The sequence below is a fragment of the Oryza brachyantha genome, chromosome 9 (genome assembly GCF_000231095.2).
Source record: "Oryza brachyantha chromosome 9, ObraRS2, whole genome shotgun sequence".
NCBI lineage: Eukaryota > Viridiplantae > Streptophyta > Magnoliopsida > Poales > Poaceae > Oryza > Oryza brachyantha.
This window is the reverse complement of record NC_023171.2, coordinates 8,481,034-8,553,122: the sequence shown is the minus strand read 5'-3', so window position 1 is coordinate 8,553,122 and position 72,089 is coordinate 8,481,034. Positions and strand designations below refer to the sequence as shown.

At 38.1% G+C, this 72,089-nt stretch overlaps 5 protein-coding genes, 1 non-coding gene and 1 pseudogene across 17 annotated transcripts in view; 4 read left to right on the top strand and 3 right to left on the bottom strand.

Moving 5' to 3' along the window:
* Window positions 1-520, top strand: part of LOC102707896 (protein trichome birefringence-like 14) — a 3,436-nt gene extending 2,916 nt beyond the window's left edge. For all 3 annotated transcript variants that reach the window (XM_006660543.2, XM_015841177.1, XM_006660544.2), the window contains exon 5: window positions 1-520. This exon is cut by the window's left edge. The gene's annotated coding sequence lies outside the window, so the exon portion shown is untranslated.
* A 3,700-nt stretch (window positions 521-4,220) lies between these two features.
* Window positions 4,221-5,071, top strand: LOC102719044 (centromere protein V). Its single transcript, XM_006661136.3, has one exon. It carries the CDS (start codon window positions 4,279-4,281, stop codon window positions 4,738-4,740), a length of 462 nt encoding a protein of 153 aa, XP_006661199.2. The 5' UTR covers window positions 4,221-4,278; the 3' UTR covers window positions 4,741-5,071.
* Window positions 5,072-8,121: 3,050 nt separating this feature from the next.
* LOC102707612 lies at window positions 8,122-11,073 on the top strand (annotated as a pseudogene).
* A 763-nt stretch (window positions 11,074-11,836) lies between these two features.
* On the bottom strand, window positions 11,837-16,143 carry LOC102718487 (alpha,alpha-trehalose-phosphate synthase [UDP-forming] 6-like). 2 transcript variants are annotated; one of them, XR_005812420.1, is made up of 4 exons: window positions 13,399-16,143; window positions 12,995-13,268; window positions 12,391-12,898; window positions 11,837-12,308 (listed from the first exon to the last, which is right to left on the bottom strand). XR_005812420.1 is itself a non-coding variant. In XM_040527415.1 (4 exons), the coding sequence occupies exons 2-4, from the start codon at window positions 15,432-15,434 to the stop codon at window positions 12,572-12,574; spliced, it is 2,637 nt and encodes an 878-aa protein (XP_040383349.1). In that variant the 5' UTR covers window positions 15,435-15,623; window positions 15,705-16,143; the 3' UTR covers window positions 11,837-12,571. The 2 variants fall into 2 exon arrangements, 1 of the variants encoding a protein (XP_040383349.1); XM_040527415.1 differs by having other exon boundaries at window positions 11,837-12,898; window positions 13,399-15,623; window positions 15,705-16,143.
* A 16,367-nt stretch (window positions 16,144-32,510) lies between these two features.
* On the bottom strand, window positions 32,511-40,717 carry LOC107305020. Of its 9 annotated transcripts, none has more exons than XR_001551135.2 (6): window positions 40,455-40,717; window positions 38,824-38,905; window positions 38,689-38,743; window positions 38,589-38,613; window positions 37,219-37,340; window positions 32,511-33,185 (listed from the first exon to the last, which is right to left on the bottom strand). XR_001551135.2 is itself a non-coding variant. In XM_015841397.2 (6 exons), the coding sequence occupies exons 1-6, from the start codon at window positions 40,620-40,622 to the stop codon at window positions 32,961-32,963; spliced, it is 699 nt and encodes a 232-aa protein (XP_015696883.1). In that variant the 5' UTR covers window positions 40,623-40,717; the 3' UTR covers window positions 32,511-32,960. The 9 variants fall into 9 exon arrangements, 6 of the variants coding, with proteins under 6 accessions (XP_015696883.1, XP_015696886.1, XP_015696885.1 ...); XR_001551136.2 differs by having other exon boundaries at window positions 32,511-33,162; XR_001551137.2 differs by having other exon boundaries at window positions 32,511-32,751.
* A 2,333-nt stretch (window positions 40,718-43,050) lies between these two features.
* LOC102707335 (vacuolar iron transporter 2) lies at window positions 43,051-45,180 on the bottom strand. Its single transcript, XM_006660542.2, has 4 exons — window positions 44,794-45,180; window positions 44,248-44,333; window positions 44,027-44,141; window positions 43,051-43,621 (listed from the first exon to the last, which is right to left on the bottom strand). Exons 1-4 carry the CDS (start codon window positions 45,030-45,032, stop codon window positions 43,321-43,323), a joined length of 741 nt encoding a protein of 246 aa, XP_006660605.1. The 5' UTR covers window positions 45,033-45,180; the 3' UTR covers window positions 43,051-43,320.
* A 16,841-nt stretch (window positions 45,181-62,021) lies between these two features.
* On the top strand, window positions 62,022-62,092 carry TRNAG-CCC. Its single transcript has one exon. It is a non-coding gene; the product is annotated as a tRNA-Gly (tRNA).
* Window positions 62,093-72,089: the final 9,997 nt, after the last annotated feature.

The window sequence follows — 72,089 nt, the reverse complement described above, 5'->3', positions numbered from 1 at the left end:
TTGACCAAACACACACGCTAGTTGACCAAAGTGCTATATGCTCTTAGACTTTTTTGAGTTAGAATTCTTGTTTCATGTCTGTAACTACAAACTCATTTCGAATGTTGTAACATTTGAATAGTTTCATGTAATCATTGTAGGGGTTATACATACTCCAGAAGAAATATAAACATGGGATTTGTCCATTGTGCAAAATCTGTCGATTATCTATTTGTCTTTTCTCCTATTGGAGTGATATCTTCGCTGTGTTGCTAAACAAACAAATGAAATGCTCAGATTCACAAGTATAGGGTCTTACCAAACTGATTGGTTTATGAAGGTAGAATGGGATTTGTGTGAAGAAGATGCATAACCATTTGCCAACTACTGTCACCAGAAGCCTTCCTATAGGGCATTCAATTCACCTTGTAAATAATGTAGGGCCAACTGTCTTTCTTCCATTGGCTGCACTGTCAACAGAACGTACAAACTGATGACAAACATCTATGCCCTCATCTTTTCCCTTTTATTTATATTTATAAGTCAATTTTTAATTTAATGTTGATTTTGAGGTTTTTTAATTGTAGCTTACTTTAGATCATTTGCTTTTAGATCGCTAAGACCATGTAATAAAAATTTTATTCACAAATTTTATTTTGCTTGTAAATTGTAATTCTGTTGTTTGGACTCGAATTTTTTTTAAGAAATAATATTATTTTAATGGAAAATCGTAAAATTAGAGGCTGTCCGCAGAAAATCACAAATGTAGCTGTCTGTTGAACGGTGGGTAGTCTATTGGGCCTTGTCGAACTGTTATTGTTTGACAGGGGGCCTATCAAACACCCAACGTTTGACTGGGCCCACCACCTGGTGCCGCGCAGCCCGTCGAACTGCTGCAAGCCGATTGGGCCCTCCTACCGCCCCTGTCCATGGCCTGTCACAGTTCGACATGCTCCTGTTGAGGGCCTGTTGAACAGGGGCAATTTGACAGGCTCTGTTAAACTCGCAGCCGTTTAATCTTCTTCCCAGTCGACTGCTGGCCGTTTGATAGTGGTCCTATCGAACTACGATAGTTCGATAGGAGCTGGATTTGCGATTTTCCACGGACGGTCTCTAATTTTGCGATTTTCCATTAAAAAAATAATATTTCTCAAAAATAATCTTTGGACTCCCCTCCTCTCTCTCTCAGCAAATGACAGATTGACAGCTAGCCAATTCCTCACATGAAAATTCCTTTGACCAAATTATATCATATTAGATTTGGTGGGTAAGTCTATTTAGCAAATGTTCGCGGAACATTTTATTTAGACATATATAAACTATATGCGTATAAAATTTAAGAATATAAATTTTACATGTATAAAGCTAAATATATAAACTTTGTATATATACTTTTTTAATATAGTCATATAAACATATGGATTTAAAATAGGAAAAATCAAATCCTAGTTCTAATTGAAATCAAATATGTAAACTTTATACATATAAACTTTCCAAAAAAGGAAAAGAGTTATATGCCAAAGAGAAAATAATGACCGTTCGTGTGGGAACTTTCCGCATGATGATAATGCTTGAGAGAGAGGGGAAAGTGGTTTGGGGGTATTTTATATTAGTTTTATGCATCTAAGGTATTGTGTTTAAACGTTTGGACCTATATGTGTATCGATAAAATATTAGGGGCTAACTTGAAAAGCTGGAGAAAGGCTCAAGGTCCTCTACCGCAGCTGAGGTCGGCCCATCGCCATCGCTGAGGTCGGCGTCAGTCCGCCACCCGAGCTCCATCGTCGGGGAGAGAGAGGTGGAAGAGGGGAGGAAGCTGGAGGGGATTTGAGAGGGGAGAGAAGATGATGGCTTGGCAAAAAAAATGAAGGACTGAAATTTAAAGAGGTAGGTGATGGCTTACATTGTGGGATGTAGTACTCACCCTCAGTTTATATGGCACATGACATGGTGAAACCACTCATAGGAGTGGATTTCACTATGTATACCCTGATAGCCTAGTCGCTGATCTATTAGGTCTTCTCGCAGTTAACGCTTAGTGCATAAACAATGTGTACATGTGGCGAGTGGCCTCGTCAGTCCACGTCGACATCGTGATTATGTGGAGGAGAGAAGGTGTGGGCGATGGTGGCTCTGCAGAGTTGCTTGTCGTTTCTGCAGGAGACAGTATCCTTGTTAAAGAAAGGTACTTGCAACACCTACTCATGTGGTGTGCGCGACCAAGCTCCACCCATTGGAGGTGCGCCTTGCCATCGGAGTTCTACCTGACATCCGCGTCGGTGGCCCCGCTCATCGGAGCCGCTCCCCGTCGCTAAAGGTGCGCCCACCTGAGCCGACATCCATGCTGACGGCCCCACTGCTCCAGTTCCGCCCGCTGGAGGCGCTACCGGCCACCCAAGGTGTGGCCACCAGAGCTCCTTCCGACATCTGCGCCAGCGGAGTCACGGCCCACCGCCTGAGGTCTGCCCGTCGAAGCCGTGCCGCGCCACCCGCACCAGTCCAGATCCCACGCCAAGGAAGGGGAAAGTGGTTTCGGGTATTTTATATTTGTTTTATGTTTGTGAGGTGTTGAGTGTAAAAGTTTGAACCTATATATAAATCTATAAAATATTAGAGGCTAATTTGAAAAGTTAATGCTACTACTTGAGACACTATGCATCGTATAAACTCTAAATTTTAATCGAGCGGCTTATGTCTATGTGGCTTTTAAGACCACTCAAACGAGGATGCTTGCTGTTCATGCCCTTGGGCACCTTTAGTATTTGTTCATAAGAATGAAGCTAAAGTCTACCATGTACTATAGCGCTAATTTATTCTTTTCTCTTCAATGTACTAGTATCATCCAGCAGGAAAAGAGTTCATTTCACCGTTGCATCCCTCCCGTCTCTCCTCGCGGGCAAGTGAACCAGAAGCAGATAAATAATTTTCTAACTCTTAGATTGGATGCTAAATCTAGCACTGATGCCAAAACGTTTCTAACTTAGCATCACCCCTTCAAATTAGCACCACCCGTTCCACTTAGTGTACCTCAGCTGGTTCTCAATCTCCTCTTGTCACTCTCTTAGAACTAACGCTAGAGTTGCCCTAGCCGTGTTTGTTTGTGTAGGGGTTAACTTACCCGGACACGGAAAATGTAGTAATAAATTTGTACATGATTAATTAATTATTAAAAATATATAATGGATTAATATAAATTTTTAAAACAACTTTTTTATAGAAAATTTTTTAGAAAAAAATACATCGTTTAACGGTTCGGAAAACATATGCGTGGAAAATGAGGTTAACTTAGAGGGTGAACGGATGCGGCCCTAGTGGAGTTATTTGCTATTATGGTACTCAATAAGGTGGGATTCGTCAAAATAGTATCCTCGTCATGGGTTTCGTTAAAATGGTACTCCTAAAAGAGGGGTTTCGCCAAAATGGTACTTTGACCGATTTTAGCTCATTTTTTTATGTTTTATCACAAACTGGACATGTAAAAGGACAAATATACCCCTAACACCTACTTTATGACATAATATGAATTTAAAACAACTTTACAGTAAACGATATAAATAATAAAAATAACATCTCACGCAATAAGCAATATTTTTTTGCAAAAAAATCCCAAATGCCAAAAATAGATAATGAACATCAAATACTAATCCTTACATCATAATAGCACCACAAAATATTGTTTTTGGTATTTGGCCTCTTTTTTTCAAAAAATATTGCATGTTGCATTAGATGTGAATTTTATTACTTGTGTCGTGAGATGATATTTTTGTAATCAAAGGTTTTGCCGTAAAAGTTGTTTTAAATTTATGTTATGTTATAAAATAGACGCCAAAGGTATATTTATCCTTTTACATGTCCAGTTTGTGATAAAACAATAGAAAATGAGCTAAAACCGGTCAAAGCACTATTTTAGCGAAACTCCTCTTTTAGAAGTATCATTTTGATGAAGCCCGTAATGGGATACTATTTTAGTGAAGCCCGCTCTATTGAGTATCATAATAGCAAATAACTCTCCCTAGACCACTTTCTGCATGATATGGGTAAGTTAACGTATCTTAGTACGGAAAACGTAGTAATAGATTAGTACCTGATTAATTAATTATTAAAAAATATAAATTAGATTATTATGATTTTTTAAAATAACTTTTCTATAGAAATTTTTTTTAAAAAATATGACAAGAAAGAAAAACGAGGTGGAATAAGTTAACTACGCCGCCCCGGCCCTAGCCAACTAACCCAAGTGACAGTTCTTCAAGTATCGAGAAGAGAAGACCAGGAGGAGGCGGAGACGAGCACGCGGCGATGAGCTCCGAGGCGCCGGCCGACGTGGTGCACAGCGGCGGGTGCCACTGCCGGCGGGTGAGGTGGACGGCGGAGGCGCCGGCGAGCGTGGTGGCGTGGATCTGCAACTGCTCCGACTGCTCCATGCGTGGGAACACCCACTTCGTCGTCCCCACCGCCAGGTTCGCGCTCGACCCGGCCGCCGCGGGGTTCCTCACCACCTACACCTTCGGCACCCACAAGGCCAAGCACACCTTCTGCAAGGCCTGCGGCATCACCTCCTTCTACACCCCGCGCGCCAACCCCGACGGCGTCGCCATCACCGTCGCCTGCGTCGACCCGGGCACCCTGTCGCACGTCGAGTACAGGCACGCCGACGGGAGGAACTGGGAGAAGTGGTTCGCGGGGAGCGGCATCTCCGGCTTCTCCAAGCCCCAGGAGGCTGCTCCAGCGCCGCCGCCCCCGCCGGCGGCGGCCGAGTAAGACCTAGCTGTTGTGTTGTGAGCTTCTTCAGTGTTAACTGTTAAGAAACTATTACTGTGTGAGAATAATTGAATAATCGATATATTTATATGGATGCGTGCAGTATGTGTGTTACTTAGTTGCATAAATGTGTTGCAACCGGGAAATCCAAAATAGATGTTTTCACTGCTTTTGCTGTATCATGTTCACTAAAACTGTTATTAGATGAAATTAATTGGGATTAGAAGATGAAGATGAGGACATGCAGTTTGCCATCTGGTGCATATGTTATATGTAGATTTAATTATATGCAATTGGCAAAGCCGGACATGTGATTCATGTTTATGCTTTCTGGATGATAGGCACAGTGTTAGTGAAATGCCACTGAGACACCACACTGGACATAGAATTATTAGCTTCAATAAGCCTTCATATACTTGACGCACATACAATTGGAACAAATAGGATCATAATGAGATATAAACAGGTGGTCAACACTAAAGTTCAGATGAATAGATGAATTCCGGAGATCGTACTATCTATAATTTGATTCAAAGGAGACATATGGAACTACCAAAGATGCTCTGTTGCCCTCTGCCCCGGAGGCTTTTCAGATGCAATGTTCCTGCAGGCTGCAGACCTCCTGTCAGCCATGGCTTCTCCGACGCATGGTGGCCACAGTGGAATGGATTTGAGACCAACCAACAACGAGGAAGACTGTCTGGCAGGCCTTCTAGGAACAATGCCGTCCTTAGCTTGCAGCTCACAGCTTAAACAGTTGTGCATGCGTTTTTTATCTTTCATGCATCAGGCATTGCCATTGGCTATCTTCCATGATATGTTTCCAGGCACGTCGCTTCATCTACATTTGCAGGTTTGATGTTGATGTCATCAATTTAGAGTGATATCCGAGTTCCTTGGAGGAGGGAGGGTAAGGTCCTGTGCTACCTTACCAAGATTGTTTTAGATAAGACCTTTCTGGGATGAAAGGTGGGTGCCTACATAGACCACTTGTCAGAAAACTATGCCTTGGCCTCGCAGCCCTCCTCACCGTGCTGGTTATATGTTGTCACTGGAAGAAGCTCCAGTCCTCACAATCTTCAGCTTAACACCAGAAAAATTGAAAATTTTCTCTCAAGGTTCTTCCCAACTTCTTTCTGAAATTTACATACTACTATACTGGATTATTATGCTAATTAACATTAACTCTGCACAATCCGCCCTATGCTATTGCTCTGTTTGCTCACAAGTTCATTTTATGGCTCTTCTGATGTCACGTTTTCCTACAGCAGGAGCAGCAACTTCTTGGATATAGTACAGCTAGACGGAACAAAGGTAGTTTTAATTGCTTGTATGAATGATGCTAAGTGAAATACTGCATTTATCATTTGTGTACTGCTGACTTATGCTTATCGTTTGCCTCTCAAGTATTGGAAGGCAATTCCTAATGACAGTGATTGCTTCCAAACATGAATCTTGTTTTTACCTCAGAGTGTGATTATGCAGAAAGGAAAATGGGTGGCAGAAATGATGCAGCCACTCTATTCCGGTAATGAGTGCAAACAGTGGTTATCAAAGATGTGGGCTTGTTGAATGATGGAACGCAGAGACTTCTCTTATGAGAATTTTCGGTGGCAGCCAAATGGACATGCCTGAGTTTTTGGGGCCTAACATTTTGAGGAGGTATTATACTTGTGTTTTCCTTTTGGTTTGGATGCCCTATAGGACTGGATTCTTTTAACATTTTCTGAGGCTCGCAGGTTGAGGCATAAAACTCTTGCTCTTGTTGGTGATTCTCTTGTTACACAGCAATCAGTCCATGATGTGTGTAGTTACAGGGGTAAATACAGCCCATAAGTTGAAGATGTTGGATGGAGATATGGCCTAGTCAAAGTTCCAGGTGCTTTAAGACCTGATGAGTGGGCTTAACGGTTTCCAGGGACTAATTCAACAATCCTTTTCTACTGGTCTGCTAGTCTATCTGAATTGGAACCTCTCAATACAACAGATTCAGTGACTACCTATGCATTGCATCTTGATCGTTCAGTTACATTTTTGAAGAACTATCTCCACAGTTTTGATGTGTTAGTACTTAACACAGGTCTTCACTGGAACAGAGGAAAGCTCAGTGGGAATCACTGGGAGTTGTACGCTGATGGAAAGCCTATAGGCAAAGGTAGACTTGCAGATTTTAACCGTGCAAAAAATCTTTCATTGTACAGCATTGCCAGATGGGTGGATTCAGAACTTGTGCAGTATCCTCAAATGAAAGTTTTCCTGAGGCTAATATCACCCAGGCATTTTGCCAATGGTGACTGGAACACTGGGGGAAGCTGCGGCAATTCCATTCCCTTGTCTAATGGAAGTGAGGTGTTGCAGGATCATTCAATTCAAGTGACTTGGCTATTACTCGTGCGGTCGTGCCGGTAAGGCCATGTTTAGTTCCCAAATTTTTTTCCTAAAAACATCACATCGAAATTTTGGTCATCTAAATAAAGCATTAAATATATATATGAGAAAATTGTGAAACAAATCTTTTGAGCCTAATTAGAACATGATTAGCCATAAGTACTACAGTAACCAATATGTGCTAATGACGAATTAATTAGACTCAAAAAATTCGTCTCGTAGTTTCCAAAAGAAATCTAAAATTTATTTTGTAATTACACTACGTTTAATACTTTTTAAATATGTATCAAAAACTTGATGTGATGTTTTTTAAAAAAATTTTACAATCTAACCAAGGCATAAGTTAACGAGACCCAGCCGTGCTAGCCCAGCCGCGGCTCTGTGCCTCTGTTGGGTCTCCCTGCAGTCAACTCTTACTAGTCAACTAACCCACGTGGCAGTTGAGTATCGAGAAGATAAAGACGAGGCGGAGGCGGAGACCGAAGACGAGCACGCTGCGATGAGCTCGGAGGCGACGGCCGACGTGGTGCACAGCGGCGGGTGCCACTGCCGGCGGGTGAGGTGGACGGCGGAGGCGCCGGCGAGCGTGGTGGCGTGGATCTGCAACTGCTCCGACTGCTCCATGCGTGGGAACACCCACTTCGTCGTCCCGGCCGCCAGGTTCGCGCTCGACCCGGCCGCCGCCGGGTTCCTCACCACCTACACCTTCGGCACCCACACGGCCAAGCACACCTTCTGCAGGGCCTGCGGCATCACCTCCTTCTACACCCCGCGCTCCAACCCCGACGGCGTCGCCGTCACCGTCGCCTGCGTCGACCCGGGCACCCTGTCGCACGTCGAGTACAGGCACGCCGACGGGAGGAACTGGGAGAAGTGGTTCGCCGGGAGCGACATCTCCAGCTTCTCCAAGCCCAAAGAGGCTGCTCCAGCGCTGCCGGCGGCGGCGGCGGAGCAAGTTCAATAGTATAACCAACTACTAGCTCCAATTCATCTATACTCAATCTAATAGTCAATTCATATAATAGTTACCTCCAAAACATTACTATATGGTTCCACATGTCATACACACGCTGTGTCTTAGATTCCGTATGCAGCTGGCTATAAATTAATAGCACACATCTGTCTCTCTTCCCTCTTTATCTCTTTAAAATATACTTATAGCTGGCTTATAGCCTGCTATTGTACCTGCTCTAAGACCTAGCTGTTGTGTTGTGAGCTTCTTCAGTGGCTAAAACTACCGTGAGAGAATAACTGAATAATCGATATATGTATATGGATGCGTGCAGTATGTGTGTTAATCTTGTTGCATAAATGGGTTGCAATTGGGAAGGAGTTCCAAAATAGATGTTTTCACTGCTTTTGCTGTATCATGTTCTATAAAACTGTTGTTAGATGAAATTGAGATTATAAGATGAAGATGAGGACATTTTGCCCTCTGGTGTATGCAGTATATGTTACATGTAGATTTAATTCTATTCAATTGGCAAAACCGGACATGTGATTCATGTTCATCCTCTCTGGATGATAGGCACAGTGTTAGTGAAATGCCACTGAGACACCACACTGGACATAGAATTATTAGCTTAAGTAAGCCTTCATATACTTGACACACATACAATTGGAACAAATAGGATCATAGTAAGAGATTAAACAGGTGATCAACACTGATCACTACTTTACAGTACGGAAGTTCAGATGAATAGATGAATTCTGGAGATTGTACTGTGTACAATTTGATTCAAAGGAGACATATGGCACTATCAAAGATGATCTGTTGCCTTCTGCGCCAGAGGCTTTTCAGATGCAATGTTCCTGCAGGCTGCAGACCTCCTGTCAGCCATGGCTTCTCTGATGCTTGGTGGCCACGGCGGAATGGATTTGAGACCAACCAATCAAGAGGAAGGCAGTCTGGCAGGTATTCTAGGAACAATGTCGTCCTTAGCTTGCAGCTCACAGCTTAAACATTAGTGCATGCGTTTTCTATCTTTCATGCATCAGGCATTTGCTATCTTCCATGATATTTTTCCAGGCCCGGACCAGATTGGTTCATCTACATTTGCAGGTTTGATGTTGATGTCATCAATTTAGAGTGATATCCGAGTTCCTTGGAGGAGGCTAAGGTCCTATGATACCTTTCCAAGATTGTTTTAGATAAGACCTTTCAGGGATGAAAGGTGGGTGTCTACATAGACCTCTTGTCAAAGAACTATGCCTGCTGGTTGTTATCCTGTCACTGGAAGAAGCTCCAGTTCTCAATCTTCAGCTCAACACCAGAAAAGTTGAAAATTCTCTCTCAAGGTTCTTCCCTACTTTTTTCTGAAATTTACATACTACTATAATGGATTGTTATTCTGATTAACATTAACTCTGCACAATCCACCCCATGCTATTGCTATGTTTGCTCACAAGTTCATTGTATGTCTCTTCTGACGTCAGGTTTCCTACAGCAGGAGCAGCAAGTTCTTGGAGATCGTACAGCTAGACAGAACAAAGGTAGTTCTAATTACTTGAATGGCATGATGCTAAGTGAAGTACTGCATTTTTCATTTGTGTACTTCTGACTTATGCTTATCGTTTGCCTCTCAAGTCTTTATAACAGAATCTTGTTTTTACCTCAGATTGTGATTATGCAAAAGGGAAATGGGTGGAAGACAAGAAGCGGCCACTCTATTCCAGTAATGAGTGCAAATAGTGGCTATCAAAGATGTGGGCATGTCGAATGATGGAACGCACATACTTCTCTTATGAGAATTTTCGGTGGCAGCCACATGGATGTGAGATGCGTTAGTATCTCCACAGTTTTGATGTGTTAGTACTTAACACAGGTCATCACTGGAACAGAGGAAAGTTCAATGGAAATCACTGGGAATTGTACGCTGATGGGAAGCCTATAGGCAAAGGTAGACTTGCAGATCTGAACCGTGCAAAAAATCTTGCATTGTACAGCATTGCCAGATGGGTGGATTCAGAACTTGTGCAGTATCCTCAAATGAAAGTTTTCCTGAGGACAATATTACCCAGGCATTTTGTCATTGGTTACTGGAACACCGAGGGAAGCTGTGGCAATACCATTCACTTGTCTAATGGAAGTGAGGTGTTGCAGGATCATTCAGTGACTTGCCTGTGGAGAGTGCTGTGAATGGAACTCGTGTTAAGCTTTTGGATATAACTGGTATTTCACAGCTACGAGATGAGGGGCATATATCTAATTCTACTTTCAAGCTTCAACAGGAATTAACGAATGCTTGCACTGGTGCCTTCCTGGTATACCAGATATTTAGAATGAGCTGCTCTTTGCACAGATTTAGTGCTGCACTTCAGTGTGGATTTTTTTCCACAGAATCCTTAGAGCTCCATTTGTGCTTTCTATACAGATGCTGTTTCACCCTAGCATTTAATTTATGGAACTTCTGGCGACCCATATGGAAGCGGTTGACAATATCAAGATGATACTATGCACCCATAAGACTAGAAATGATGCTAATGTACAGTTCGGATCAGATTCGTTAGCCTTTTTTTCAAGTCAGATATGGAACTTGCTGCTGCTACAGAGCCTTATAGAGACCCCCAGGTACATCGAATTTTGTTTGGAGTAAGATGCTACCACAGTCCACAGTTTTACCATGTGCAGCATAATGTTCTTTAGAAATACACACGCAAGTTGACCGAAGTGCTATATGCTCTTTCACTTTTTTGAGGTAGAATTCTTGTTTCATGTCTGTAACCGAAAACTCATTTCGAATGTTGTAACATTTGAATAGTTCCATGTAATCATTGTAGGGTTTATACATACTCCAGAAGAAATATAAACATGGGATCTGTCCATTGTGCAAAATCTGTGGATTATCTATTTGTGTCTTTTCTCCTATTGGAGTGATATCTGCCCTGTGTACAAACAAATGAAATGCTCAGATTCACAAGTGTAGGGTTTTACCAAACTTATTGATTTATGTGGGTAGAATGGGATTTGTATCAAGGAGATGCATAACCATTTGCTAATTACTGTCACCAGAAGCCTTCTTATAGGACATTCAATTCACCTTGTAAATAATATTTTTTCCCATTGCCTGCAGTGTCAACAGAACGTACAAACTGATGACAAACATCTCTCTCTCTCCCTCTCTGAACAAATGACAGATTGACAGCTACCCAATTCCTCAAAAGAAAATTCCTTTGACCAAACAATATCATATTAGATCAGGTAGACCTATCCATCTCAAAAAAGAAAAGATAATGAAAGAAAAAAAAAAGGATCGGGTAGACCTAACCTAATCCTGTTACAAGCCCATCCTTGTCTCACCCTACACAAGGCTTGGATGGAGTAGCCATTAATGTAGCCTATCCGCATGCCTTACACATGCGTTACACCGCAGCATCAAACGGAGCCCTGATTAAGCTATAAAATGACGGATCCTCTGGATGTTGAGAAAGCCACTGAATAGGAAGAGAAAATCACATTCCAACGTCCTATCAACCTGGAGACAGTCCACGACAATCCTCTTGTTTTTCTCTTTGTTTTTCTTATGCTTATAAACAAAAATTTAAATTTTTAATAGATTTAAAGGTTTTTTCAGTATACTTATTTTTCAGCTTTGGCTTTAGATCTCTATGAGCATATACACAAAAGTTTTATTCATAAATTATTTTTCATTTGCATATATAATGTTTAGTTTTTTTCACGGTCACCCCAATGTCCAAAAGAAAACGGTGAGGCAAAGAAATGTTTTGCTTAATTCAGCCAGAAAAGTTAATCTCTTTACAGCCAGTCACTACTACTGAACATAGACAGCATAGCCTTATCTCATCACCAGCATGAACATCTTGTAGCCTTTTTACCCCATACGGCATAAGAACAAAAAAAAAAAATCAAGCATTGCAACCACCCTCTCAGCCTCCACTATTGCCATCCATCATTGTAAGCAAGAACTTACACAAGCTGGAAGAGACCTAATCCAATCCAAAGCCCCGTTGCACTGTGCAGCAGCAGTACATGGACACAGTACAGCAGCACGAGCTGAAGCCGAAAGAAAGAAAGAAGATGAAATAATTGGCACCTCCACCAGCAGCCAGCAAAGGCCGCCCGCACCAACAACCATTGGCACCAAACACCACGGTAGCAAAAGGAGTGGATGAAGACTCCAGTGGTTGCAGATTCATCCTGGCCATCTCTGGAGCCTGATCTGGTGATGGTAGAATGGAAACTGAACTGAATTTTGACAGAAGAACATGGGGTTAATTTTTCAGCGGAGTTTATGTACACACCGGCGAAAAGTTTCGTATTTTGACACAGAAAGGACATGTTTTTTTGAAAGGATGCCAGTTGTGGACGATGCGTTTCGATTCCATTTCATTGCATTCCTAGAGTATGTACACCTGGGAGCAGCGTGCGATGATCCCTTCCAAGATGGCATGCCTTATTTGGGGAGCTGGGGGCAGGTGTGTTTCACCTCAGGGCGGTGTCTGCTGCGTCGAGGGGCAGGGGCGTGACGCCGTGCATCTCATCAGAGACATTGGCAAGCCCCTGGATCAGACGTACGATGTCAGCTGGATCATCCAGGTAGTACTTGGCCTTGCTGGGTTTGCGACCGACGGTGCAGGCGAAGACCTCAGCATCTGGACTTAGACGGTTGTCCTGTACTGCGGTGGTGATCACCTCGAACATGTCTTCGTCGGAGCGGTCATCACCGATGCACAGGACGAAGTCCGGAAGGAGGCAATTCTCCTGAATTATTGATAGCAGCCGTTTTGCCACAAGGCCCTTGCTTACACCCTGTAGAACAGTTCATAGGTCGAAACTTAGCTACCAGAAATGTGTCATGTGAACACTAGTAAGGTAGGAGCACAGCTTTGCTGTGAGCCAGCTTACCTGTGGCTTCACCTCAACATGGTTCAGGCCAGCTTTTACTGTAACTGGCTCATTTGCAAGGACACTCTCCAGATGGTCATGGAGCTCCTTGGCTTGGCAAGATCCAAAATCAGGGTCAGCATCCTCGTAACTCCAGACTATCGCAGTCTCCTTGTCCTCAATTGTTGACCCATCTGTTGTCTCGGTGTATGTTTTCATCACAGGCTCTGCGATCTGCTTCCAGCTGCAGTCTGTCACGGAGACACATGTCTCCCATTCTGCATCTCTCCTCAGCCTACAGCAGTTACAAGTGCAAATAGTAGTTCAGTTAAAATTAAATTAGTACAAAGTCATGGTAATTTCATTTCAGTAAGAAATTAGTGATCATTGCTTCTGATTTTGCAGAAAATAGAGAGAATAATTACCTGAGGAAGTATCCATGTTCAGCAGCTAGTCCTAGGTTGTCACATGATGGAAACCATTCATCTAGAGTTGACCGCTTCTTTGTGCTAACAAGGAAGACCATGTTGTTCTGATCTCGGCACAGGCTGTTCAGCATGTCTATTGTTTTAGAGCTTGGGCTTTTACCGAATGATGTTTGAGGCATCAATGTCCCATCATAGTCCAAGAGAATGATCCGCATGGTTGTCCTCCGATAGGCTGAGACAAGGTGCTCAACTGCAAGCTTCTTGAAGTTTGGATCAAGGGCTACAACCCTAAACCTTAGCCCGAACCCTATCCCCCAACAACGCCTCCTGCTATGATCCAGACAAGTCCTCTCCAGATCTTGCAAGAAGCTGTTCGCCCAGTATCCGACATCATGTGTGTTCACATATTTGTGGTGCTTGTCATGCCTCAGAACCTTCTCCCCCTCTGGCATCTCCAAAGCTGAGTCCATTGCATCAGCCACAGCATCGATGTTCCAAGGATTTACCCGAATTGCTCCACTTAGGGAGGGCGAACAGCCAATGAATTCTGACACAACAAGCATGCTCTTCTTCCGTGTAGATGGAGTGATACCTAAGATCCTGTCCAGTTTTTCATTGCCTTGCCTAGCAATTACATACTCATATGGGATAAGATTCATGCCATCTCTCACTGCAGTCACAAGACAGCACTCAGCGACGACATAGTAAGCCATTCTCTCATAGAACTGCAGTGGCCGATCGATCAATATAACTGGCTGGTAACCTGGCCGCCCGAATGCCTCATTGATACGCTGCACCATTGCATAGCTCTCATCCTGCACCTCCTTCACATCTTTCCCCCGGCCCCTCGCTGGATTGGCAATCTGTACAAGAACCACCCTCCCTCGCCATTCGGGATGTTGCATCAGGAGCTGCTCAAATGCCAAAAGCTTCAAGCTAATTCCTTTAAAGATGTCCATATCATCTACGCCAAGCAACATCAGCCGGTTCTGGTCGCAGAACTGCTTGAGAAGCTCAGACACCTTGACCCCCGTCTCCGGCAGATTGAGCACCGACCGCAGCTGCTCCAAATGAACACCCACCGGCAATATCTTGATGGTGACAGTCCGACCATAATACTCCAGTGCAATGTAGCCCCTCTGCGACTCGTACTTCAACCCGAGCATCCTTCCACAGCAGGACAGGAAATGCCTAGCATAATCGAAGGTGTGGAACCCGATCAAATCGGCATTCAGAAGCGACCGGAGCAGCTCCTCGCGAACAGGCAGGGTCTTGTAAATCTCCGACGACGGGAACGGGCTGTGGAGGAAGAAGCCGAGCTTGACCCGGTTGAACCGCTTGCGGAGGAACGTCGGCAGGATCATGAGATGGTAATCGTGCACCCAGACGTAGTCCTCGTCGGGGCTGATCACCTCCAGGATCTTGTCGGCGAAGATCTTGTTGACGGACACGTAGGCCTGCCACAGCGTGCGGTCGAAGCGGCCGCCGAGCTCCGGCGAGAGGGGCAGCATGTAATGGAACAGTGGCCACAGCTGCTGCTTGCAGAAGCCGTGGTAGAACCGTGACCGGAGGTCGGCGGGCAGGAAGGTGGGCACGCAGCGGAAGCCCTCCAGGAGCTGCTGCGCCACCTCGTCGTGCTCGGCCGCCGGGACGTCGTCGCGGAGGCCGCCGACGTAGACGAACTCCATGTCGGGGCGGTCGGGGTGGGCGCGGAGGCTGTCCTTGACCTGCAGCAGGAGGCTGTCCTCGTCCCACGAGAACTCCCACCCGCCGCCGCCGCCGCGCCGGGACGCGCGGATGGGGAGCTGGTTGGCGACGATGATGGTGCGCTCCCGCGGAGCGTGGGACGACGACTGGTCCGACGCCGCGTCGTCGCCGCCGCCGCCGCCGCCGCCGTCACAGTCCAGGTCCGGCACAATGCCGGGCGCCGTCACCACCCGCGGTATCCGCCTCCTCCCCAGCGACGGCAGCGGCTCGCCGCCGCCCCCGCCGGCGGCGAGCTCCAGCAGGTTGGAGTACGATCTCGACACCATCCCCCGCCCGCCGCCGCCCCCAAGATCCCGAAGATTTCAACCCAATCCGCCAACAACCAAGAACCAGAGCGCGCGGAGGAAATGTCCGGCGAGGGAGGCAAAGGATCCAAACCCCCGCAGGAGGAGAGAAAAAAAAAATCTCACCAAGATTTCGCGCGGCAAGGAATCGAATCACACAAAGCAACCAACCTAATCAAAAAAAACCCAACCAAAATCAAAAACAAAAACACACAAACAAATCCCCCCCTCCTTTCCGAAAAGGACGAGCACCTTTCGGTCAAATTAATCCGCCACAGATCGCAGCGACATCTCCACAGATCGCCGCGCCACATTCGCACCACCGCCCCGACGCCATTCGCACCACCACCACCACCACCACCAAAAAAAGCACAGCACAGCTCCTAGAATCCGCAAGAAAGAAGACGAAGAAAACAATGGAGGAGAGCAAAGAAGATCCCTCCTTTCTCCCTCCCTCTGAACTGGAAATTCTCGAGCAGCGACTGATTGATTCTTGGGTCGCGCGTGGAGGAGGAGGAGCGGCTCTTGAGGATCACAAGAGCTGGGTTGCGAGAGGCGGATCTGCAGCTATAAGTAATAAGAGAAAAGAGAGTACAAGGAGATTAGCGTTGCAAGCTGCGATTTTTTTTCTCTCTTCTTCCTCGAGCTAGAGTTTGAGCTGAGCTGAGCTGAGCAGAGCAGAGCAGTGAGGAAGAGAGAGCTCGCCCACGACACCAAGACGCGCACACCGAATAAAATAATCACATTTGCGGGAAACACCCTGCGGTTTGTGGCTCCTCCGTTTTGAGGACAAGCTCTGCCGTCCCTGTAGAAAGAAAAAACATTGATGGTTTATGATTATTAGTTGTACTATATAATTAAGTACTGTTTGGTACCAGAGGCAACGTTAATTATTTTGCCTGCCGGGTATGGTTGTCAGCCAGGTAATGCAAGATAGTACACTTCAATCGGGGTATTAGTCTTTTATCACGAATATTTTTCTGTTACAATTGCATTGCTTATGCTTATATTTATAAGTTAAAATTTAAATTTAAATTTTGGAGTTGATTTTAGGGCTTTTTTACCCAAGTTTATTTTTCTGCCTTGACTTTTAGACGGCTAAAAGACATATACAAGATTTTTATTTATAAATTATTTTTCGTTTACAAATATGACGTTTGGTTTTTTTGCATGAAACATCCAAACCATCACTCTAATATATTTAAACCGATAAAATTAGAAAGAGTTGAAGTCCGATTTAGATTACCATGCATGCCAATGTCAAAAATGTCATGCTTTTATGATTAGGCAGAGTTCTTTTTTCTTCAAAAATTCACGTGTACGTGTTATATACCAGTGATCAACGAATAAAGAAGAGGGTTACTCACGTAAGCAAACACAAAACAGAAGAATTGGAGGCCCTACACAACTACACCAGACAGATAAAGTGTTGTCCATCGATAAACACATTTTGGGAGGCACACATTACGTTGACAAACAATATTTTGTCACTATATTTGTTGGTAAAAATATATTTGATTAATAAATCTCGGAGGAGAAATAAAGGCATATGAGGTTTAGGGATGGCAATGGGTTAGATCGGGTACGGGCAGAGCAGTAACATACCCGACCCGATACCCGCCCATGAATACCCGACCCGTATTCGAATTGCTTAAAGGGCAAAATATTATACCCATACCCATACCCGGCGGATGCTCGGGTACCCACTGGGTACCCGGTGGGTATTTTGAAATAAACATATCATTAATTTATTATCCAATATACATACACAAAATAGTAAAAGAAACAATGAACTCAAAATTACAAATAAAAAGAACAATGATATCAAACTCATAGTATCACACTTAAAAATAGTGAACTACAACCATACAACCAAACCATAGTATCACAATCAAAATATATATGGTTATTTATATGGATAAATTGAGGGAAAAAATTATATTTAGGTCGGGCGCAGGTTACCCATGGAAAAATTAAAACCCGACCACTACCCATAAGATAGTTGGGTCACGGACGGATACACCTATGGATAAAAAGTTACGCCCATACCTATGTCCGTCGGGTCGGGTACCACGGGTACTCTTACCCGTGGGTAAAATTGCCCATCCCTGATGAGGTTACTCGGCGACCGAGCAACTTATGTTTTTTATGTAGCAAGTCAATGAAATTTACCAATCTTCATACGACATCCCTTCTATCAGTTTCCCATTCGGTGACCAAATTATTTAAAATCGAGAGGTCAAAGAAAAAACATGGCCGCAGGAAAAAAAAGAATTATTATAGGTCGAATTGAATCCCCTTCCGGCATAAGGAAAATTGGTAAACACTCAAAACCAACATGAATGGTTTCTGGGTACGGCGAAGCTGATCAAGATATTGCCAAGACGGGTTTAAAGAAAACTACTATGGCCACGTGTCTGGGTTGGGTTGGGAAGCAAAGTAACCGGCGTTGAAAGCGTATTAAAGAATTAACATAATAATAATTAATTATAAATTATTAAAAAATTTAAAATAGACTGATATGATTTTTAAATTAATTTTCTATAAATTTTTTTTAAAAAACACACCGTTTAGCTATTTAAAAGCGTACGCGTGAAAAGGAGCGGTACCATGGAACACGGCCGTAGGATTAATTTCCAGACATATTTACATTTTCCAGATTAGATAAAGTCGTTGCCAAGGTAGTTGTTACGTTGTTTTTATTATGCAGATCTCGCTCGCTGTACCAGTACCAGTAGCATAACAATGATAGTATGACCATCGAAACATTGCTTTTTTCAAGTTGGAAATCCGGACTTCTTTAATCCGGATTCAAACACACATTTCAGCTACACGCACCCCAACTTCCCCTCGCTCGATAGCAACACCATAGAACCAAAAGATCACGACCTTATTATGCCATGGAGGACAGTGACATCCCTGAGTGCGTCACCCCAACAAAGCCCCCCAAATCCATTGAAGCTTATCTAAACACCAACGCAGTTTATAAGTTAAATTTTAATTTTTTTCAGTCTGAAATTTGATGCCAATTTTATAATATTTTTATCGTAGCTTATTTTTCAGTCTGGCTTTCAGATCACCAGAAATATCGTATAAAATATTTTAAACATAAATTATTTTTATTCTTTATTTTTAAATATATTGTTTGTTTTTTTAAAGAGACAAACAAGACCCACCAAAATCATTAAATAAAGCCAATAATAAATCTCAGCAAGGATAAACATCAAACCGGGCCCACAATTAATCCAAACCCGAGGGGGCTAATCGCAAAAAGAAGGCGTCGCCGTACTGCAGCCTACCCCCACCCCGCGATCTTATCTGCGAAAGCGAAATGACCACGCTGGCCTCCCCCGCCCCTCACCCTATCCACTTGCCGCGAGGCGTGGCGAGCCGTTCGATGGAGATCGGACGGCGCGGGAGGGGATGCACCGGACGCCGTCCAGTCCGTACGCATCGGATTGGATCGGGCCTGGCGCACGTGCGGCGGCGACACGTGTCGGGCGCGGGCGCGCCTCGTCACGTGCGGAGGGTCGGGGAGCACAGCTGTCGCTCCCGACAGCGGGAGGATCGATACACGCGGGACGGTGGGCCCCGCGCGGCAGCCTCTCCTCGTCCAAATTGGGAATGCAGTGAGATTGTTTATTGTAAAAAAGAAATACTTTCTACGTTTTTTATTTAACACAGTTAATTTTTTAAGTAAATATTCTTTTTTTAAAAATATATGTTATTAATTATTTTTTACTAATTATTTATTATTATAGGAACTTTAATCATGGCTTCTAATTTACATATTTAAATAAATAATAATAAGACGAAGGGTCAATGTAAATTCAAAAGAGGGAGTGAAATGAGAGAAAATTCGTAATTTGATTGATTTGTGTTTAGAGAAATCCTAAATTTGATTTGAACAAGCCTATAAATTAATTTTTAATTTTTTAGTACTTTTGGTTCGTCCCTTTTTTTTTGTTTAAGATGCATGAATGTGCTTTGTTTCAGCTGAGATATACTGCATATTGCTGGGATAGATATAACTGTTTTCTGTCTTGTTTGTGTGGAAACACTACCGTAATTAAGCTTTTCGATTAAACTAATTGAGCTTGGCCGGAGCTCGAGTGTTTTTATGCCAACAAAGCTAAGTTATAAAATGGCGAATAATTGGCTCTTTTTTCTGACTTATTCATCACATTATCATCATGAATTATTTATTTCACTCTTCTATAAAATATGACATCTCAAGAGAAAGTTTTACTGCATTAATTATTTAGACCACTTTTCCTAAATATCTGAGGTTGTCCTAAAATACGTAATTAACACTATAATCAAGTAGATAGTAATTAATTTCTACCTCTGTTTCAGTGTTATTGGCGTGGCAAGTCTGCCATGCCAGTGTATTAGTGACGTGGCTAAAAGGTTCACACGGTGAAAATAATTTTTTTTCCAGATTTAGTAATAAAATTATTTATTAAATTTTTTTAAAAAAATAAAAAATTGAATAGGACATAATAGTCATTTGTTCAGTTTGACCTAATCCGGAAGTTACTATGCGTGTGCTTTAGCACTTAATTACAGGCGTGGCAATGGCAATTTTCAAAGATGTATGCATGTCACGTCACACATCCTTTGAGTATGAACGAATTTTACTGCTGATCGGTATAGCGGCTAACAAGTAGAAAACAAATTAAACAACGGCATAGTTCTACCTGATGATAAATCATATTTTGTGTTCTTCGAGTATGGTATCTACTAAAATGACGTAAATATGTATAGAGTGTTGGCTGTTTACACCCAGTTAGACATAGAGTTGAATATAGAGGTCAGTTTTATCCCATTTTTTTAAAAAAGTTCTGTTATTAAGTACTCTCTCTCCATTTTTATTGGCATAATTAGATCCATACCATTATAAATTTGACTATTTTGAAAAATGTTATTACTATTTAATTAATTAAAAGAATGTTATTATAATTTTAGAACTATTCGAGATATGCCACAGCGTACACATTCAGTGCTTTAAAAAATTTTGGACCTTATTGGCCGCATTTGGCAGTTGGGGATAAGTTATCTTATCCCTGGCATGGAAAACGTAATAATAGATTAGTACATGATTAATTAATTATTAATTATTTAAAAAATAGAAAATAGATTAATATGATTTTTAAAACAACTTTTCTATAGGAATTTTTTTAAAAAATATACCGTTTAGCAGTTTAGGTAGCGGGCGCGCGGAAACGAGGGTGGATAAGTTATCTAAGCTAAGCGGCGAAAGCGGCCATTGTCCTCCGTGCTATTCACTGCTCCTTCAGAAGCCAGTAGTAAGTGTAAAGGGTAATTTGGTTTAAAAAATTCTCTAAATGCGCCAAAAGAGTACGCAATGACATATCTCGAATAGTTACAAAATTATAATGACACCTTTCTAGTTAGTCGAATAGTAATGATATCTTTTAAAACATGCAAATTTATAATGACATGGATTCAATTAGCCATTTTTTATTTGACGCCGTTAATTTTTTAAGTTTACATTTGACCATTAAGTATGACTTATGATTATTAATCAATTTTTACATATGTATATATTTATTATTAATTTATTGTAATTTGATTTATTACTAAAGACACATGACTTATAATTTGCATATTTTCAAAAAAGAAATTTAAATATGATGAATTGTCAAATATAGATAAAAAAATTTTAATGGCATCAAATAAAGAAAATGAGAACTACTGCATTAGCAGCTCTTTTTTTTTTTTTGCACACGGGTTAGCTTTTTTGACACAAGTCCTCTATGAAATACCTCGTCCATTCTAATATATAAAAGTAATTTTGATATTTAAATCTTACCTTAAATACAAGCATGGTTGGTATTATTTACAGTATTAAACCTTATCAATCACATTTCACTCAAAATTCTTCTCATTTTATTCCTATCTAATCTACTACCTCATCAATTTCTTATCTATTAATATTTACTATAGTATTTTTTCTCGATCTTAATAGCTAGCTGCTAAGTAATGTACAAATAGTTATATTTTGGGACAAAGGCGATAGCTTCGAAGGTGTTTTTCTGTCATCAGGATTTAGAGCCTTTGGATGGAATATAATAAAATATTTTGGAAATCACCGTGATATTCTTAACTATATGGATATTGAAAACATCAGAGATATTTAGAATACTACCGCCTCCGCAATTAAATATATCCGTGTTTATTTTATTCGTTCTTTGTGTACATATCAAATCGCTGTTGTTCTATTAGAACATAACGATAATATATAATAAAATTCTAGTTATTTATAAAGAAACGTCTACCCATATGATTTTCATATTTTTAAACTAAATATTTAGATAGCTATAGTTACTTAATGTTTTAAAAGTTTGACCAAATAAAATCAATACCTTCGTACATTTAAATATCAAATGAGTATAAAACATCTATAGTATATTTTATAGTATATTTTGATATAGAATAAGCACAAAGCACGCAAGGACTCAAGGAGGGGGAGTGGTAGCAATTTTCTTAATTAGTCAAAAGTTAGGTTCATATATATCACTCATATAGATTTTTATTAATATAAAACTTATTGGCTTTTACTTGGTTGAACAATTATGAATTAAAAGATGTCAACTTAACTAAATACCAAAAAATTGTTACGACTTGTAAGATGTATGTAGTCATTGTCTTTCTCTAACAAGAAGCAGTCGATTATTATGCAGATTGAATTTTACTCACATCTCTGCGACTAACATCGGAAAATAACATCGAAGAGTTTATGTAATGTAAATCAATAATTCACATAGATATTGACACCGCCATAACCCCTACAAAAAATCCTCAATGTGACACCTTAAAAAAGGTCACGATATCCAGGACATTGCCATCGTTGTTCGAGACATCAGAATTATGTTTTCACCTTGAGAGTCCATTCGGGATATTAAGATGATAGAAGACAGTACCCATAGCATCTAGAAAGGTGTGTGATGTCTATAGACATCACTGATATCGTTGGATGTTCTCGTCGCTCTCAGATCAGGTCTCCACACTATTGCTAGAGTTGGGGCATGCCGGTGCTGCCATTGCCACAAGTACAAGTAATTTGAGGGTCAAGAGCGAGCCCAAGGCCGTCATGTGCAATTTTGTCGAGGAAATTGACATACGTTTGTGAAATTTTGTCTTAGACTATGAGCTTTCAACCCTAAGCCCCGCCATGACCTAGGGTGCCATTGGCTTGGGTCGCTGTCCACATTGTTGGTTGTGTCTTCACCCAAACTGTCTTGCCACCCATATAGGTACATATGTATTCTAAAGATAAAAAACCAATCTATCAAAATTATTTTCTCATACTAAGGTCGTTTAAAATGGCATAAGTAGAAATTTTTAACATATGCTAAAGAATAAATCTTGTATATAAATTTTTCACTGCAATAACATTCGCACACAATTATTACATTATTACAGGAATGAAAAAAAAAATTATCTGGCTTAGTTCCTCCCACCCATATTTCATGAGGACAACACGACCCTGTCGGCCATGTAAAAACCGGAGGACAACACGACCCTGTCGGCCATGTAAAAACCGGAGGATCTATCCTGGCCCCAAAAAACCAAAACATATCATCAACCTTTCCCCATTTTCCATGGATTAATTAACCACATGATTAGCCTCCTTGATCCCCATCTCCAATCGAAAGTGTGAAAACGAAAGTTGCATGCCAAATAACAATTGAAAACCTCATCAAGAATAGTTCCCTGGAAAGCTACCACCCACATACCATCAATCATTTCGTGAAACTCTATCGACAAAGTTGGATATGATTTGACAGCGGATTAACTGTATGTAATCTCGATTTGAGGCTGTCTGGACGGACCAAATGATCTGTAAAATATTAGCTATTTGTTGATGAACATATCAGGAGCAGTTCTAGCTCCAGCTGTACACAACTACTCATGCAGTCATTACATGTTCATTCATCTAGAAAAAGGTTTATTTACTGGTGTAGATTTTTACTATCATTAATTATTAGTATCCAGGAGGTACAATGTAAAATTAATACATTTAGTACATTGAATTAAGCTAAAAACATACCAAAATTTACATAAATTATGGTACCTCCAGCGTATGTGCAACTATTATATATGGACCTCTTAATAACACTATTTTTATGATAGGAAAACTCTTGCTAATAATAAATCATTCCCTTTTATGGGTTTTATAAAGTTCTTAATTAACCTACTTCTCAAAAGGGATAATTTTACATTTTTTTTATTTCTGTACTCGTGTCTCAGATAAATTAAACCAGATGGTGACAATTCTTGTCTTCAGCTTGGGAACAATAGTGTATATCCTCATTCTTTTTGTTGTGGGAACGAAATTTTCAAGGTCTCAGCTATAAGGACATATAAGTATATACTAAATGTACTACTCGTATACGGCGAAACAGCAATCAAGAGATAGTACAGATTGTGTCTGTTTTTTTTTTTGACAGACTCCGGTGTATTTTAATGGTATTAGAATTTAATACATACCGTTGATCTATTTTTATCGGACAACTGTGATTAAATTATACTACCAATAATATTAGGGCCGCGTTCGGTAGTGGAAAGGAGGGGTTAAGTTATCCGGTGCGGAAAACGTAGTAATAGATTAGTATATGATTAATTAATTACTAAAAAATATAAAATAAATTTATATGATTTTTTAAAGCAACTTTTCAAAAGAAAATTTTTGCAAAAAATACACTGTGTAGCAGTTCGGGAAGCGTGCACACGGTAAACAAGGGAAGTAGATATCTAACATACCTTGCTGAATGGGGCCTAAGTGTAGTAGAAATTTAAAGGGATAATATCGTTCTTTTTATTATGATCTTTATTGAAAAAAATAAAATTACAAAATAATGCTAATCAAGTAACTAACAAAGTAAAAAATACTATTTTTCTACTGATAATATAATACTACAAGTAAAATACACCGGAGAGTTGCCTTTTTTAATGTGGTTCATTAGCTTAATGTATAAACTTTATTTTCATGGATTTTTGTACGTTGTAACGGAGATTCGGAGGAATCAAACCTTCATCAATTGGTCTCAGCTTTTACGACACTAATCAGCATCTTCTTGTGGATAAGATATATAGCTGTTCGATTCCATTGAAGTTTCCATCAGATAGGAGTATTGTCTAGGCTTCCTTGTTTAATCACTATATGTTAAAAGGATGTTGCATGCTTAGTAGGAGATTATCTCTGTGTGTAAGTATAACAAATGATGTCTGATGTACATATATGCATATGAAAATTTTGCTATGTAGAACAATAAAAATTTATGTAAATCACAGCTAAATTAACATCATAAAAATATGTCACGGCTAAAAAACGTCTCAAAAACTAGTAATTGCCATTGGACACCATGCCATTATTTTTTATTATGAGTAAATTTCACAAAATTATATACTTTGATCAAAGAGAGAATTTATTATGTAATATTGACTTAATTTGACCTAGCTCCATAATTTGTCCTTGACTTTGACCTAATTCCATAATTTGTCCTTGACTTTGTTTAGTTCCATAATATGTCATAGACTTTTACATAACTTCTATGATTTACCATCACCATCTAGTTAGTCTCTATTAGTGCCGTACAATTTTGTCCAATTGGCCAAAATATCTTTAAAACAAAAACTCCCAAATTTGGAAAAAAGTTTTGGAATATCACAATTTAAGTTTCCGGCAAATTTTGGATATTTACAATTTGATATTTTTGGCTGAATTTTGGAAGTTTCCATTATAGAGGTATTTTGGTCATTAGGATAAGATTGTGTGGTACTAATAAAGGCTAATTAAACAATGATGGTAAATTATTGTTTGAGGGTTCTTCAGTGGTAGGTCGGTAGACCTCCCTCCGGTTGATTTGACCAAAAATTGGGGACATATCTGACAGGTGGGCCCCACCTATCGGCCTCCTCGGAGCTACAACAGGCGCAAGGCAAGGAGGGCCGAGGGGAGAGGGAGGAGGAGGCAATAGGAGTAGACTGGGCTAGCAGGGGAGGGAGAGGGGAGGGAATGAGACAGCGGGTTTGAGCAGCCTAGGGAGCCTAGTACAAAAACCAAACCGCAGGCCGACCCGCTCTAGCTATTAGTTCACTGGATTACAGGTCGAACTGCTGGATGACCAGTCGAATCACCAGCTTTTATTTATTAATTAATTATATTTAATAGCTAGGTGCAAGTTAGCACAATTAGAGTCATATTTCTTTAGAAAATAAATAGTAAGCTAATTAAATTGTATACTTAATGGGTAAAGACATATGAGATGGCTATAGAAAACTTAGGTGTATGTGATGGAATGGACTAGGGCTAAGATGGGTTATCACTGTAACCGATGACAAAGGACACCCTAAACTGGATCGCTTAAGGGCATATATACAATAGTATAGACACTTATTTACCCTAATCTTTCGCTTCTCCCTATGTTACCAAAGTTTAAATTTTTAATATCGAGTTAACTTTGGGGTTTTAACTGATGTTTATTTTTCATCTTGGCTATTAGATCACAAAGAATACGTATATAAAATTTTTATTCACAAGTTATTTTTCGCTTGTAAATATGTCATTTGACTTTTTCATAAAAAAAGCTAAACAATCAACCATGTTGTCTATTTGACATATACAGAGAACTAAACATACGACTTGTATAATGGGTTTGTCCATTTGATATATACTGATATTGTATAATAGGTTGTGTATACTATATTTTAATATATTATTTTTTTATGTTTTATATTTGTTACATGCATATCAATGTATGATTTTTTCTAAGACATGCTACATGTAGTCTCGGGGCACATGCTCAAGCAGTAGATGAATGAAAAAAGGCGATGACTAAGTTTTTCTTAAGTTAATGATGTCACATGAGATAATTAGTCTAGACAATCGTCCTCTCACTACTATACACGCCCTAATTATAGCAATTATAATGCATATCGTCGATGGGACCTAACAAAGCCACCAACGCCACCAACGCCTGCATTCTGAGTTTCCAACAATTATTGATTATTACATTATTACCGGTCAATGTAATATGCTTTTGTTGCTACTACTTATATATGAAAGGGACTTGTTGATACCATTACTTCAATTGAGGCTAGCTAAAGAGATCCTCGAAATCCTAATTTCATATGCATGCATGATAGCTATAGCTAGCTTTTAGAGAACTCTGAATTGGATGCCCACCATTGCTAGCTACTAAGACTATTCCCAACCCAGAATCTACTAATTAATTTTTATACTTGTCATGTCATATAGACACTGTGTGTAGAAACTATGTATTCAATGGCTATGGTCTTCAAATTAAATTATCTTCCAATCATCTCTCTTCTCTCTTATTTTATCCACCTATCATCTTGTCGTTGTTCTTGGTTCATGTGTAGAGATGGTTTCTTGCATAAAAAATGATTTCTTCATCTTTTTTCTCTCTCCTCATTAACTCCCTTGCCACATAAGATTTTTATTTATGTGACAATGTATTTAATGCTATGATAACTAGATGACATGGAGTGTTGGAATGGCCATTCTCAATGGTTTTTTCATTTGATATTAATTAAATGTCACATTAGATTTTTTTATGGCATGGTAAGAATTTAATTAGGAAAGAGAATAGAACCATTTCATCTAGTAAAAGGCTCGTGACGTTGTTTCTCAGCAAATGAAAGTAAAATAAAAGTCCACTGAGGCTAAAACTTTCTTTCATCTAGATTATGTGCGGGGTCCACCTTCTATTTTCCGATGTAACAATTACTCACATATAGGAATTTTCATGTTCTATCAAGTTTATGAAACTGTGGAATAAAAGAGATCAGTAAGAGATACTCTTTTATTTTACATAAATAAAACTAAAACGCTGACGTGTCATACTGGAAAACTGCGAAATGAAAGGGATCACTGAGAATGTCCTAACGAAATGATCAACTTGATTAATTAGTTGATTAAAACAACAGGCGCACTGAACGGAAAGTTGTTAGGTAGATCTTTTGTCTTTGCTAAGATTAGAGCTACTACTACTACTTAGCTGGGAGCACTGCCTGTCCCATATCTCCAAAGGCCAGCCAAACCATGAACTTTCAAAACAATTTAGTCACTAATTAAATTATTGAGTTTGTACATGAGATAATGAAAGAAAATGAATTAACCCATGCAATCGTGCATGCACATACGCATGGCCAAAAAGCTTAGTTTGTTTCGTAACTTTCACAATGAAGAGAAAGACGAACAGAAAGCGATATAGAGAGATAGGAGTTGACTGCTGGGCGTCGACACGTGGCATCAGGTGACCTCGTTTTTTCATAAAAAAAAGGTATATTTAGGCCTAGTTTCAGTTGGAAAATTTTTCGAAGAGACGTCACATGGATGCATATAATACGATATTAAACATAGTCTAATTATAAAACAAAATTCAGTTCTGTCTGGAAACCATGGGACTAATCTTTTAAGTCTAATTAATCCGTCATTAGCACATGGTTATCGTAACACTTATGACTAATCATGCACTAATTAGACTCAAAAGATTTGTCTCAAGATTTCCCCCATAACTATGTAATTAGTTTTAATATTCATATATATTTAATATTTTATTTAGGTGTCTAAAGATTTGATGTAATATTTTTAGTAACTGAATAGAGCCTTATAAATAAAAAATAAAACACGCACATATTATATATGCGCGCGCGCGCGTGTTCTCAAAGCTACCTGAATTCATGATCATACTGCTCGTCATCGAATCTTCGGTATAGATTCAACTTGTCATAGTTTGTCAAAACTGTAGCACAAAACAAACGATCTTTTATAAAATAAAGTGAAAAATGTTAGAGCGCTCTAAAATTTGAAACACAACGGCCGACAAACTGAATGTAAGAGCTATATAGCTCTCCCAAACAAAAACTAAGCTGTTTAGCCTCAGCTGCAGCTAAACAAGGATTTATTTCATCTCAAAAACATCGATTTATTAACTCTAATTTCCAAGGCCTACTTTGGCCACTTTCATTTGAGGGAAACGGGGTGTTAGTTATCTAGCGCGCAAAACATAGTAATAGCCTAGTATATGATTAATTAATTATTAATTGTTAAAAAATGTAACATAGATTAATATAATTTTTTAAAACAACTTTTCTATAGAAGATTTTTACAAAAAATACACAGTTTAGAAATTCGAGAAGTGTGCCTTTGAAAAACGAGGGAATATGAGTTTAGGAAAGGGGCGGAACGTAGCCTTTGTTAGGGCAACTACAGCGTTAGTTGTAAGACGGTGCTAAGAGAAGAGAGAACCAGCTGAGGTGCAATACGTTAGAGGGGTGATGCTAAGTTAGAAACATGTTGGCACCAATGCCAGATTTAGCATCCAAGCTAAGGGTTAGAAAATTATTTGTCTGCTCCTAGCCTAACTGCCTGCAAGGAGAGATGGGAGGGGTGAATCAGTGAAATGGACTTTTTTTATTTCTCGTAGTTCCCGCTGAATGGTGCTGATACATTGGAGAGAAAAGAATAAATTAACGTGACAGACTTTAGCTTCGTTCTTCTGAACAAACACTAAAGCTGTCCTCAGAGACCATAGTGCATTGGTCATGGGGTTTGATCTTTTCTTTTTCCTTTTTGAAGGCCATGGTCCCTTGCATATTCACATGAACTCCACTTGTCGATATTTTCAGTGCCGTCTCGAGACGAATTAAACCGGTCATCGATCATGCAGAATTGCAGATGAGAAAGAGATGCCTTTACAGGTGTATCCATGAAGACCCCCTTTTTGTGATTTGAGATGCAAGACTAAAAACCTACTGTATGAGTACTGTATGAATACGTACTTAGCAAGGTCAATAGTATAGTCACCTAACAGCTCTAATTTATATTTCAATTCAATAGCCAATTTATACAATCATTACTGTAAAGCATTAATACATAGTTTTACATATCATACACGCACTACGTCTTAGAGCTCGTGCTATAGTTGGCTATAAATTAATTCGTGCTGTAGCTGGCTATAAATTAATAGTTCAATGCTTATCTCTTTAAAAATTTAAAATATGTTCGTCGATCTTGGCAGGTCGTCTCGATCTACACGCCAGTATCACACTTTTGTTGCCTAGCACTCTAGCAGCTTAATTACAATTATTTGATACCTTACCATTAGTGTCGGTCAAAAAAAACATAAGTATCTGTTTTGAAAAAAAAAGGTAAAAAAATAAGCATCCGGATATCCCAAGGGTGTGTTTGGCATAGCACTTTCCCAATTTCTATTTGCTTGTTTTTCACGCATGCTTTTCGAACTACACTGACCTTGCATTTTTCTAAAAAATCTAAAGAAAAATCACTTTTAAAATGAGTAAATTGCAATTTAATCTTAAAAAGTAATATTTTTTAATTTATTTATAGATAATGTTCATATATATTCGCTAATGAGTCAACCCTATTTTACGTGCCGAGAAGAAGAATCCCCTCCCCCACACACCTTAAGACTCGCTTTGGTTTATCTTAAACTTTGAGATTTCTTGGAAGTGTGTATCCCAACTCCATAAGTCCATAAATCTGCATGCACGATTACAAAATAACATGTGGTAAATCTTTTATATCTACTTTAGTAAAGTATAAAATTTTAAATATATATATGATTTAGAGATGTTTCAAACATGGGCCAATGGTTGCATATTTCGTACACGTGACATGTTTATTAAGATAACAGACACGGGTTAATGTACTGTGCCATTAATTAGGCGCATATATTGGAAAGCACTGGCGTTATATCGTAGTGTCTACTTATATTTCATCCGTCTAAAAAAAACTTAACATGAGATATTCGTAGTACAACAAATCTAGACAGAGGGTTGTTTAGATTTGTTGTACTACGTGGGCCAGGTCGCATCCCGTCCTATGTTGAGTTTTTTTTGAGGCGGATGGAGTATAATACTATTATCGTTCATGTTAATATTAATATTAATTAGCTTGCCTACAAGCTTGGTTACAGTTGGTCAAGCAACTTATCTTTAGAGGGGAAACTAGCTAGTAATTATGTCTTAATATGTTAAAAAAGAATTTAGAAAAGGAAAATTAGGTGTTCTATCACATTGAAAATAAGTTAGCACGTGCTCTTATCCTCACTGCACAATAGAAAATATCAGACCTGAACGAGGAAGGGTCCCTCGGCAATGAAGATTGTGCCGCCCACACTAAAAAGCTAGAGTCACTGTTTGATAGATGCCTGAATAATACAAGGTACCTAAATTAATCCGGATTTGGGTATTTACAATCTGTATCTCGTTTGGATTTTAATTTACCGAAACAATTGAATATGTTCAGTCGATCACTATATATGTAATTTCAAAAGGAGTTTAAATCACTACAGAAAACAAATCATAGATTTATTTTATTTCTTATTAAATTCCTGTATCTGGTGTATATTGTTTAAGATACTTCCTTTTGTTTGGGGGAGGAATGGAAAAATTTTGGAGTATTTTGGTAGGAATTGGACTAATTCTTGCGAAACTCTAGAGAATTAATGAACACATTTTATATGGAGAGCATGAGAGTCTAAAAAGTGGCTAATAAATAATACCTCCATATTTTAATAGATCATTTCATCAACTTTTTGGCACGTTTTTGACTATTCGTCTTATTAAAAAACTTATGTAATTATTATTTATTTTATAATGATTGGATTTATTACTAAATTTATTTTAATTATAACTTATATTTTCATATATTTGTATAATTTTGAATAAAACAAATGGTCACATGTGTGAAAAAAATAATTGTGTCATTATTGAAACACAGAGTGAGTAAGCAGTAATTATCTGACAAACTTTAGCAAATAAATATCTACTACCTCCGTCGCAATTTAGTTGTATTTGTGAGTTTTCTTGTCCAACGCTTACCCGTTTATCTTATTTAAAAATTTATACTTTTTAAAAAATAGTCACACGTAAAGTATTATTCATGTTTTATTATCTAATAATAATAAAACTACTAATTATATTTTTAAATAAAATGGATGATCAAACATTAAATACAAACAATACAAAACTGCACTTATTGTTGGACGGGGAACAACATATTTTCTAACTGCTGGTTCACTTCTAGATATATTTCAGAGTTTCTCTTTGTTATAATCTGGGTCGAGAATTTGGACTGTTTAGAGGGAGTCTCGAGGTCTTTTTTTTAAAAAAAAAATATAGAGGTTACGAAGAATTTTGAGATAGGCTGCGTCTTTCTTAGCTTTATGAATGCACTTCTCGACTACTGAATAGAGTAATATTTCTTTTGAAAAAATTTACATACAGAAGCTTATTTTTCAACCTTTAGCACTTAATATCATCGCTTATATCATTAAGTAGTTATAAAAATCAAAAAAAAAATCTTTTGTCTCCCGGTTATCTCACAGATCAGAATAGCTGATGCCATAAGCATTTCCAAAACAGGCCCGGGCCGGCCGGAGTTTCTCAGTGCTGTGACCAACTTGCCGTACATCACACACATATATAGAAGCATCATTTGACACTGATGGTTGGTTTAATTATGTGGCGAAAGAAATGGCAACTCAACTAAGCTAGGTTAGTGTGCGTTATCTCCTTGCCTTTCGTCCAAAAGGGTTTAATTAATTAGCGTGTATTTGGCCGACCATGCGTGCATCCACGCTGCTGTACGTGGACATATATCGGAATGTGGACGATCGATCGAGAAACTGAACCGCACGGATCCATCGAACTTGCCCGGCATTTCCCCTGCAGATTCAGTGAACCTGACCGGCGATCATCCATGATCCATCCATTCATGGGCGACCACCTGTGTTAGCTGCTAGCTATGGGCCTGTTCCGGAGAGCTATTTCTTGCGCTGTCCAGATTCATGGTTTCAGGGTGGACCAAATCATATTATTATAAGATTTTCTGGTTTGATTCGATTTATCCATGTATCAATGTTTTGTCTATATGTCTAAATTCATTAGCACACATATAAATGTATGTAATGTATGAAAGTCTTATAACGTGGAACGAAATGAATACATTTTGAAACGGTGGGGAGTAGTAAGCTTAGCTATATTTGTTTGTTTTGTTAGCATGTATTTTAAACAGCTAAATAGTAATATCTGTTCAGAAAAATTCTATATAGAAGTTGCTCAAAAAATCAAATAAACATTTTTCCAAGTCTTTAGTAATTAATACCCAATTTCATCATATGCTAGTCATGTTCTTTGTCTAAAGCCTCCATGATTTGGCCAAGGCCGAAATTAACTCTCCTTGACTGTGCCTCTGAAGCCATTATTGTTTCTGCATAAACTGCAAACAGCAGCTTGATTAGTTAGAGATCTATCGCAGCAGCAACAACAACAAATTAACAAACAACAAAATCGCCTAAGAGATTCCATCATTTTTGGCATGCATGAACAAGCAATTAACGATCATCCTGGACTCCGGAGTCTCATCACAAGTGATCATTCGGCGCAAGACGACGACGACGATCGATCGACGTGGACGCAAATTACAGTTCATGCGATGGCCACACATATGTAGCTTTCCCAATCATCACCATCATCTTTTTTATTTGCCTCGTTGTGTGCATTGCCGTCGCTGCCGACGGAGCTCGGCTTGCTCCGACGAGACACCTGGGCGGTCGAAGCTCTCCATGGTTTAATTTTTTTTTTCTTCTTGTCTGTTTGGTTGTTCATCAGACAATCTCTGTCACTGCAACTGAAGCCCAAATGATTCAGGCCCTGTTTATCGTTTTCAAAAAAACATCACGTCGAATCTTAGGATACCTAAATGAAGCATTAAATATTGATGAAAATTAAAAGTAATTACACAGTTATGAGAAAATCGTGAGACGAATCTTTTGAGCTTAATTAGTGCATGATTAGCCATAAGTGGTACAGTAACCAACATGTGTAAATGACGAATTAATTAGACTCAAAAGATTCGTGTCATGGTTTCCATACCGAATCTAAAATTTATTTTGTAATTAGACTACGTTTAATATTTTAAATGTGTAACCGTACTCGCCGATTTGACCCTTCTCCCGAAAATTTTTAGGAACTAAATTAACCGGGCCTTCGTTTCCTGCTCAAAAACAAAGGGAGAGGAGCATCCGATGGGATAAACTGTAGCATTCATGCATGCATGCCGGATCTAACAGGAATGATGCGATGGAATCACAAGGTTAAGATCATGATTTTGAGGATGGATGAATGCTCTCCACTTGATCAGTGCTTGCATTAATGGTGGCTGTCTATCTGATGGGTGCATATATATCGTCAGAGTTAAAAGTCTGAAGATGAATAATTGATGATTCACCATCCATTTGGAAATCTAATGGTTTCTTGCTCTAAATCATGTCAAACCTTTTGGACGTTATGTCCTACAGGGTAGTTAGATCGAACTGTTCCATAATATTTATCGTTATGAACCAAGATCATGTCAATCTTTTATAACTTTGCATATAAAAAATTTTTAGTTAAAAGCATGGAGGCTACATGTATAGATTAATCTTAAAATATGTCTATATCTTATTACCAGGTGTAGCTACTCCCTTCACGTGTAAGGTGCAGAAATACCTTCATACATGTTTCTGCTCTTACCCAAAAGAAAGTACAAACTTCATATATATATATATATATATATATATATATATATAGGTGTATCATTCATATAAGATTTAATGGTGTCTATCTTTCTGTTGGGTTGTTGGGTGAAAGCAGAAATGTGTATAGATTATTTCTGTATCATAGACGTGAAAGGAGTAGCTACTCCTAGTAATAGGATCTAATAGTTGCTATCGGCCTGATACTGTGTGTACATAATACTGTGTGCAAAGTACTACTTTGTCTAAGAGGGTGATCGTCGAACGCATATTTGTAAATAAAAATAATTTATCAAAATTTTTATATATGTATTCATAGTGATCTAAAAGTCAAGACTAAAAAATAAACTATAATTAAAAATTCAAAGTTAACTCTAAATTTAAGGTTGAAAAAACAAATTTTAACTTATATAAGTACAAGCATAAGCGAAAAGATAAGGGTGTAAAAATATAAGGGCTAGTTTAACCGTCCAAAACAAAGATTCGAATGTAAGTTTCTCTTACACTATTTCGCTTACACGAAAACATGTCCAACAATATCATTTTTATTGTTAAAATAAATATTATTGGATTAATCGTTAGTCAAATTTCAAAATTAGGCAGTCAAACAACTCAGGCCAGAGGTAGCTCTCAAGTTGGGTAAAGGAGATCGATTTCAATTAGGCAAATTGTTGGAGAGAGAATGCATCTGAATGGGGCTGGGATGAACATTAATGACTTGATTACTGATAAGATATTATTGTCGCAAGTCGATTTGCCATTTTAGGGTCTATTTGAAACGTGAAATTTTTTATTAAATAAACCTTTTTAGTAAGTAATTTTATTACTAAACCACCGGACAAATTTTTTCTCAAAATTAAACCTTTTGGCCACGCCAGTATTGGTGGCGTGGCAAGACAACGCTGCCACGCAGCCTGGTCGGCATAGCATGACGTGTCAGTCTTGCCACGTCATTGTCAGTGACGTGGTAAGACAATTCCGCCACGCCACCGACAATGACATGGCAAAGCCGTTTCGCCATGTCAATGTTGGTGACGTGGCCCCAAAAGGTTCGTACAGTGAAAATATTTTCCCTGAAAGCTTAGTTATAAAATTATTTATTAAAAAGATTTAAAAAATAAAAAAATCTTTGAAACGTAAGATTGCGAAATCACATGGATAGGAAAAACATAGAAAACACAGGAATATCTCAAGAATAGCTTATCCCATAGCAACGAATTGATAGGAATAAATTCTTTGATTCAAATGGATTTACAAGATTATTTCCTACAGAAAATAAGTCCTCCATAATTCGTATCGTTTTCCTTTGTTTTGAAGTGGGGCTTTAATTTTTTTTCATCAGCTCAATTTAGGTCCAACAAGAACTCGATTTGGGCCTTAATATGCCCAATGCGCACCATATCCGTTGTCAAGGATTAATTGAGCCCAACATTTAACATCACACCTTAAGAATACATATATAATGCTTGACAATAATCATGTGCCTCCCTTGATATCACAGAAAAAACTACTAGATCAACAAAATAGCAACAGCTGGTTGTAAATACAAGTCATAACATAACTTGAGAGCAGAACGCATGTACAGAAAATTTCGACAAAAGAAACATTATCAGGTTCAGACTAGAAGAAAAGGTAGAGTGCTCCAAAAAGGCTATTAGGTTTAGGAACTTGCATTGATAACCAATGGAAAAAGTTGCTTAGTGAGCACATGGATTTCTGAGGTGAACTGTACACACAATTGCGAGTTGAAAATGTCTACCTGTTTATTGTAACTTCACTTATTAAACACATTGCTCTGAAGATTTACCAAACTATAAGCATACCAGAAAACCAAAAGCTGAAGCAGCCGATCGGGAACAAAAAAAAATAAAAAAATCAAGCATCCAAAATTTCAATCAAATATACTAACTAAACCAAACAGTGTGATAAAACACAATTATCTGATACTGTACTTGTCACAATACAAAATAAACAGACCATAACAAAATCTTCATCAGCGCAACCTAAAAGCAATTATGTGATAGTAAACTACTAAAAAACTTCATTTGAGATGGTGGAACTATGAATCTGGCTATGGAATTGATTTGAAGTGGCTTTTTGAATCAGTAAGTTATGATAATGCATTGATATATCTATAAGCTGGACAAAAAAATTCATCAGCATATCACTGTATATCCATATGACAATAATGCCAAAATTCTGCCATGCTTTTGAAGCTGCTGAGGACAACAAAAGCAATTAAATGAAAATGAATGTGGAGGTAACAAATTAATTTGAAGACAACCAAATCATCACAATCGAAATGAATGTGGAATGAAGCTACTTCCTTTAAAAGAAGCATGTTTATACTCCATAAATGCCTAGGTAGCTAAACCAGACTATTCATATCAGAATAAGTGAATAGCAAGAGAAGAGTAATCATAAAGGTTTGTACTGCATTAAAGAAAAAAAAACTACAATATGCAATGAACCACGAGCATGATTACAAGAAACGAAAAGGCCGAGAAGAACATGTGTTAAATCAAATTGCAGGCCGTAAACTCACAATATGTTGTTCAATCAGAAGAAATCAACATGTCTCGGAAAAAAATCTGTTGCCGTCTATCTTAATTAAAGAAGAGTGCATGTGTTTGTTTTTGTTTTACTAGCTAAATATACATGCATTGCAACGGGATTTCCCAAAAAAAAAAATCACATCATGGCCGTCTAAACATCTCCATTCTCTAAAAAATTGCATCAAGCACGTTTTGAAAAGAAGATCCTCTCACATCTCCTCCTAGTACCGCGGCTCCTAGCGTTTTCCTTTTTAGAGGAAAAAACAAAACTGTATTTTTGCAAACAAAAAAATTGCAAATAAACTTTTATATATGTTTCCTTAACGACTCTAAAATAAAAGCTGTAAAATAAACCAGAATGAGAAGGCCACAAAATCAAGTGCAAAATAAAATTTTAAATTTTAAAATTTGTCTTATAAGCAATTGCAACTTCAAAACAATGGGAGTGTGCATCTCTCTCCCAACTCTAACATTATAGGCCCACATGTCAGTGGCAGGGGCCGTGGCCACCACTACCAACATTTAAAGTTGTATATAGATTTTTTTTAAAAAAAAGGTATCTAGGGGAAAACGAAAGAGAGGAGGAAATTCCCATAAGTTGTGAGAGGAGATTACCTTAGTGGTGTCCATCCTCTTAGCGCAGCATGTACATAGATGGATATAACCTAGAACAGCAGTAGCCGGCGGATCCTCTCCAACGTGAGCCCCGCTCCTTCTCCTGTCCCCGACGAGGAAGGCTTTTTCAAGAAATTATGGGATTTTTAGTTTTGCCATTTAAATAAGACAAGATTAAAGGTTGTTTGGTACACTATAATAGTTAGGGGAATTATATATATGCCGCTATAATAAGTGTAACTAGCGTGGTGGCCCGCAATCTATCTATGAGTTTTTATGTCGATATTAACTATTTTTCTAACTTGTAATTTGAATTTCAGATTTTTCTTTAAAATTGTACTGGTAGATGACCTCTTTTTTACAATATTTATTTTTAATATAAATTTATATACTTCTAAATTTTATTTATATGTTGAATTTTTCTCTTAATATTACTTATTTTTAACCAGAATTTTATATGTTTCCAAATCGTATTTGTAAATGGGCCCTCTTCACTCAATATTAATTATCTTTAAATTTTTATTCTAAATTTTGGATTTTAAAACTGTATTTGCTCATGGACTCTTTTTTTACTTTTCTTTATTTTTAATTCCGAAAGCCCATTTCTAGTCGGATCCTATTTTTTGTTTTTCGCTTAATGTGGTATTTTCTAGCCTGTAAGGGCGAACATGTAGACTCATTTTTCTATTTTTTTAGATACATCTAATTGTATTTATATGTCGACTCTTTCTCTTAATATTACTTATTTTTAACTAGAATTTTAGATGTTTCTAAATTATATTTATAGATAGACTCTTCACTCAATATTATTTTTTTAATTTAATTCTGAATTTTGGGCTTTTCCAAACAATATTTACACATGGACTCTTTTAATTTTTTTTATTTTTAATTTCAAAGTTCTATTTCTCATCAATCCCTATTTTTTATTTTTCGATTAATGTGTAATTTTGCAGCCTATGAGAAAAATGATGACTTATTTTCTATTAGCGCCCGATTCAGATACAGACTTTGTTTGCAGCAAAAAAAGCATTTCCGTTCACATGAAAATATTACTTTACCCGGTTCCATAATACTACTTAGCATTTTAGAGACATGGTTTTAAAAACAATTTTGGCCACTATTTAATATTACTACTAGCAAGATACAAGTGTGTTGTAACGGGTTATCCAAATTATATGAGTATTATTCTTATCTATTGTGCATTTTTTTTCTACCATATACTGAGTTAGTGGCAAATGATGGGAGCTGTGGGGGCAGTTTGAAAAGTAAAATGTGGCAGGGAGAAAACAAATGTAGAGGATATTTGAGTCAACCAAAATACGCATTCTATCAAGAATAAGACCAATACAGATGAAGCTGGGGATTGCCACCATGAATTGTTGGGCTTGATCAGACCTGTATGTAAAAAAGAAACATAATTAGGAAAAGGAACAAAAAAGGTCTATCCAAACAATGAACTGAACTACATACTTTTTATCATCTTCCATCAGAACTTCAATTTCTTGAACTAGACGTTCCTGCTTGTCTAAGCAAAGGCACAGCTTGTCAAAAGTCGATTTCATTCTTTAAGGTGCTCGTCTTCCTCGTTTTCATGTTCTGAAATACCTTCATCTCGGGAAGTTCCCGCCGCGTTACTCTTCTCTATTTGCCTTTTGCATTCCAACAAGTCATCCATTGATAAAAATTTCTGGACAGATGGAATAAAACATTAACTTGCATCAGAATCTGGATGTGTACAATGATTATCACAATCTGCTGCTCTCAGTTAACTATGGTTAACTAACTTGGGTTTACTTTTTATTAAAGACCATCTTTGTTTATTTATTAAAGATTTGCCATGTAAACATATATCTTTAGTTGTTAGTTTTAAGTGTTTGCTATTTCTATTAATGAAAATTACAAGGTCTGAAGGCATATTAGTTTTAATTTTAAGTGACTGTTCATGGTTCTGCATTTGACTTCTCTGTCAGATATAGTTTTAACCATGTCGAATTTGGAGATTCACTTGCAACATTACTATGAAAGATGCTGTGTCATTACTCATTAAGCACATCATATGTTTTATTTATTCCCTTATATCAGTAAACTTCACTATTTGAATTATTAAACCACATTCTCTCTCTAAAAACAGCTGATAGATGGAAGGTTATCCAGATTAAGTTATATCTGATCACTGATTACTAAAATATTTGCCACTTTGAATCAGGTGAACAAAGACTGTGTTAAAAGTTGTGAAGAGGCAGTTGCAGTACCAGGATCCAAGAATTAAAATTTTCACTGTGACAGCATCCGCTATAATATTAATCACAATATCTGTTCTTGGTGTGACATGTGAGGACTGTAGTTTTTATTTTCTGTGACATATGTCGATTTGCTCGAGTGAATGCAGTTATGCATATACTGTTTTGACATTTGTTTGTCAATCACTGGCTCACTGGTCGAACTATCAGTATGATAAAGCAGCAAGTCAAGATATTGTCCTGTTAGGACCACTACTCCCGTTACTACTATAATGTAATTGAAATAAGCAAAGAGTACTCTAATGTTATATAAATAAGCAAACATGAATAAAGGGAGTGATACAGTAATTTTTTACACAAAGGGAACGTTTAATATTGGGGATTTGGATTCAAATCCTTAGGAAACTGAAATAAACAACCAGTTTAAAAAAAGTTGCCACACCCAAACAGATGAAGGTCTTTCTGTGTTAAGGATTTGCGGAAACATTAATTTCTGCATCTTAATTGACTAGTCAGGATGATGGAGATACATATAATTTTGTCAGGACTAAAAATGACGCTGTTTTTTTTTAGAATACCCATTTTCATAATTTACCATAAGTTTGCATTGGTCTATAAAAGGCTTGCTTAGATTTATGAAAAGCATGCACTCCAACAAGTCATCCATTGATACAAATTTCTGGACAGATGGAATAAAGCATTAACTTGCATCAGGATCTGGCGTGTGATGAATATCACAACCTTTGCTCTCCATCAGCCACTTTTTAACTATTTTCTTCGGAGTAAACTAGTAAACTGTAGTATTTTCTTTTTCGAATGTAATATAGTACAAAACTAATTTTTTTTCATTTATGCTACCCCAATAATCAAAAACAAAGACAAAAAAAAGGGGAAAAAAACTCATCGTTGGAAGGCAGCAGTACCAGCACAGCGTGATTTCACATACGGATGAATTGGGATCCCACGGGAGGAAGGGGGGAGAAGAGATTGGAGTACCTGATTAGGGACCGTCCTCCCGCCGCCGCAGCCGCAATCGGAGCTCAAGTGGTGGCGCCGCCGCGGGCCCTCGGCGAGCGACGGCGCAAAGAAGGTGGGATTGACTCCTCCCGGCGGCCCAAACCGGATCTGTGGTGCTGGAGAAGAGGCTCCATTCCTCCCGTCCATGGAGAAGGGGGGGTCGGAGCGCCGAGGAATCGACCGCCGGCGAATCGGAACAGCGACGAAGCCCGCGTTTGTTTGTTGGCTAAATAACCGACGAAAGAAAATACTCCGATAAGTAACAGCGATTAGTATACGATGATTAATTAATTATTAGCTATAAAATATTTGTAAGATGAGTTGATATGATTTCTAGGCAGCTTTTTATGAATTTTTTTATAAAAATTGTACCGTATAGTATTTCGAAAAGTACGCGCTCGAAATAAAAAAAGAATATATGTCGGTATTACATGACGTCGAACTCGTTCAATGAGGATGAATAACCTACATTTTTCTTTCTTTTTTATAACCGATCTTTTCTTGAGCAAATAATGTCACTTTGGACTGTTTTTATTATTATTATTTTCAAATCCAAAATATAAATATTTCTATATTATTTAGTAGAGACTAAGGTTAAAAAAAAGGTAAATATGGAATGAGTGAAGGGGCAAGAATATGTAGTAAATATTACCGTCTCATTTTCATATTGTAACACTTTATGGGAGCCATGTCTATATTCAATCATTAATAATTGTATATCATTTTTATATATACCTATATTTATTAGTATCTATGTGAATATACGAAAGGCTCGAAGACATTACGTCATGAAAAAAGGAAGTAAGAGGAAGCATCATACAACGTGATACAAGCGATCTGGACGGATCCAAGCATGCACCTTTGGTCTAAAATGAATCAACTTTCGTGGATGTATCTGAACAATACAATATTACATTATCAGATGTTGTTTTTCTTGGACAGAGCGAGTACGTGATGTGATCTATGGCAATTGACAAATTATCATTGAGGCAGTAAAATTTCTTTTTCTAAAATACCGGGGATAGAGATAGGCATATACTCATGAAACATTGGCCAATACCGCCATAAAAGCTGGATGATAAATATATGGCATTGAGATTATACCAAGGTCCTTCATTTCATACATGTGTTGTTAGTGTTTCTGTTGGGTCTATATACATATCACCGATTTATGAGAGAGATATCATTATTGGTGTCATCATAAGAGACAAGTTGATATGAGAGTATTGGGTTATAGGATCTCAATCCCCGTCCCCCATATAGGATCTTTAGAGTCATCGTCCATAGAAACTCCTCTCACTCACATGCATATGCCACTTGCCACCACCGGTTGTACCGACTGGTGTGGTGGCATTTGGGAGATAGAAGACATATGTGGTTATATAGCTTGTAGCCCTTATCACCTCGTTTGCCATCAATAAGGTGCTTTGGTGGGCTCATCTTTGACAAGCGGTGGTATCCACTAGAAAGTAATAAAAACAAAGACAATTTTGTTTGTGAGATGTAAAATTAACAAATGAAAGAGGACACAAAACATAAATAGTGTTGGATGCCATTTGCTTTTTTTTATCTGACAAATGAAGTAGTTTATCAAGAAATTTTGCATGGCCGTCTACACATGTGATTTTTTGGAAACTTACGTGAAAACTTTCAAAGTTCTCACCTAAGACGTGGTTTCTACCGTATATATTTCCTATTTGGATTGCACCTACAACGTTGGAGTTTCTTCGGCCCCTGTCCAAGGCACGATTGGTCCGGTAATCTGGCATATATAATAATCCTCTCCTGACACTACAACATTCGCTACTGGACTATGCTTGTAACGGCCTTACATGTAGATGGCCCAATTTTTCTCTTTTTTTTCTCCTTATTTTAATTTTCGCTTATTTTCTCTACTTCTGCTTTCATCCTCGTTTTTTCGCTTATGTTTGTGCAATTATTTTTTCAAATACATTGTAGCTTGGGGTTCGTGGTGAAACGGTCATGCAAATTCCCAATTAACCAATGCTCATTTCTGATTTCTACCGACCAAACTATTTGGGAATTTTGTTTTGGTTTCGGAGAGAAAGTAATGGACAGGCTTTGATTTGCGCGTACAATTTATAGCTGCAATATCTATTTGGCATATCATTATATTACTCTAGATTAAGCTCAGAATAATCATCGATTTTACCTATGTAGTCGCTAGTACTAGTGCCGAGACGTCTCAACTTCTGCACAATACACATACATATCTGAACAAGATTCAGAACACACACAGACCCGTACGTAAACAATGCAGTTATGCACATCATGGAGTAGGCTAGCTAGATTACAAATTGGCATGGCATACATACACATAACCCAAACAATTAAAGAGGTAAAAGAATATACTACCTTCGTACCTAAATATTTGACGCTGTTAACTTTTTTTTATACACGTTTGATCATTCATCTTATTCAATAAATTTACATAACTACTTATTATTTTTATATCATTTTATTTTTTGTTAAGTATATTTTTATGCATATATATAGCTTTATATATTTTATAAAAAAAATTTGAATAAGAGAAATAGTCAAAACGTGTATAAAAAAGTAAATGACATTAAACATTTAAGGACGGAGGACGGACGAAGTAGACGAATTGATGAGCGACGGCAATACACTCGGATCATATCACGTGTACATGGTACACTTAGGGCTAGCTAACTAGTGAATAGTGATACACACCTATAGTAAGTCTAGTAGGCAGCAATGTACATAGTCCGATAATTAACTAGCATGAAGTACATTACATTTTACATTTGTGCAACACTTATTCTGCTAATTTAATTGCTGCTAATTAATTAATTAGAATTTAGATTTAGATGGACTGGACGGCCTTGGCCATGGCGAAGGCGGCGGCGGAGGCGAGGGCGCCGACGACGGTGGTCTGGAGGGCGCTGAGGAAGGGGCGGTTGCCGGTGAAGTGGCCCTTGACGTAGCCGAAGAAGAGGAGGGCGGCGAGGGTGACGGCGACGGAGGTGGCCATGGCGCGGTCGGCCGTGGGCACGAACATGTAGGGCAGCAGCGGCACCAGCCCGCCCACCACGTACGCCAGCGCGATCGTCCCCGCGCTCGTCACCGCCCTCCTTGGATCCGGCTTCTCCAGCCCCAGCTCAAACCTATTCATTTTTATTAATCACAATGTTAACTTAATTGTTATCCAATACATGTCTGCTCTCTCCGTTCCAAAAAATAATATAAGGTTCGCACTGAGGTTTACTTAAAAGATTCACGGTTAGTAATCTCCGTGATCAATTTTTTGAATTTTGAATTGCAGGACTCGATTCACTTTCCAACCACCCGTTTGTCACTCATGAGAAACCGTGTGGAACAAAACATAAATGCTTATAGTCTGGCGTAAGAAACGGATCATATAAAATACTTATATTTTGCTATGGCGGAGCAGCATATGTCATCTGCATTAGTTGTCCGAAAATACTATAGATTTCTAACTAAATCAATTTGGATTCAAAACAGTTTAAATTTCGGTTGGTGGTTTCATAATTAATTAATTTTTTGCTTACTTCATCATGAACTCAAGCCAGGCCTTGGGGTTGTTGCGGAGGGAGTTGACGACGGGCCCGTACTCCTGAGGGCCCAGCCCATACTGCGACAGTATCTCCGCGATCTCCGCCGCCTCTGCGCATCAACGAATCTCAGCTGTCGGATCCCCGCACAAAACCACCCGTGTGTGTGTAACATAACAAGAGAGAGAGAGAGAGAGAACTCGGAGGGGAGGATTTACCGGTGTCGGGGACGGTGTCGATCTCCTCCTGCTCGCGCTGCAGCTCGCGGTGGTAGTGGTCCGCGTCGCTCTTCGCCGCCAGATACCTGTGTCAAATCTGTGTATCATCTGTTCGATTCTGTCTATGCTTAATTTTTTAATTTTTAGTTTATTTTAAGTTTTTTTCATCGAAATTCATTTTTTCAGCCTTTTTTATATACGTATATAAAAGTTTTTATTCGTAAATTATTTTTTTTTAAATATGTTTTTCTGAAGCCAAACACAATCACGCTGGATCACCGCAAAAGGAAATTTACACAAGATCTCAGTCATCGTCAGAACCGAGGAACTCGGTTTAATCATGCGATGACTGTATATGTATGTATTGGTTGTTCCAGGAGAGAAATGCAGTCGAGAATACGAAGCAGAAAAGGGGGTTAGTTAAATTCGGCTGTGAATCGCATGGATGGATATATGCTTGCAACTTCGAGGCGTGCAAAAAACCTGGTGGTTAATTAATTTGCGGAGAAACGGATTGATTAATTAATTAATCAAGTAGTAGTGTACCCTCCGAGGCCCATGGAGATGGCGCCGGCGGCGACCTCGGCGAGGCCGGCGGTGAGGACGAGCGCGGAGGGCGCGTTGGCTCCGGACAGCCCCGCGGCGAGGGCGAACGGCACGGTGAGCCCGTCGGACACGCCGATGATGATGTCGCGCACCACCTCGCCGGCGGTGAAGTGCTTCTCCGTGTGCTCCTCCAGCAGCAGCCGCTGCTTCTCCTCGTCATGCACCAGCTGCTTCACCATCCTCGCCGCCGGCCGTGCGCTGCTAGCTAGCTAGCTCGTGGAGGATGATTAAATCAAGAGTCTAGCTAATGATCTAATCTAGCTTAGCTAGCTAGGCCGATTAAGATCTTGCCTTGCTTAATTAGCTTTTTGGAGGTTGAGTTCTTGGTGTGTGTGTGTGAGAAATGGGCAGGGTTGAAGAGGGGATTTATAGGGGTTAGAGACCCGGTGAAATGACCAATTTGGACATGGTTGGTTGGTTGCCAGGGTGAGTTATTTATGACTTCTTTGGTCATACATTGGTACATACATACAAGGTCTTTGCACTAGAATTTTTGTCACAGCATTAATGTTTGGCAGTCCACGTAGGTTAGTCTCAATATATAGTTTTATGGCATAGTTAATAAGACTGTAAACTAGGTAACCGAGCAAGAATTAAACTCATCTATTATCTCATGAAACTCCCTCATTTAATGACTCTGACAAGTTAGCAATTTTATTGATATGACATTCTATTTAATGTGCATGACACTCCCATAAAATATACATTGGGACTGGTCTTACAATCTTCAGCTCTTTTATATTTTCATATTTCGAGAATCCACAAGTATGTATGAAAACATGACTAGGAGTGAGAAACTTGGATTTACTTTCTTTAATATTTTCACTGGTATTAGTTACTTATTTTTCTTTTAAAATATTACAGGTTACATGTTAAAATCTCAAGCTCCCCTTAACAATAGTATCATGCAATTAATGGATATCATATTTTGCATGGTCGAACGAGTGCAATGTAAGGCGAAGACATGCTCTCTTCGATTTGATAATTCCTATCACGTTGAACAATGCTAAAGTTAAACTTTTTTCATAAATCTGACTATTAATAATTTTATAAAAATATTTAAAGACTTTAAAGACACTAGAGCAACACGTATAACAAGTTTTAGAAGTATTTTAATATACACAAAATTTATTCATATATGGCATATAGAAAAAAAATCATATATAGTCAAAACCGTGTCTCCAGTCCAATTCGAAGTGTACATCGGGATGGCCGAGGGGGCGACGCGACGTACACGTGCAGCGGCGGTGCCGCGACACGGCGTGTGGCCACCACGAGCCGCCAAGCTAGCAACCAAACATCGGCAGCGTGCGGTGCGGCGCACTAGCCACCCCAAAAGCTGCTGCATCACGCCCAGCTTTCGGTTGGAAAAACCGGGCCACCTCACCTCGCGTAGGGCAAGTTTAAACTCCAATTCATCTATAGATAATCTAATATCTAATTCATACCGTAGTCTACCAAACATATATATTACTTATTAGTAATATCTAATAGTCTCATCTGCCATACACACCCTGAGTTTTGGCTCGCTAGCTCACTGCTCTTCTCTTTTCTATTTTATCTCTTTAAAATATGTTTATAACTAGTTTATAGCCTGCTATTGTGTCTGCTCATACCCAAACCTACGACCACCTAATACATCCGTTCAAACGTAGAGATATATTTTATATATTATTCAGTATAGATTAGAAAAATGTTAAAAGATTATTTTTAATTCAGTGATTAATTTCGAATTTCGAGTTAATTAGGTTTGTCTTCTAAGCATTTGAATGGCTATAGAATTATCTAAATAGTTGAAATCCTAGGAAGCAATAAAATAATACTTATATTACCATATAAAATTTAAATCATAAAAATGCTTATATATTAGTGTATTACGAGAGACGTACTACGCCGGATCTAAGCCTCACAAGCTTGGAGTGCCTTCGTCTAAGACGACGGAATACATGCGGCCACAAGTAATTAATTTCTCATATAATTTAATCTCTGGAGGTCATAGATACTGATTTATATATAGGCTCCGCTCATTTTTAACCGTGTATTTTTTGATTTTCTGTTGTGGCTAGGTTTTCTGAGTTTTTGCGGTTGAAGATGTTTTAGATATGTCTATATTTATATATTAGTCAATGTATATTTTTTATATATGTATCATTTATAGTCATCCATATGAATTTCGATAATGATACAAAATCATATATGGTTCATATATATATATATATATATATATATATATATATATATATATATATATATATATATAAGGTTTTAATTTGATCTTTATACAGAAATTATTTTTGTTTTTTTTATCTATAATGAAAAATCAAATAATCTCTTTATCTCGGCTCGAGCCGCGCGGGCCATACTTCAATATCCAAAATCAATATATATGGTAGTACTACATAGCATCAAGGATCCATGCTTGCCATTATTCAGAAATAATAATTGCATCGGTGAAACTGTGAAGAAGAACGTAAAAAAAGCTACTCGATCCTACATATCACCAACGCCTGCTACCTGCAGCAGCATTTCACCATGCATGAGAAGAACGGGTCAATACACATCTCAGTTCTGGGGAAAACTACTGAAGAAAACATGCGTACATGCATCATGATGTGTCAAGACAGAGATCGATCCAACCAACTCCATCCAATCCAAAAACGTTGTCATCTTCCTCTTCCTCTCTACTGGTATACACTTTTGCTCACGGAGCTACCACACTGTTCCATGAATCTGCGTGCGTTAATTTCTGTGGTTACTTTAATCATGTGGCTGCTGGATTGCTGCAGATCTTGGCCAGTGCATGCAGTGTCTCTTGGAACAAGGGTAGGGGCAGCCACACCTCGATCGTTCCAAGTTTTTAGTGTTTTCTTATTCTCAAAGCTGCAATCAAGGTTGGACTAGCTGCTGGTATATAGTGCTTTATTTTTTTTTTATGTGTGAGCAGGTCACTGAATCACTTTCTGCCAAGGGAGCGTGTCAAGATCTATCAACATGGTAGATAATTTTAACCACCGTTCAATTCAGTAGTTTCAGCTAGCTCCTTTCGAAATGGAGTTTAATTTGTTGGAGAAATATCGTGGGGATTAACTGAACTGATTCATGTAAAAATCCCGTAAAGTTTATGGGTTCTGAAGAAGCCGTTGTGTATCTTTTATGAAGGCGATCGAGCATGGTTGTTTGTGAAGAGAGCCGGTTTGAAAAGATGGAAAAACAACTGAATAGTGTCTGATTCTTATCGAACTTTAAGGTATAAAATGGTCTCATCTGATACTGATCAGTTGCTCTCTTCTGTGCACATCTTTATTTGGAAAAGGAAACTGGAAAACTGCCTGAACATAATGTTGGAGAATATCTCTCTTTCAACAGCATGTCGGAAAATATCTCTTTCAACAGTGAGTCACTGATCCACATAACTCAAGCATATCATCACACACGTGGTAACCCAAATCATAGATCCAATTCTATCAAGAATGATGAAGAATATCAGAGATAGATACAACATGGCCATAGATAGATCATAGATAGGCATGCATGCAGTAGATTGAGAGCCATTTTGACAGAGATGAAAAAGGCAAGCAAGCTAACATGCACACACACATAAGAAAATATTCCATGACAAGAAGAGGAAGACAACAGGTGTCAAGGCCAAAGTGCCAAAGAAAAGAAGGCTCAACGAAACAGCAAACCTGTCTTCTCATCTATAGAATTCTACTAATTAAGTAGCTAAACTAAGACCTTGTTTAGTTTCTAAAATCATTTCGTAACAATATCCCATCAAATCTTTAGACACCTAAATGGAGCATTAAATATTGATGAAAATTAAAACTAATTACACAGTTATGGAGAAATCGTGAGACGAATCTTTTAAGCCGGTGCATGATTAGATATAAGTGCTACAGCAACCAACATGTGCTAATGACAGGTTAATTAGACTCAAAAGATTCATCTCGCAGTTTCTAGGTGAAATCTTAAATTTGTTTTATAATTAGATTATATTTAACACTTTAAATATGTGATCGTACGTGTTGATGTGATCCATCCTCAAAAATTTTTAGGAACTAAACGGTGCCTAATGCATGCGTTGTTGCAACTGATCTTTCGAGGCCCCCCTTGCGTGTGCCTGCCACAGGCCGGCCTTGATTAGCTTAGCTGCTGTTCCCTATTCCATCACCAGAATATTTAATTAAGTAATTAATTAATTAATGCTTTGTTATTAATTAATTCATGTGGATATGAACACAGGACGCACAATGTGCTCACGCCATGGTGTGTGTGTGTGTCTGGCGCAGGACATGCTGCATGGGGCTGAGGAAGAGACAAAAGTTTGCCTAGGTCACACACAATTGAATGAACAACTACTGCATATATATATGCAAGTGGTATTTGGTGGGGGCTGTATTTTGTTAATATAAGTAGGGTACATGTTAGTATCATTTACAAGATGAGAGAGGGGCAAAGTAAGTGATTAATTTAAGGTTTGAGTTGGACATTTGGGTCATTAATATATTATATATTGAGTTCTCTACTACTATAAGTAGTGGTGGTGAATCTGCCAACTATCCTACCACCAACTCCCTCCTATTTTTTAAAAGAAAAAATAATTTAGACATATATATCAAACCACTTTATTAACTCTACTTTAATAATATACTAATGATATTTTTAATAAGATCCTATTCCAAGGTAATATGCTAGTGTACTAGAAGTTTCCATCTTGGAGAAACACATGCTAGTATTTGATTGTTGGCATATTTTGGCATATGATCCAAGGGTTGTTTGCACCCTTTTGGTGGTGATTTTGCTTGGTGCTTCCTAAATGGATCAACAGATCTTTGATTAAGAGGTAGCATACTTTGTTCACACATTACTTCATGGTTGGATCCTGCATGCATGAGTGGTTATGGCAATATACATACCTGTCCAATAAACAAAATACAGCTTAATTTGTTCAATTTAATTATCCTAGCTCAGTACGTATTACTCAACCATTTTGGTGAGCAAGCTAGCCACATGGTCTAACGATGTGTGCAATCTTAGCCGCCTTGACTAATTATCTACAATTATTTAAACATTCCCAACTAAAAGGTTGGGGAAGCTTTTATATATATTAGTGTCACATGCTTATCGCAAGTATTGTCTCTTGCTTCTAGATGGACCTCGTTGTCTGTGAGTAATTGCACTTGCATCAAGTTAAGCATGCACTTGCAATTGCCCAAATATGTAAGCCATATATCTACCCATCACAACACAAGTATATGTGTCCTGTCTTTGACTCAAGATATGATTAGGAGCTATATGTACATGCTTATAAATTACTCAAACTAGTCAAAAGTATAAATATTTCTGAAATTTAATTAAACTTCACAATATAAACATTTCTAGCACTATAGATGGAATTATATTTGTTGCATTAATCATATTGTATTTAAATTTCTTTCCATCTTACTCCCAGCCTCCGACTATATCTTATTAAATACTACATCCGCTCTAAATAAGTTCATTTTCCAGTTTTTGGATACAATCTTTGACTATTCGTTTTATTTAAAAAAATTATGATTAATATTTTTATTGTTATTAGATGATAAAACATGAATAATACTTTACGTGTGATTATTTTTTTATTTTTTTATAATTTTTTAAATAAAACGGATGGTCAAATGTTGGATACAGAAACTGAAAAAAAGTTTTTCTAGGACGGGGACAGTAACAGACATGAAAATATTTTCTCATCAACATTAAACAACCTTTCCAAGCAGTTGGAGTAACATTGCTCATCATGCTATCTTGCCTAAAACCAACATGGATGGATGATGGCTCCATGGACCAAGAATGCACTAATAACACCAAAGATCAAAATCATAGCCCACAGGAAGAAAAAAATGCAAAAGAGGAGAAGAAAAGGCAGGCTAGCACCAATCCTGCAGGCTGCATTATTGGTTTCTTGGAGGTGGTAGGTGGTGGGGCCGGCGCCATGGCTGAGCTCAGATTGAAGGGAGTGTGGCTACCACACGCCTCATGCTGCTTGCTTTGCTTTCTTTTGCTGAGGTGACCCTGACCGATCGACCTGCCCATATCATCACTCCTTTGGAATTAAGAGCGAAAAAAAAAAGAGCAAGGCTACAAAACAAACGGACAAGTTAGGCTGACCTGTAAACAGGTTAAAGATGATTTGGAAATGTTCAAAGAGAGAGCTCGTGGGGTTATCGTCTGGTTTTTCCTTATTAAAAAAAGTCAGATGATATATTTGTAAATAAAACTTGTATGTACATATTCTTAGCAATTTAAAAGAAAATGTTGGAAAATAAGCTTTGATGTAAAACAAAATCAGAAAATCAACTTAAATTCATAAGGTTAAAAGTTTAAATTTTACCTTATAAGTAGCAGAAGTGAAAAGATGGAGACGAAGGATTCTAATTCATATTATTCACCTCTTGTTTTTCTTCTTGGCTTTTGGCTCTCTGATCTCTTGTGGTTGTTAGGCTTGGTGGTGGCTTGCAAAAGAACATTGATGCCCACTAGCTGCTGTCTCTATTTATGAGTTCATGCAGATTCCTCCAGTGTGATGCATGTTTGATCTTGGAGGGGAATTTTAATTCTCGCCCTTTCAAATCGGCCGGTTTTATAATGATTTTGGGAGCAAGGATATATGGCCTCTGAAATGGTTCTAATTATTTCGCATGCATGTTGGTAATTTGGTATGTACTATTGGCCTTGATATTGAACTGGTAAATTAACCGTGTTTTGAATTAAGGTATATATAATGGATAGATGGAGTATATTATATTATATTTCTGTTTTTTTAAGGGAAAGGATCTAATTAAGCTCTGCCGGCCAATTAAATTGTGAATATTGGTTGCTGTTGTTGATGTGTTATATGATAAACATAGGGTTTAAACATAGCGTACGTAAGCACATAACTTTGAAGAAAAAGTTGTCACGTAACTCGTGTCTAGAAAAAAAGTACATTAGAACGAGCATTGGTAACCCAATAGGTCCAAAAAAATAACAATTTCTTAGTGCATATCGGTTTACAAAAGCTGGTGAGGCAGTGAAGAATCTTTTCCGCGGTCATCACATTGCAGCCACGTAATATCACGTTCATGCTTACTCTGTATATCCATCCTAAAATAAATCAATTCATATAGAAGATATATTTACAAATAAAAATAATTTCTAAATAAAATTTTTATATATATGCTCTTAGCAATTTAAAAGCGAAGACTGGAAAATAAATCGTAATAAAGAAAAATCTCAAAATCAACTTTATATTTAACTCTTAAAGTTTAAATTTTGACTTATAAGTATAAGTAGAAGCAAAAAGATTAGTCCGATAATCTTAACTACCATTGGTTCACGAATTGAGAAATTTTATTTCTCCAATATTTTTTACCTATCGGCCCATCGATTATATACTCCTACTTATAAAAGACATTTTTATTTTTTTTTTCTTCACCTCTAAATTAAAATTGCTTTGAGAGATACGAGAGTTTGGTTTATTATGAGACGAAAAGACATATAGGATTCTCTCCTTGCCTAACGCTGGGTAGTGAGAAAGTCTGTACGTAATTCTACTATCATCGGTTTAAACTGTCATTCATTTATGGGCCGGTTCCGGTTTTGTCATTAGTATAAATTGTTGAACCATATTTTTATAATTAATAATTAACATGATTGTATAAGAGCTATACTCCACCTATTCAAATTTTAGTGTGAAAAAAAGAGATAAAACCCATTAGATGATAAAATACGGAGATGCATGGATATATTAATTCTATTAGCGTAAAACCAACGCAGAAATTGTTGAATCTGGTTTGGTTGGCCGAATTGAATGATATTCCTTACAGTACGTGATATGATCCTGACTACTCAGCAATCATGCATCTCGATCTTAGGGCCTGTTTGTACTGCGGTACACTGTCCCGATATTACTCCCTCCGTCCCTAAATGTTTGACAATATTGATTTTTTAATATATGTTTGACTCTTTATCTTATTAAAAAAATTACATAATTATTAATTATTTTTATATCATTTTATTTATTATTAAATATACTTTGATGCATATATATAACTTTACATATTGTACAAAAGAATTTGAATAAAACGAATAATCAAACATGTGTAAAAAATTAATAGCGTCAAATATATAAAATAGAGGTAGTAAAAGTATTTGTCACCACGGCAACTGGTCAAATGGAAAGGATAAGCAAGCGTGCATGGACATGGTGCAGGCTAGTGAGAGTCACGACTCGAGGCGGCAGCACACAGCACGTTAGTTTTTTTCCATGTGCTCGACCAAAAGAAAAGGCTACCCTCTCTTTACGTTATTTTCATTAACATCACTGATACATCGGCGCACTAGAGAATTGGACTCAAATGTCAACGATTAGGGCTGCTAATGGGTTAGATGAAAATGGATTAGATGGGTTGGGTTTTAATTTAGATTGTCTTTGGTTGGGTACAAATAGATTGTTACTTTAAATTATTTGGATTAGATTGGGTTATAGAGGCAAATAGATTGGTATGGACTGGATTTTATCGGATAATTTTAGGTTTTAACTGGATTTAACCAACGGAGGGCAAATAGATCCTTTAATTGGGTAGCTAATGGATAAGAGAATAGACATATGTGGGACTCACATGTAGAAATTGATCAAAATTTGCAGATAGTTGCTTTTATAGATAATAAATAATTCCACCAAATTTTAGTCAAATTTGATAAATTTGTACAGTGTGAACGCGAGTTTTCAAATTTTAGGTCCGAGTTTATACATACCAAATGAACACATCCATTCTGCTAGAGTAGGTTGCATCCATTTGAACCAAATGGTTCTGTGAGGGTTGGACTAAAATTAAAGTTGAATTGGTTTGGATTTGTCAGAGTGCAAGCTCCTCGAGCGTGAGTTAACTGAACCCTTTTTTGGTTCGGCCCAGAGATGTTAGGTCAAGATTTCCAGGAAGGAATGAACACAGAAGAGGTTATATAGGTTCGGGCCGTCAAATGGCGTAATACCCTACTCCTGTCACTTGGTCACTGTATGGTAAGTGAATACAAACCTTCTTTTGGAAGGCTTTTATCTGATTTAGCGAGAACGGATCTCTCTCCTTTTCTAAGTGGGGCAAGACATCCTTTTATAGTAGTAAGGGGTCACCACAGTCACCTCAATCCTACCTCCTACCGGCGGGTAGGTTATCATGATGCTATGGCAGCTGGTCTACCGCCTTATCGGGTCACGGTCACGGTGACCCACCGTTGTCTTGTCGGCCTTAGTCCGTCAAATGATAGGTGGGCGTGTCAGCCACGATGTCCTTGCTTGGTCCCATCAGTCAGAGGGTCGGTGAAGGGGTCGACCACGCCTCTCTTGCTTGGTCCTATCGACCGGTGTTCCATCCCTAGGGTGGGTGACCGTTCCAAGCAACGGGGCAGCCGCATTAAATGCGACGGTGATGAAGCAGGGGTTTGTACCCTGACAATTCTGAGGTGTGTCTGCCTTACCAGAGGTACTTTCCCCACTCTTTATCTCTTTTTCTACGGAAGGCACCATCGAAGGCACATGCGCGCATGCACCACACTAAATGTGGGGCAGACACACTTCTTCCCCTGCCACGCGGGTGACGCGTACTCCAGGTCCTCTCCCATCACATTAAATGCGAAGGTTGAATCCTAGGGCCGCGCCCCCCCCCCCCTCCTTGACACGTGGGCTTCGCAACAATCCAGAGACGCGCCGGGGGTCAGGGTGGCCTGACCCCGACCCCTTGATCTGGCCAGCTATCTCTGGGGTTCGTCGTGGGGGCACGTGTCTCTTGGGGCCCGACCCTCTTCCTAGGGATTTTTGGGCACACAGCTACCACGTGACACACTCGCAGGGATACTCCGGGCCCATATCACCGATAGAAACACGTGCTGCACTCGTAGGGATACCCCGGGCCCATGTCACCAACAGGATTGGATCGTAATAAAGAATAATTGGTGTGGGTTGGTTTGGTAGACTAATTAATAAAGAGATGGATTGGAGTGGATTTGCATTGGATTGAAATCCATTGACAGGCTTACCAACGACAAGAGCATCCACAATGTATCTAGAAGTGGTCATTATATAATAAATAATCTCATATGAAATGTCTTTATACATCGTGATGAGGGGAGATAATTGCTATTTTGACCACGAAACCGAGTGGTTTTGCTAGAATGGCCACCGATCCATTGGCTTCGCTAAATGACCTTATATCCGGTGGCTTTGATTTAAAATGGTCATTGCAACTTTTTTATTCACAGAAAATCCAAGTCAACCAGTCAACACAAATTATGACCAAATTACCCCTGAGTCAATTAGAAACTCATTTGCATTTTTTTCTCTCATCCCGGCGTTCTCTCTCTCGTGTTCGCCGGCCACCAAAGGCGTTGCCATGCCCGGCGCTGACGGCGCGTCGCTGGCAACTCCCTCGCCGGCGAGCAGGCTACCGGCTAACTCCCCCGCCGCCCCACGCCTTCGCCGGTCGAGGCCGAACCCGTCGTGCACTCCTCGCAACGCACGTGGATCCGGCGGCAGGCAATCTAGCGGTGGCGAACCTACATAGAGTTATCTGGGGTCCGAGGACCCTAGATAAATTATCTAATTCTTACTTAAATTATACCATATTAATTAGGGTACGGATACAAAAATTAAAAATTAGTATGTATTGGACCCCGATAATTTCCGGGTTCGTCAGTGCAGGCAGGCATGATTCATGCATACGCGGATCCGGAGTAGTTTTGGAAACACTAGATTAATTAGGCGTGTGGTTTTAATTAATTAATTGTGGTTACCACCTGGAGGCTGGAGCTAGCTAAATTAAGCTGCGCGGCGAGCTTAATTTGTTGCGTCTCGGGCGTCAGGTCTCTCTCTCGTCTTCTCTTCTGTCCATCGATCCTATCGATCGATTTGCGTGCGTGAGACCCGTCGACAACGAGCGAATCGTTTTTCTTTTTTTCTATTTACCGTATCAAACGGCTTTACAAGCTTTTAAATAGCTAAAAATACATATATAAAGCTTTATTTATATATTACTTTTCTTTTGTAAATATATTATTTGACCTTTTTTTTTCACAATCACCTCCATCATGTTTATTTCAACAGTAAGATCAATAGTGTAGAGAAGGCTTGGCGTTAGCGCTTCAATGGACACGTACTACTACTGATTGTCATGAAATCTGATTGCAGTATGGTTTCACAATCGTTGAAGTCTAATATAGGGAAAAAAATCCAGTTTAGCTTGCATAATTAGGGAGGCAAATGACCTCGTGATGAGAGACAAGAGAATTGTTTTTAGCAAAGCTCATCATAGCCAGAACAAAGTTAGTCATTTGCTACTACCTCCGTCCTAAAATCCGTCCTAAAATAAGACTACTTTTTAGTTTTTCAATACAATGTTTTTGACTCTTCGTCTTATTTGAAAATCTTTTGTAATTAATATTTTTTTATTCTTACTAGATGATAAAACATAAATAGTACTTTATGCGTTAGTAATTTTTTAAGTTTTTTATAAATTTTTCAAATAAGACAAATGGTCAAACTTTAGACATGGAAAAACGAAAAATAAAGTTATTATGGGACGAAGGTAGTAGCTAACAAGGCGCGCTGTGAGTTCTGGTTAGAAAAGAATTCATAATTTTATCTCACAGCTGGTTGTGAGTTAGGATATTAATCTTGAGTGATATATTTCCTTTTCCCCGAAAAAAAATAGTATATGAAACTACTCAATCCCTAAATAAACTCTAAAACCTTGTCCGATTTGACCTGCTGTTGCAGCGAACTACTACTTCAGTAGCACGTGAAATGCTGCTATTGACACGCACCGATCATCAATCTTTTCCTTTATAAATGGTGACACTGTACGGATTAACACCTGCACGTCATATTTATAAGTTAAAATTTAAATTTAAAAAACTAAATTTACAGTTGACTTTAGATTTTTTTATCGTAGTTTATTTTTTTATTTGTTTTTTCCTGTCGCTAAGAACACACTAAAAGTTTTATCTGTAAATTATTTTTTAATTATTAATAAATGTTTTCGTTTATAATTAATTCCAGAGGCAAGCAAAAACAGAGAGTGAGAGAGAGAGGAGAAAATTGCATATCTATCACAGCTAACTGCTGGTTTTGCAAAAATATCATAGTTCAGATGAGCTACTTTAAAATGTCACAGCTAACTAATGACAACATGATGGAAAGCCATTTTGGCCTATTATACAATCTGAGAATTTATTTTTTGATTTGTGAGGTTATTTGGAACAAATAAGCCCCTGCCATCAATTGAAGAGAGCAAGAAAAGAAAGAAGACAACTCACGGTGGAGAAAAAAACTAGGGTTTGGAGAGGAGAAGTCGACGGCGACCGCCACCCAGCGCCATCCCGCGCCCTCGCCGCCGGCGGCCGCCCTCCCCACGCCCTCCCCGCCGGCGTCTGCCACCCGCGTCGAGTCCTCCTCTCCCCGCGGCCCTCCCTATGCCCTCCTTTGCCGCCTGCGCCCCTCACCGCGCCACCCCCCGGCCGGCCGGTTGACTTCGCGCAGCCTCCTCGCGCCCTCCCCGCCGTTGGCCGGCATGCCAAGTCGTCCCCTCCTGGCCACGGTCCTTCGCCCCTCCCCACGCCCTCCTCTGTCGCCTCGGCCTTGACACAATCTCGTGCTAAAATTGTTGCAATTTTTAGATGAAGCAGACCATTTTTTTCCTGGGATTTTGTAGATGCAGTACGCATCTATTTCTTGGTTGATGCATCCAGCCATTTTTTCTCCGCCGTGAGTTCTGTTCGTTGTTCGTTCTCTTCTGTTTGTTCTCATCTGTTCTTTCTCTTCTTGCTCTTCCAATTGATGCCAGGGGCATATTTGTCCCAATAACCTGACAAATTAGAAAATGAATTCTCAGATTGCATAATATACCAAATTGGCATTTCAGCATGTTGGCATCAGTTAGCTGCGGTATTTTAAAGTAGCACATCTGAACTGTGGTATTTTTGTGAATCCAGCAGTTAGCTGTGATAGATATGCAACTTTCTCGAGAGAGAGGGGGGCAAATGGCCGAAATTTTTTATTAAATAAATATTTTTAGCAAGTAATTTTGTTACTAAACTATCGGACATTTTTTTAAAAAAAACTGAACCTTTTGGCCACACCAGTGTTGGTGGCATGTCAAGACAACGTTGTCACGCTGTAATTTCCTCGAATATTTAGTAATAAAACTATTTATTGGAAAAGTTTAAAAAATAAAAAAATTTCCAAATGGCCTGCCTTGGCTTGTCAGGTTGTGTCCGTGTGTGTTCTTGTCAGCGAACTGCATTTGCCTTGAGGAGCTTTGGTGGTACATGGCTTCTTTGGCCGTTGTCCAATGTCGACATATCATCATCATATACGTCCCAAATTATGAGAAGTTAGAACTTGAAGCTATTACTGTATTGCTGTCGAGATGCCCTATCAACGAGAAAATTGTTGCTCCAGCCTTGTCGTGTCCAAGTTTTGCTTGAAGGCTAATAATATAGCCACGTTGGCTATAAGAATCCTTGTAACATTCTCTCAGCCTACTCAGAGCAAGGTTAATAATATAACCAACAAGCTGGCTGTAAGGCTTCTTGTAGTTTTCTTTTAGCTCACTCATATATTAATTAACTCTCTATCTTTAATACAAGATCCACATGTCTTTCTTACATAATTTCTTGGTTGTTATGTCCATGCTGACTATAAGATTATAGCCCACTAGTCCTCACTTCTCTCATCTCTCCTCCACATAAGCATTTAGCCAGCTTGTAGCCTGCTATTATAGTTAATCACATATAGCAGTTAACTATTTATAATTAATACATGGTCAATTTGTCTCTTACGTAGTTTTTTGGTTCTTCTACCAGAGCTAGCTATAAGCTTATAGCCACTTCTTCTGTCTCCTCATATCTCTACTCCACCTCAGCATTTAGCCTTCTATCTCTTCTTCACGTTAGCATTTAGCCGGCTTATGGTCTGCTATTATACCTACTATAACCTCCAACAGTGTGGTGACGGTTACGGCTAGATACAGTCCCCAAAAAAAATTGCGAAATCATTTTGATAACTGTACTTTTTTTCTCTCTCGGAAATGAAACTGAAAGAACATATAGATAAAAAAAAAAAAACCGTATTAATGGATCGAATATCAGAGGTAAAGCTATCGAAATAGCTAGTGCCTTGAAAACGCCATACCACAATACATGGGAAGTAAAATATAATCATATCTACACTACAAATTTACATCGCATGCAGCTCTTAGTGAAGATTCCTATTAGTCGGAATATTTCATAATGCACTTCAGGTTCACATGAAACCGCAGTCACAACGATCCACATACTTTAGAAGATCACTGGACTAATTGGTTTGGAGAAATTTTAACTCTACCCACAGAAAAAAAAAAGTAAAAATGGAAATGTATGCCCACGTCAATCCATATAACTTTTTAAAATGTTTTAGTGGGTGTAAATTTACTATATATTTTCTCTATATAGCATGTAGAAAAGATGTCTTTTTTCTTTTTCTCATGTACTTCATTTATATGGACTGCTATAGAAAAGATTTTTTTTCCTTTTCTTCTTTACTGACCGAATGACTTTTACAAAAATCTAATACTTCGTTTTTTCCAAAACGAATACTCCTCCCATCTCAAAATAAGTTTTTTTAGTTTTTAAATATAATATTTGACTTTTTATCTTATATAAAAATTTATAATTAATATTTTTATTATTGTTAGATGATAAAATATGAATAGTGCTAACTAGTTTTTTTAAAAAAAATTAAAATAAAATAGATGGTAAAACAGAAAACACACAAATAATAATAATAATAATAAGAAGTCTTAAAAAAGGGGGAGCAGATCATCACGTGTACCTTCCCCGTTCAGCCGATCGAGGGATTAGTGTAGAAAAAGAGGATGAGGATGCACTACGGCCGTTGGCGCAGTCGTGCGCCGAACTTTTCCCTGTCCCGAGGAACGGCTCTTCCCGGCACCGCGGAGAGAGATACTCTGCTCTGGTTGAGGTCACACTCGTCATCTCATCGGCATCTCGACATAATTTTGATATTTTGATTCTCTTTTTAAACTTATTTTATAAATAGATCTAAAAAAAATTACATTGGGATGGGCTTTTTTGATTCTCTGGAGAACGACGGTGCCAATGACCTATAAAGTTCTAAAAAAGACTAATACGTAAGAAAAAATATTTACAAATAGGTTCTCGGTATCGGTGTCTACATTGGTGCCATCATTCTCCATATCAATGACTTAGCTGTCTCGGGGGCCAAGTTTGTCGACATCATCGTCTTTGGTGCCGAGACATTGGACCACGGCGCTAATGACGTTGGCACCGAACTGAAAGGTTCATTTTTGACTGAAGTTTTTTTAAGAGTCTATTTATGATTAAAGTTTTTTGAAAGGGTTATAGGTTAAAAATTCTAGGGCATCTGGCCTATGTACCGGTTATCTTATACACGTTAGAGCAAGTTTAATAGTATACCTACCTGCTAGCTCTAAATTATCTATAGTCAATGTAATAGCCATTTCATATAATAGTTATCTACAAAACAAATACTACACTATTAATATATGGTCTTACAAGTCATATACATATCGTGTCTTAGAGTCCGTGCTACAGCTGACTACAAATCTATAGCTTGTTGTTCTTCTCTCCTATCTTATTTACTTAAAATATGTTTATAGCTAACTTATAATTTGCTGTTGTACCTGCTCTTAGAGCCAGAAAAAAAAGGAGAAAATAAAAAATAATAAGAGCCGACTATTATGCGAAAAGCTAGGTTTCCACACGCTCTAATATAAATACATAAACGTATATGAGAAAAAGAGATATGACAAAAATAACAGAACATCATTATAGGTATTTGTTGTACTAGTTAGCCATAAGATGAGTTTGTAGTTAGGGGTTATTTAGATGGGGCTAAACTTTTTAGTCCCATGTCACATTGAATTTTTGGACACTAAATTAAAAAATTAAATATAGACTATTAATAAAACCCATCCATAATCTTGGACTAATTCGCGAGATGAATCTAATGAGCCTAATTAATCTATGATTAGCCTATGTGATGCTACAGTAAACATTTGCTAATTATGAATTAATTAGGTTTAAAAAATTTGTCTCGTGGATTAGCTCTCATTTATGAAATTAGTTTTTTAATTAGCTTATGTTTAATACTTCAAATTAGAATCCAAACATCTGATATGACTAGGGACTAAAAATAAGTCCCTAAAAACAAACAACCTTAGTAGTTGGCTCTGCTATCCAACTTGTGAGTAATTTTACCATCCCAATGAGCATTTTCCTAAACTGATCACTAGATGCAAGCTCGTTGAACAGAGCAGGTTTCCTTTTGAAGGTTTTAACCAAAATTGTCAATGATTAAGTTTTGATCTCTAGATTTGGATCCCAATGCAGGTTGTCTTGCACACCAGTGATCCTGGAGGCAAATATCGGATAATATATACGTGGCTCATGTGATGAATTTTCTAAAGCACGTCTACAATTTTTTTTGGAATATTTTCTCAGGAGTGTGTATATGATTCTTAGATGTCCCGGTGTAAAAAAAATTTGAGGTATGCACAATTTTAGACATATATGCACAATTTGAGCTATGTTCCTGAACAAGTTTGAGGTATGCACAATTTTAGACATATATGCTCCTATATAAAATTAAGATATGCCCGTGAAAGAAATTGAGAAATGTTTTGTGTTCAAATCTGAGGCCTGTGTTCTACAATCTGGATGTCTCTTATGAACTTTGGGATTTGGGATTTGAGATTTAAGAGCAGCTCTAGTTTAAAAAAAATTAAAAATGTATGCAACTGAATAAATCTTGAATATGTACCATTGTGCATTTGGGGAAAAATGGAAGGTGCACTAGAGAGTACACAAAGCACACATCCATAGCATGATTCAAAAATTTTGAAACATCTAACTCTAGCATAAGAAATCCACATCGGGAGAAATAGAAAAGAGGTTGCCATGTGCTCCAATGATTGAAAATAGAGAGATTAATACTTACCTCGAAATTTTATGGATGACTAAGATTAGCTAGGGCATATAAACATAAGTGCTAAAAATCCACTTTTCGCCCTAACTATGCTGTCAAAAAGGAAACAAACGTACAAATAGCATGTTAAGCGCATCTGGTGTAGTGGTATCATAGTACCCTCCCACGGTACTGACCGGGGTTCGATTCCCCGGATGCGCAGCTTCTGTGTCTTTAATTTTTACCGGAATCATATTTTGTTTAAATTTTAAACACTTGCTTTTATTTTTTACCGAATCATATTTTATTTCAAAAATATTTTTAAATCACTAAAATACATATATAAAAAAATATTTTTTTTCTTGAATAAGCCACAAACAATGGCGTCTGCGTGTTCCGCTAACAGAGCGTACCAGCAGCTGTTTGGGCAAAAGCATGTACTAGTTTATTAAGTGTGGTTGGGGGCCCATGGCCCACGAAAATCCATCAGATCTAGCCGGCCCAGCACTCCGTCACCTCTTCTCCTACATATGGTAAGACTAGGGAGATTTATTTGATTTGGTTTTCTGAATCACAGTTTAAGATAACGCGTTCATATCTCTAATACCAAATTCTGGGCAAATTCCCGGCCAGACAAGTGTCCCACGTGGCGCAGTGAATCTTCTCTAATACCAAATTCTGGGCAAATTCCCCGGCAAGACAAGTGTGCCACGTGGCGCAGCGAAAATCAAGCTCTCTAATATCGAATTCTGGGCAAACTAGAAAGACCACGCGCGTAATTACACAGGAACAATGTTTTTTTATTATAACCATAAATATGTGTTGTTATGAATTATTTTAAATGAAGAAATAGATCGGTCTTGTGGCTACTAAATGAGTTTGGGCAAATATAATTTATCCATTATTTTTTATTATAAATAGATCTAGATAAATTATTTTTATTTTTTTCCTGGCACGTTGAATCAAGGATGATCTTGGCAAAAAACATGTTATTAAATTGTTAAATCAGTGATATTTTAACATAAATGGATCGTTGTCAACACGTACGTCAGCAATAGTAGAAGTGTCTATGGGACAAACATGATGTGTAAAAAAATGTAAACTTTTTGGATGGGAGTAGTGCTCTGGCTGTTCAAAGTATTTTTTTAATCTCAACCAAGTATAGGGGTCCTTATTTGGTTTTTAGGGGAAAATACGTTTCATTAATTATAGATTGGCAAATTTAGTTCTTTCGGTGACTGTAATTATGAATGCATAATTCTAACTATTGGGTAGAATAATAAATAACAGTAAATTTGTATTTTTTTTAATTTCAGTGGGGCGAGAAAGTAAATACAATGGAAATGTGTTTTATTTATTTAGCTATTAATTGAAATGTGGAAAACAAGACACCAAAATTCAAATAGTAGTCTCCAAAGATTATTTATTGGATAGAAATATATAAACTTTTTTGCAAAATAAGCAACAAATTTTTTCTATATTGGTTATTTTTCAAAGTCCATTCAATGTCCCCTCTCTCTCTTTTATCTTTACACTCTCTCGATCCCTCTCTCTCTCCCGGCTGTCGGGCCACAGCGGCGGGCAACAGGTTGGGGGCAGCGCATCGGGGGCGTTGCCCGGGGTGGCGGCGGTGGTGGCAGATCGATCGACGGCGACGACAGGCCGAGGGCCGCGTCCGGCGAAGATCTCGGGGACAGCGTGTTGGGGTGGGACGTCGTGGCATTTTTCCTTCTGTATCCGTAGTAGCACGTCCAAGATGTCTTGCTGCTGATGAGGTTTTCCAGCCGCGACCACAGGAACAGGTCGCTGAGGCTGAGCCCGAGCAGGAGCTTGCCCACCTCGGCGACCCCCTCCAGGTACTCGTCCTGCCGCTCGAACCGGTCCCCAATCATGGCGCGCACCGTCGTGTCCGTCACCAGCACGGCGGCGCACTCGCTCACGTTCACGGCGCCGTTCCCGGACCGCTCGGCGGTAACGTGGGCGACCTCGGCGGCGGCGGGCGGGCCTCGGCATCGACGGGTCGGGGGTGGCAGCCGCTGCGTCCCTGCGGAGATCTTGAAGGCGCTGGCCGGGCGACAGCGGTGGTGGCAGATTTACCAATGGCGGCGAAGCTTTTGCGGCGGCTCGTCGAGGGCGCTGGACAGGGCGGCGGCGGTGGCGGCAGATCGACCAACGGCAGTGGAGCACGGGCCGGGGCAGCGGCAGAGAGTGCGCGGCGAGCGCCGGCCGTGCGGCGGTGGCCTCCTGCTTCTCCTCCCGTGCGGCTTCAGGGGCCTGCGAAGGGAAGAAGAAAGAGAACAGAGGGGGAGAGAGAAAGGAAAGAAGAGAGGCAGGTTGCTCCATTTCCTGAGCAACCGGCAGTGCCACGTGGCACAATCCTAGTCAATCAATCTGCTCACATTTGGTGTTATAGAGATAGGGATTCCTGATCAGACAAGCGTGCCATGTGGCGCAGTGAAAATCAAGCTTTCATTCCCGTGTCTGTGACCTACGTACGAATATTTCCTTAATTTAATGTAGCGGGTGGTAATTTTGCTTCGTTCTCTTTACGGGCTACCAGAAGAAGGTTTTGGATGTCTTCCCCTCTTTCCAGACGCTCTCTCCTCAAGTTCTGCCTCACTTTATATACCAAACACTTCGCATGATGGCATCCCGTGTGCTTCAACAAGGCCCTCACCGGGCGCTCTCTCGCTGCGGCAGCCAGCTTTCATGCACTCTTCTCGTCGGCTGCAGGCGACACCACTGCTCATGCCATCATTGGCTAATAAATAATCATACTAAACTTTTATACTCCCTCCAATTTTTTAAGTTGATATTATTAACTTTTGATTTATGTTTAACTATTTATCTTATTCAAAAAATTTATACTATTACTGATTATTTTTGTTATAATTTGATTTAATACTAAATTAATTTTAAGTATGATTCATAATTTTGCATTTTTGACAAAAAGGTATTAAAAAATAAACGGTCTAAAAATTAATTACGTCATTTAAAAAAATCAGAGAGAGTATTTAGGTGTGCGCGGCAATGCCACGCGTTGTTTCTAGTATATATCTATAAGCTAACAGAAAAAATCATCACCATGTCAACGAAGATCCAAAAGACAGAAATGGCAAAAATTTGGCATGCATTTTAAGCAGCTCAGGACAACATTAGAAATCAAATGAATATTCAGATCATTTATTCATAGCATCGCTACTCGAAGTAGACTAATAATAATAATATGATGTAAACAACCAAGTTCACCCCGGTCGGCCTGTGTGTAACGTGTCTACTTCCTGTCAGCGTTCATGAAAGTGACGATTTCGTCACCCCGATTATCACGATGCAAAACCGCGGTAATCGTGCTCTGCCGGGGCCATGGCTTTGGAGGTCTTCTTAGCCCTGCTTCATATACTAAACCATATTTATACTTTTATACTAGCAAAATACACGTGCTTTGTTTTGAAAATATATCGCAAAACGTTATATGATTTTTATCAACTATAATAATATCTCTTGTTTTAACTTTTAACAAATATGGACTATTCCATATTATCAGAAAATATTATGAGCTAATTTATAAAAAACATTTAAAGTAGTATAGATAAGTGGGATTAAGATTCCCTAGCATAGCCGTCCCTAACATGGTGACCGACATATGGACCCCATCACTCATGAGCCCATATATATATGTCTATGATATAGGCGCTTAACGGAGGAACCCTCTCCCATAATTGTTCTGTCAGCCAAACCACACAAAATTATGTTAGAATAAAAATGCAAAGAGTAATCCTTAGAAGTTTGCAGTTTACACTGCATTAAACAAAAAAGTGCAATATACAGTGAACCACAAGCAACAACAAAAGAAAGAGCTGAACTCTGAAGAACACGTTCAGATTTCCTGATCCTAATCTTAGGTCCCATGGTACAAACAAAACTTTCATACTAAGCCTGAACACATAATGCTAGCTAGCCGCCATTATCTGAAAACCTTTATCATGAAAGATCAAATGAGCAGTACTCCAGATGCCAGCAAAAGAAACTTTCCTGCATCTCTAGTAGAGGACACAGGCCCAATGAAGTGCCTACAAATCTACTGCTCTCCTCCTAAAATAACTTTATTTTTTAACTTCTGTATATTTGATCATCCATCTTATTTAAAAATTTTATTAAAAAACACAAAAAAAATAGTCACAAGTAAATTACTATTCATGTTTTATCATCTAATAACAATAAACATATTAATCGTAAAAAATTAAATAAGATGAAGAGTCAAATATTACATTAAAAACTAAAAACTGAACATATTTTAAAACAGAAAAAGTAGCAATCTACTGTATACGTAGTACATTAAATCCAGAACAAAGACCGATGACTATTGAGCACCAAGTTCGTAACACAAACCAATAAAAATAATGCATGTTTTAGAGCACACTATGAGCTTGCAGCTGACATTGTTCAGCTTAAACAATTACAGATTATAAAGAGCAAGAGTAAAAACAGAGAAGCAACACATTAACACTCCCATGTATGGTGTGACATCCTAGGTCTATATTGTTTTTTATTTTGTATTTGACATCCTAGATAACAGAGGAGCAACAAATTACTGTGTTTCAAACAGTCCTACATGTTTGGTCCAAGTACTCATGCGGTCAAGACCATGTATATTCTCACCATGATGTCTAGATAAAGTAATTCCTCTGATTATTTTTATTTGACGTGGTTTTTCTTTATTTGACACGATTGATTTTCTAAGATTCACGTTTAATTGTTTTTCTTTTGAAAATTTTATGCAATGTGTATAAATTATAAATCATGTCTAAAGTATATTTAATAATAAATAAAACCATAATAAAATAGTTAATAATTATATATTTTTAATAAGATAGATTGTAAAAATATAGATTTAAAAGTTAATGACCTTAAATTATATAGAAGTGACGGGAGCAGGAGACTAGGAGCTAGGTACCTCATCCAAGCGAGAGGTCTGAAAAACCGGAAAGTTGTTATCACTTTTGGGTGCCGATCTACTGTCGACATATAGAACTAGTCGTCGAGCCCTGATGCATCCCGCTGAAAATTACTGCTACTTTCGTTCTATCGTAATATTATTTTTTGTTTTTTCATGTTCAACGTTTAAGCATCCGTCTTATTTAAAAATTTTATGCAAAAACCTAAAAAATAGTCATGTATAAAGTACTATTTATATTTTATCATCTAGTAATAATAAAAAAATTAATCGTAAAATAATTTCAAATAAGACGAATAGTCAAACGTTGGATACGAAAAAATGAAAAATAAGATTATTATGAGACGGAGATAGTACTCCAGTATGAAGAAATGTGCGATTAGTTATTGTATGCATAGGCTAATAAACTTTATCACTACTAGTAGTTTGTGCTTGGTGTTACTAGTACACGAGTACTGGTAATATATGGAGAACAGCGAATCAACAATGCAGCATCATTTTGCTCGTCTTTTGTCCGCATTTGTGCGTTGTGCTTACCGTTTGTGTATTGGGCTTGATTGATCATCCCCTTCTTTTTAAAAAACTCTTTGTATAATTTATTAATGTTAAAGACAGAGTTCAAGGATAATGATCCCCACTACATTGCCAAGAAAGACAAAACATAAGAATATCATGTCCAGAAGGTAATGCCAATTAAACAAAAAAAGATCATCCTCTAAGATAAACCAAATAGTAGTAAGGGATAAGATGGATAGGGGCTGCAGCAATGCCATGGTGACTGCATCCACAAAGATGTGGTGACCACTTGATAAACGGATATATAGACTAGAGATATGTGTGTCGTTTCTAAGAAAATAACTGAGGACCAAAAACTGAAAAACGAAATTGTTTTAATACGGAGGAAGTTGAATATGTTGTCTGCACTTTAAATTGACTAATATTGCAAGGAGAATCGGAAGAAAACCCCGAATCACAACATGTCTTGAAAATAGAAGGATTAGGATTGTGGATATTTGACATTTGCCTAGTAAGAAGCGGAATCAGCGCTGCCGCCATACGTACAATTGTATTCGTAAGATCCACGTCAGGATCTATTTTCCTGACTTAAGTACATATTTTGCTAATGGTTTTGACCGTCAGGTCCAATGGAGTTTCTGGCAGTCACAACATCAAATTAAAGGAAGTAGGCATGATCAAGTTTCACTCAAGCTTGTTGACTATTGATCTCTCTTGATGGTCATCACCTCAAGGAGCTATGGACTCTCAACAAGTGTGGCTCCTATGAACCCTAGACGACATCACCAAACTAGCCATGGCCATTAAAGGTATAATGACGATTTGTTGAAATCATCACGAGAGCCTAAGGTAGGAGGATGAAGGTAGCCGTACCAGCTCTACCTATTTAGGCCATTAGTGTCAAAATCTTAGAGATATTATGATCGACCAATGAGTAGAGCCAGTTAAATTGGACATGGAGACTTAGTCAGACGCCTTGAGGTTTGCTAGCCCTAGCTCCATCCTCCTGGCAAACCAACGAGAAAGAGGAGCAACACCGGATGCAACACCTGATTGAGCCAGTTGCTCCAAATCCATCTATCTTCATTGTTGCTATCACCTCCACCACCAATTAACGCCATGAGGACCTCATGATACGTTGATTTTTAATTTTTTATGGTGATAATTGTTTAAGATGACTCAACTATATGTAATTTAGAGGAGCCATGGCTATTTTATAGTCAAGAAAAAAATATAGTCCTCGATATAAAAGAACCAACTTCTAAAAATAAATGTAAACATTTGTTCTAAAAATCAAATATCTAAAAATAAATCTAGATACCTATCTTGATTCATCCCTAAGAATTATTCTCTCCATCCAAAAATAACTTTATTTTTAATCAATTCAATATATATATATCAACAAAAACAAATAACTATAATATCATCCACCTTTTCAAATCTCAATACAAATATTCTCCACTTTATATACTATCAATATATTTATTTACTATTTTCATATACTCCAATTTAATAATGGATTAAAAATGAATTTATTTAAGGACAAAGAAGATAAAAGAAAATTGATGATATTTTAGGACAGACATATTACTCCTCCCTCCGTCCCGCAATACCTGTTTATCAATATAGTTTAGCATGTATTAAGGTTTAAAAAGAAAAGACTATGATACCTCATAATAAATATTGTATTACTGAAAATGAGTTGGCTAGTGAGGGCATAATAGAGAGAAATTTGAATGAGATATGATAGATGAGACGAATAGTATTCGAGGATAACAACTACTCCCTCCGATTCCCAATACTTATCACTTTGATCAGGAGTGTTTTAATTTTGACCATTAATAACTTTTAAATGTTTAGTTTATAATTAATGAAAGATATATATTTATATCCATGTATAATACACGTTACTAATATGGCTAACTTCTAAGTATTTAATAATCTTTTGCAGAAAAGGCGAGGGGTCAAAGTCCACTCTATTCAGTGGTAACAATTACTTACAACCGAAGGGAGTATTTTAGATAGATTCTGAATTTAGAAGACAGATATTTTAGTAGTAAATATTTTGATGGAGGGAGTGTCCTGTGTGTTGCACGAAATATTGATTGACATCGAGCGGCGTACAGCTACAGGACCGGGCAGGACACGGTCGTGCAAATCCAAACTGTGGTCGGCTCGACTGTTGACGGACGGACGACACACGAGGCAGAAGATGGCATCTTTGTCAAACAGGCAGGACACGGACACACGGTCCTTTGTCAATTTTTGATCCCAAAGAAAGAGAGAATGATTTCTAAAATTAAACATAGATGAAATAAAAAAAACTAATTACATAGTTATGGAAAAAATCGTGAAATGAATCTTTTAAATCTAATTAGACCATAATTAGTTATAAGTGCTACAGTAACTAACATACGCTAATAACGGATCAATTAGGCTCAAAAGATTCGTCTCGTAGTTTTTTGACGGAATCGTTTTTTTATTTGTGTCCGTGTCAAAAACTCCTTTCCATATCTCTTCGAACGTCTGAACTAATATTTATCGAAAAAATTTACAATCTAAACGCACACTCAATTGTTAAGAGACCAATGCCAAGTCCCATCGATCGGGTTAAAGAATGGCAAAACCTACTCCAACCAACACATGCTTCGGAAATTGATATTCGAGTCTTTAAGAAAACGAAGAAAATTGGTCTCTGCCCGCCTGCGCCACTTGTAAGCCAACGAGGGCATTGCCATTATCAATTCGCGATTATATAATCTTTAAAAATTACCCCCTCCGTCCAATCCGGCGTTTGACCATGCATCTTATTTAAAAATTTTATAAAAAATTTAAAAAATTAGTCACACATAAAGTATTATTCATAATTTATTATCTAATAAAAATAAAAATATTAATCATAGAAAGTTTTTAAATAAAACGAAAAGTCAAAAGTTTATAGATAAAAAGTGACTGATTGGTTTATTTTAGGACGGAGGGAGTAGGCTGCGCTGGGTAGAAAGGGAAAGGGGTTAGTTATCCGGCGCGAAAAACGTATGAATAAATTAGTACATGATTAATTAATTATTAATTATTAAAAAAAATATAAAATAGATTAATATGAATTTTTAAAATAACTTTTTTGTAGAATGTTTTTTAAAAAATACACTGTTTATAATTCACAAAGCGTACGTGCCGAACTGGAGAAATTAGATAACTTACTGGGATGGCCGGACGTGGCCTTGCTCCCTGTTTCATAACATGTGTATTTTTAAAATCTTAATTTATGTAACAAAAAAAGCACTAGTTGTTTTATTAATCAACTCATATTTAAATCTCTATTAATTATGTTTCTATCTATCTTATAAATAAAAAAATTATGAATAAAACATATATATATAGCGATCTAAAAAAATAAGGTTAGAAAATAAACTTTGCTAAAAAATACAAAATCAACTCTAAATTTAAAGTTAAAAAAATTATATTTTGGCTCATAAGTATAAGCAAAACGAAAAGATATGTGTGCATACCATCTGCTTATTTAATGAGATGCATTTCAGTAATTTATTTTTACAACTAATTTGACTGATTTTATTTATAGTGGAATGTAAGAAGTAACATTAACTATGTTTTTTTATTAAAGCTCTGATCTTATATAACCTTATTCAAAACGATAGGATTATAAAAGAAGAGAAAGGAGAAAGTAGTAGACGTGCCAACTTTTGAGGGTCACCCTAGATGTTTCCTACGTGCACCACATCTCAGTGCCATATGAATGTGCGCAATGTTGATAGCACTTCACAGAGTTGCTATATACCTCTTCAAGCCAAATTTTACCAATTTTGTTAAAAATTTAAGCTTCAATAGACTTATCAACCGAATGGATTGACCAAAGTGTTCCTCCACTTTAAGCTTCAATAGATTTAAGCTTCAATAGACTTACTAAATTTGGCCATTCAAAATTGTCTTGCCAACTGTGTTCCCTACGCATGGGCCCATACATATTGTACTTTCCACACATATAAAGAGTTGTAAATAGAGATACCGCTGGAGTCTTATGTAAATATGGAGAGTAATTATTTTATTTAATTGACCAAATAAACAAATGAAGAGCAAAAAACCAGAGATATTATTGGAGCGTGAGAAATGCTGAAATGAGGTGCACTAGATAGAAGTTTTTTCTCGACAAGATGGAATAAATTTAATCACACATTTACGTTCTATCTTTTTTGCTTCACTTATATTTGTAAACTAAAGAATAATTAACTTTTTGTCATTTTTACATTTAGTCGTAACAGATTTGTCATTGGACCCACGTGTTATAGACAGCGAGTGGCAAATCTGCTATCATCTATTCTTAAGAGAAAAGTTAAATGCCCTGTAAACTAAAATTTGGATTTTCAATCTTAGTTTAGGAGTTTTTTCTCAAAGATTATTTTCAGATTTTAATATATATATATATATATATATATATATATATATATATATATATATAACAACCCCTACGTGTCATTAACAATATCCAACTGTAAAATTTACTGGTTGCTCAGTACTGCAATTGAAGTTTTGGACCGGTTGGTACATTTAGCAAAGTTTATGAGTCTAGATACGCGTATTACTATGCATCGAGATGAAACCGATGCATAATTTTGATGACCACCATTGTATTTTATTTATGTAACTATTAATGTTGAGTATAAATAGTGTAGTAGCATTTCATATTTAGTCGTTGGCTCTATTATTGAACTCGTTTTTGAGTACAAGTAATCC

What these genes read in the sequence shown, in the direction of transcription:
- LOC107305020 (XM_015841397.2), bottom strand. Translation starts at nt 40,622, where the DNA reads ATGGACGGGAGGAATGGAGCCTCTTCTCCAGCACCACAGATCCGGTTT. An exon ending in GGGAACTTCCCGAGATGAAG is followed by an intron (nt 38,744 to 38,823) that starts GTATTTCAGAAC and finishes GCCTTTGCTTAG; the next exon opens with ACAAGCAGGAACGTCTAGTT. An exon ending in GGCAATCCCCAGCTTCATCT is followed by an intron (nt 37,341 to 38,566) that starts GTATTGGTCTTA and finishes TTCTTGAAAAAG; the next exon opens with CCTTCCTCGTCGGGGACAGG.
- LOC102707335 (XM_006660542.2), bottom strand. Translation starts at nt 45,032, where the DNA reads ATGGTGAAGCAGCTGGTGCATGACGAGGAGAAGCAGCGGCTGCTGCTG. An exon ending in CGACACCGTCCCCGACACCG is followed by an intron (nt 44,142 to 44,247) that starts GTAAATCCTCCC and finishes GTTGATGCGCAG; the next exon opens with AGGCGGCGGAGATCGCGGAG. An exon ending in TGGCTTGAGTTCATGATGAA is followed by an intron (nt 43,622 to 44,026) that starts GTAAGCAAAAAA and finishes AAAAATGAATAG; the next exon opens with GTTTGAGCTGGGGCTGGAGA.
- LOC102718487 (XM_040527415.1), bottom strand. Translation starts at nt 15,434, where the DNA reads ATGGTGTCGAGATCGTACTCCAACCTGCTGGAGCTCGCCGCCGGCGGG. An exon ending in GAACATGGATACTTCCTCAG is followed by an intron (nt 13,269 to 13,398) that starts GTAATTATTCTC and finishes TAACTGCTGTAG; the next exon opens with GCTGAGGAGAGATGCAGAAT. An exon ending in ATGTTGAGGTGAAGCCACAG is followed by an intron (nt 12,899 to 12,994) that starts GTAAGCTGGCTC and finishes ACTGTTCTACAG; the next exon opens with GGTGTAAGCAAGGGCCTTGT.
- LOC102719044 (XM_006661136.3), top strand. Translation starts at nt 4,279, where the DNA reads ATGAGCTCCGAGGCGCCGGCCGACGTGGTGCACAGCGGCGGGTGCCAC.